Below are 56,051 nucleotides of genomic sequence, written 5' to 3' on the forward strand. Positions count from 1 at the left end.
AAGATTAGGACCCAGATCGAGTGCAAAATATGGTTGATTAAATCAAATGACCTTTTAAACAAAATATTCTGACATGTGTATTAACTTCTGTGACAAGGGGGAAAAAATCTTCTAAAACTTTCTCTTTTAGCCTAAAACATGAGTTCTGCCTATAATTTCAATAAAATAAAGCCCCAAAATTATTATATAGACAGCAGCGATCTAATTGAAGAGCACTAGAATGTAACCTGCTAGCAAAATACCTAAAATGCACAAAATGTTACATAGATATGTGTGTGATGCTAATTTCTCGACCTAAAATTTGTGAAGGAGAAATTCTGTAGGTAGATTTATCTTCATTCACTGTTATACTTATATTTTGCAGCAGGCACAATGCGTCCTTAGGCCCATCCCCCCTCCCCCCGCTTTTCAATTTTCAGGTTTGCCACATCTTACAGTTCTGGTAAACTTTATATGCCATTAATTGAAGTTCATATAAGAGGCGGTGTGAACATTTCTTGCATAACTCTAACAACACAAAAGTAATAGCTTCCTCAAATGACTTCTTACTCGCCTTACATGTTTCCTACTTGGTTTAGTCTATTATATCCAATTAGGAAGGATACCGAGGTAATTTACATGATCACACAAAAGTTCTATAGAGGCCACTCATTTTTTCCTAAATCCTTATGAATCGTTATATTTACACCCGTTACAAGACATAAACCCAAATAAGTACTCAACCTGTCAAACTCATTACATATGGCATCTCCCTACATTGTCATATTAATTACTAAACAAACTAAAAATGAATTTCATTGCTAACCTGATAATCCAAATCTCTTGTATGGAAGAGAACAAGGGACCAACTAGACCCCCCACTAGTTTAATCTGTGGTGGTGCAATGTTCAGTTACAAATAGCTCAAAATGTGGTGGTGAACAAACTGGCCACGCTGATGAAGAGAATGAAAACTGTTTAAGTGTTAGCATTAAACATTATATATGTCGAGTTAAGCTCCCACGACCATGCTTTTGGTATTCACAAACAATCAAACTTCGAACACTCTATTGTATTAACAACGGCTGTTTTAAAAATTGCAAGATTCCATTACAATCCGACAAAATTTCTTCAAAAATGCAGCAAATTAAACCACACCCACTATGGCTCTTGCACGGGCACGGGCTATCATGCTAGTTTTATATTAAAATAACAACATTTTAGTGGGAATGAATCCTTATTTTCAAGGAGGCCAGACATGCCTTGCGTTAGGATCTCAAAGGAAACAATAGTGGAATAAGATTTATGTGTTTGTTGTTAGAATTACAAAGTTGATTGAGATTGTAAAAAAGCATGTCCGAGTTGGATCCAGCCCCAGCCCCAGCCCCAGCAGCAGGAGCCGATCCACTAAGCAAGGCATACGGCAGCCTGAACGAGGTCTCCCCTGACCTCTCCGTCCTTCACGACCTAGCCTGTCGTGGCTCATGGCTCACTATTCTCGACAAAGTCATCCAGGCTCGTCCCCACCTCTCCAAACCCCATCACCACCTCACTTACTTCTCCTACAATCTCCTCTCCTTGATCAAACTACGTCGTTTCTCCGATGCCTTGAACCAACTCGATTCCCTCGACCATTCTCTCGATTCCCCCAATTATCTTTACCAGACCTATCCCAAACATTACCCCAATCAATGCGGCTCCATGGTGCCTTTCATTCTTCGTGTTTTGCACGCTGAATTACCCGCTAAGGTTAGTGGGAATAGTAGGCAGGAGACTCTGGATAGGTTGTATGTTTTGTTGGAATTTGTAAGGGGGAAATTGGTTAGTGACATTTTGTCAAGCACCTCGCGTGCGCTGTGGGAAAAGAGGGAATGTTTCGTTATTAATTCAATTATTAGTCATCATTTGAGTTTGAAACAATACGGGGTTTGTTTGGATTTGATTAAGTATTTGATCCAGAAGAGTGAGAGTGATGGTGAGGGTGATGATCATAAGTTGGATCACAGAATGGGTTTGTTGTCGAAATTAGGGTACATACAAATGCAGTACGGGGATTTGGATGGGGCCAAGGCCACGTTTGGGTTGATTGAGAACCAAGTGGATGACAGAGTTGAGTTGAGGAATTTGGTTGGGCGGAATAAGGCCCTGATTTATTTGGTTGGGAAGGATTATGTTTCAGCGGTTAGAGAGTATGACGAGTGTATTGAGAGGGATGGGAATGATGTTGTGGCCATTAATAATAAGGCGCTGTGTTTGATGTATTTGAGGGATTTGTCCGATTCAATTAAGGTGTTGGAAAGTTCGTTGGAGAGGATTCCAACTATGGCATTGAATGAGACTCTTGTGGTGAATTTGTGTAGTATGTATGAATTGGCCTATGTTAATCATGCCGATATTAAGAAGACGTTGAGCAACTGGATTGCTCGTGTTGCTCCGGATGACTTTGATTCGACGTGTACTCGTGTATGAGGTAAAATACTTGCAATTTCATTACAATTGTTTTTTATGTTGCCTTTTTGTTTTTTTCCAGAGTTTACACTTACGTATACAGAAGTTGTTTAAGTGCTCACTTGCTTTAGACACCAAAATGGAATGAATAAGGCTCTCATTAAAGTATTTCACAGTGCTACCAAGTATCTATTGCATCCTGTTAGATGCAATGGTCGCAGTTTAACATGTATCTGGAGTCGTGAGCCTCAAATCCTAGATAGTATTCTCTTGTTTGTTTAGTAGTTCTCGTCGGTATGCATAAGTGTGCAATGTAAGTGTGTTATCACCAACCTGTTCGCTGATTATATTGTTCAAGTAGTTTTTATGTGCCTAATATGATCCAATGTTATTTTCATTTGTTATGTAGTTCTAAGTACAAGGGTTAAACATAACAATTTAGTGGGTTTTTTGATGTATTGCACTTTTGATGAGAGATCTAAATGTATTAGGTTATGTCACAAACTTTCTTCTGATTGGAAAGAAAGGAGCCCAAGAATGTAATTGTTTATATTATATTCATTCTCATGGCCCCATTTTAATTGTGACATAACCTGATTCCGATTTTGTTAGCCAGATTTTGTCTCTGGACGTGGGTGCTATGTTACTCGGACTCGGGTACGGAATATCGGACACGACACATATCCAAGTGTTGGATTTGGAAACTTTGAAAATTGGGGGCACGGGGACACTGTCTTATTTTTGAACACGGGTACGGGGACACATCATAATATACTAGTAAGCAAGTATGGTAAGTTAGACATCTTAACAAAAGTAACAATAAAACTCAAATTAGACATGATTTTGCAAATTAGGCTTTTTCTGTACTTTAATCCCATTCTCCCTTCTTTCGTTTCTCTCACATATATCTTTTGAATTGTAAGTTTGACTCATATTTGATTTTTAAATTGGTCAAAGTGTCCACATTTTAGTCAAAGGATCCGACACGAAATAAGTGTCGTGTCCGAGTGCCCAAGTGTCCGACACGGGTACGACAACCTAAATAGAAGAGTCGGAGTAACATAGCGTGGGTGTAAATTTAGGAGTAAAATTAATATAGTCAAGATCGGAATTTTTTTGAGATGTGTGAGGACCTGTGATTGATCTAGAACATGTTACTATACTGAATGGCCTTACACACACACGCGCGCGCGCGCACGCACATACACACTAAATAATAGCCAATGTATATAATCTTCCTTTCCCTTCCACGTCATCCTTTCCATGAGACAACTCAACCATGAGCTTGTTTACCCCCTCCCCCACCTCTACCAGGTACATACTAATTAATAGCAAATGTATATATTCTTCCCTTCCTGGTCATCCTCTCCATAGAAAACACAACCAGGAGCTTGTTTACCCCCTCCCCTACCACCACCAACATACTAATTAATAGCAAATGTACATATTCTTCCCTTCCCTTCCCAGTCATCCTTTCCATGAGTCCATGAGAAGACTCAACCATGAGCCCCCCCCCCCCAACACACACACACCCACACAACAGAAACCTCAACTATGACTTCTGTTGAAGGCACAGTTGTGCAAATAACTTTGAAAACTGACTAGCTAACAAGAGAGGTGCAAACAAGTATTGTGGAATGATATACTCAATATGATCAACCTTCAATAAATTGTCGACCACTTCATATTCTCAACAATTTCAAAACACTCAGTTTGTTGCTTGGTTTCTTTAACTTAAAGTGACTCTGTATCCTCAACTTGTTTAACCTTCTCAGTTGGATTTTCCTTTGCAATTTTAATGGAGGTACTAGTCTTGAGTACGGCTTGGAAGCCAACACACCAATTGTTTCTCCCCGGATGTTAAAACTGAAGATGTTTGTTGAGCTCATAATGTCGTACCTTCAAATTATATGTGTTCCAACAAGCATTTGTAATTGTAATTGATGAGTCAAACCAAGCAATCTTAATGTGGTTATCCCACTCAGCAAGGTCAGCTCATATTTACATAACTTGTTTTTGACGATGATGAACTTAAGTAGTGCAATAACTTACTTTCATGTTCAAAACAAATAAAATTATCTTTTACTAATTGGTTTGAGATTATATGTGCGTAGGCATGACTACAAACATGGAACGTATGCTAAAAATATGAAGTTTAGGGGCTAAAATATGAAAAACCAGAAGTTGTAGAGGCTAAGATGTCAAATCAGGACTTATACGGGCTGGACTATAGAAATTCATCATTACTGGTATTGTAAGATTTTATAGAACTGACTGCAGTTTCACTACAATATTTAAAGGTATGGATTAATGTTACCCTTTTTTAAAAGACAGCAGCCTCATGTTCCTCAGCTGATTTACTTTATTTTTCCCTCCTGAATGCATAGTACTCCATTGGTGAACCGTGATTCCAGTGATGAACCTTTCTTTTTTTAAGTTTGAAATTATCATCTCCCGGCAGTTAAGAAATTGATGAAAATTCCTAAGCTCTTGACACATCAGAGATGACACAAAAAAAAAAACGAGAATAACAATAAACTTGGGCGGATGAACCATAGAACACCCACTACTCAGAGTGTCTTTTGACCCAAATACGAGACTCAAATCAATGTTGATATCAAATCTTTAAGAAAGTCGTAGTGATATGTGGGTTATATGACTTGTATAGGTAAGAGAAATACTAATAAAAAAGCCTATTGGACAATTATTCATTAACACTTGGGCTTAATATAAAATCTTATAAACCACTAGCCCCACATATTAATATGCAATTAACGGGTGGTCATATCTGTAACAATTACCTTTCAAGTAATTTGGGTATCTCTGTCATGCAAGAACAGCAAGGTACAATCATGTTACATTTTGGAGTCTGAAGTATTTTTTGGTAGAATACTTTTGCATGACTTTCAACTTATGTAGCATAATTTTCACCCGGCATCTGTGTTTCTATTTAACTTATCACCATCATTCATCACCACCACCCAACCATAGGAGTCTTGACACAACTGATTCAACCATAATTATTAGAAAGGTATTTGCATCCAGATTATCAAATAAACTGAATTTATGTCTAGGGGAGTGATGCGGAACAAAGGATAAAGATATTTGTTTTCTTTTCTTTTTTTTAAATTTTATTACTTAAGAATAGATATTGTAATTTATTATGAAGTTTAATTATATTATATATAGATTATTAGGAATATTCTGGAATAAGAAAATGATTTGTTTCCTTCATCAGGAGATCTTAATTACTGGGTACCTAAGTTTAGGTATATACTCTGATATAATGAGATATAACCAATCATTATTGGAAAGACTTTTAATTATAAATGTATTGAGATTGTTCTCTCTTGTGTTATGGGTTGTGATCCATGCTTTTTATTCTCTTCTGTGGTTGATAAGTCCTGGGAGTAGTGATTCTTCACCAGTTAGATCACCTTAGGGTGTGGGTTTTCTGCGGTTAATCCACATTATCTATCCTTTTTTTACTGTAAAATATTTTGAATTTAAATTATGGATAAAATATGGAAAATGACACAAAAACTTTGATACTAGTAAAGTTTGAAATATGAAATAATTTCTTATCGCAAACTAGCGCACCATTTATATACGACCTAAAAAAACCAAGTAGGATTTGTCCGGGCCAAATTGACCTGCGGCCAATGTATTGCACCGCATGCGCCATAGTCCATGATTCTAAGGCAAGCTGGGCGCCTTATGATATAGAGTGCCATAGCATTATATGGCAGATTTGGCGTTTGGCGTCCCTGTGGTGGACACTATTACAACTATTGTTAAAACATTGTGTCATCTTCGTGGAAGGTAGCAAAACGTATGCTTAAAACTTTGGTGCTCCAGGCAAGCCGTCAAGTGTCACCACAAGGATTAAGGGCCACTTCATTTCGACATTTATGGGTCATGAAGATTATAGACAACTTGTGGGTGTCTAAAGGAGAGGCTGCTCTAAAATACTTCTACACAAGGAAGTTTATTTAGGGAGATAAATTAATTATTTGAAGATCGTGAGAGGAAAAATTATATGCCCTATGACAACTTTGAAACTGCTGCAAAGAGTTCTCGAATGTGTTATCAAATTTCAATAATTTTTCTCTCTTTTGTTCTCGAGTTATCTTCAGGGTTAATTCAAGATGTGATCATGTGAATATAATCCATTTCAGGATTCTCTTATATTCTGTTTTGGTAGTAATTTAAGTTGTCGAAGAAGACTCGATGATTGTAGTAAGAAGTCAACTTTTTGTTAGTTGCTCATGTTCTTAGTGTTTCTCTTGGTTTCAACGGATGTATGATTTAAACTCATTTGTCTGTGCAGAAAGTTGCCGAATGCTGCAGGCAGCTATTATCTGTTAAGACTTTCAAAGAGGCTGAATGTGGAGTTACTTGGTTGACTAGTGAATAGAATTCGGTTGAAGGCTGTCAGGCCATGCATCGTATTGTTTTTCCTGATACCATAAAGTATTTGGAAGAGTTGGAATACAAAAGTAAAAAAGTTTGAATAACTATGCGTTTGTAATTTTACAAGTCTGCTCCTATCATATGAAATTTGTGCTTCATTGTTCTGATATGCTAAAAACCTCCCAATTAGTTTGCATACCTTCAGTATGCTCTGTGTTGAGTTTTTGATTCATCTGTGTGATGGAGCAGCAGTTATTCATTTTGTTGGGAGGCAATCTATACTTTCAATCACCATATAAAAGCGGATTGAATCTCTTGCAAAGAAAATGGTTGTGCATGTTGACTGAGATCTTTATGTGATACATTTATTTATTTATTATTACATTATTGTTTCTTACAATATAAACTATTTTTTCCTCTGATGAAAGTTTGACAAATTTGTGGAAGGGTTTGATTGTTTGTTGCTATTATCATCGGTTAATATATACATTTGGAACGTAGTTAGTATTTAATAGAGACACGGAAAGATGTTTAAGGATCGATTTAACAAATTTAGTCAAAAAATTTAATAGCTTTTATACAGCAAACGATGATATTAATTGGTTTTATAATATTGGCTTGTTTCATGTATATCATCTTTAATCTCGGCCGTTGTGGAATCCTGTCGTAAGCCTTGATGTTACCAACTTAAATAAATGAATAGTTCCAGTAAGATCAATCTAGAAGTTTGCAGCAAGCTGAAATTTCGATATTCCATTAAGAATTCTTCTTGCATATCGGTAATGTTATTTGGACCTGAGAATTAGAATCACAGAATACAACCTTGAAAGAATTGAAATTCATCAACAATTCAGTTATTTTTTGAATTTGAAGCACCAAATTGTAGTAATAAGAACGTGGGGGAATAACAAAAAATAACAATATTTCAACACAAACAATTTCATGCACAAGCATTTTTCTTCTTCTTCTTGTCCAATTTATCAAGGGACCGTTTTTGAAGTCCACTTAGTTGTGTTTCCCACACTTTGTTAGACAAGTCTCCTCTTGCATCTTCATAAAACAAAGAATCGACTAAACTCATTTTATAATCATACATTCTCCTCGAATGAGGATCGGAGAGAGTATCGTATGCTTCTCGTATTTCCATGAATCTTCGACTCGACTCAGCTCGACTCGAGGGAGGACAAACATCAGGATGAAACTCAAGAGCCTTGCTCCTATAAGCTTTCTTGATTTCATGAAACCCTACATTATCCTCTGAGCTTAAAGAAAGTAGTTGATAAAAGTTGGGTTTCACTTTGCATGAATTTTTGACACTCATAGCACTTTGCATGGCTTTTGGCAAACTATTTGTGTTTAGTTGTAAAGAAACCTCCATGGTATACGTTTACAGAGAGGCCTTGCGGAGATTAGTGGAATGTTAATGTGTGTGTTATATAGGAGATTAGGAGAGAAGAAATTTTAAAAAAGTAGGTATAGATTTGATATTAACCAATGGGAAAACAATACATGAGACAACACAAACTTAGCTTCACGCGGTTTTGTTGAATGTAAACTTGGCATCAAGTCGTTGTCTAAGGTGTTTCAGAGGAAAATACGAGGTACCGTGCCTACCTAAATCAATATTATCATTTTCATAAATTATATTATGCTGGCTTACAGCAGGTTAAATTTACGTGTAATTTTGAATATTTATTTTTATATTATATATTTTTTAATATTAAATTTTGTTTGAATATACATGCATATATATTTATATGAGAATAATATATGTTTTTAGAATAAAATTTAATTAATTTGTAGATGGTTTGTTTTAATATATTTTTAGAAATATATTAATAAGTTTTTAAAAAACTAAATTTGCTAAAAGATTTATAATAAGTCTAATAAATATATTTTCATGGAAAATTTTAAAATAATTCAGTTATAATCAATGATTTGTTAAAAATATTACTCCCTCCGTCCCCCTGAGTTGTATACATTGGGGGACGGGGACGCGGCACGGACTTTAATGCTCCTGTAAAGTGTAGTTGTGTAATTTATTTTTAAAATTTTCTTTTTCTGAATTAAAGTTTGGATGTTATATTTTTATTCAGAAAAAGAAAATCTCAAAAATAAGTTACGGAACTATATTTTATAAGAGCATTGAAATGTGTGTCGAGCAGTTGAAAAGAAACGTATACAATTAAATGGGACAGAGGGAGTATAAGATAAACATACTGGTCAACCGGGTGAATACTGGGTTGCTGGTCAAAATATTTAATATCCGAAACTCAAATATTATAATACGGTTTGGAAAGAGCTCACCTCGGTGCGACTTGTATCCCATCTCCCTCTTTGAATAATGAAACATTGAACAACATATGTAAAGTGAGAGTATCGAATAGGGCTCGAGTTCGAACAAAAAAATTTGATCGTTAAGAAACTTAAGTCGAGTCGAGTTTTACTAGTGTTCGACTTGTAATCGACTCGAGCTCGACTCGGCTCGTTAAACTCGAACTCGACTCGACTCGCTAAACAAAATATATATGATTTTTAAATTTTTAATGTGTAAAAAAATATGGATAATGAAATGTAATTTTTTTTCATTTTGATATTTTCCTAATATCATTAAAATAACTATATCTTAACATCCTTACGGTTAAATTGTCAATAATTTTTTTGAGAAAAAAATATAACATCAATTCAGAACCAGACATATATAAAGTACTAGTTATTTCACTAGTTGATTATTAAAATTTCACATCAAATATATTTTTTGTTTTGTGATATTTTTGTAAAATCATTAAAATAAGAATATCTCAACATCTGTGTGGTTGAATCTTCAATAAATATTTTAAAAACTTTTTTAATATTAATTATTTTTTTTAAAAAAATCAAATTATGGCGAACGGCTCGACTCGAACTCGATTCGACTCGAATTGTTCGCGACCAACTCGAGCTCGACTCGGTTCTTAACGAACTCGAGTTCGAACAACAAAAAATGATCGTTTACCTTATCGATCAAGCTAGACTCGTTTAGCAAAAACTCGAACTCGAACTCGACTCGCAAAAACTCGACTCGGTTCGTTTACAGCTCTAGTATCGAATATCCATTAGCTTTTTTAAGTGGTTAAAAATGATTCAAGCATTTATTTTTTAAAAACCGCACTGGTAAAACACACACAAATAAAAATGGGAGGAGTATTCACTATTTCTTCATCTCACAAACATTATAGAATTTGAACACACTAATAAAAGATTCTCTAATTATACAGGTGTGCCAGTGTGCAGTAAGCATCTTTGTAGATTTGTGAGTAAATTACGAAGCTATCAACATATTTTATATTTGAGTTTTAGGAAAGCGGTCAAATTTCAAGTTCATAAACTGGCTTTAGCTAGTTGAGAAGCCGCGCGTTGCGGTGGCCTATAAAAATTACATTAATAATTTAATATTAATATTTATAGAATAAAATAATTTTGTGGTTGTCTATAAAATGTATATTAATATTTCAAAATTAATATTTGTAGGATAAAATAAATTTTATATTATAAAAATCTTGATGTAATATCAATACTAATATATAAAATTGCAAAATTGGAATATAATTCATGGTGAAAAATTGAAAATAAATTTATACACGTATTAACAATTTAAAGCACGACGAATCTTAATTTTATTTGTGTTTTTTTAAAATAATCATGTTCTTACATTGTCACCTTCCTCCAATTTTTTTGATTGATTGAGCACAAAAACATCTAACTTAAATCCGTGAAATAGCATCTATAACTACCCTTACTTGTAACAATTTTTATTTTTTTAATACTGTATAAACAGTCTTCACTTAAAAGTTGCTTAAACGGAGCAAACAAATTATGCATGAATAATTTTTTCCTGCGTACAAAGTAAATCATATAAAAATTAACAAAAACAAACATATCCGACGAACAAAACAAATATTATAAAAGAATAACCAACAGACATACATCACTAATAGTTAATTTATTAATATCATCCATCAATATTATGTCAAGACTATTCTTTTCCCGTGTTTGGATTTGTCGACTCCCACATAACGGTCTATAACTAACTTTAAGAGAGGTAGGGTTGTGGTAATAAAAGAGAGAAGGTTGTGTTTAAATGATCCAAAACCCTGCAATGTATAGGGGTATTTATAGGTACAGAAAGACTTATGTGCTACTCTTTCTCATAATTAAATAATCAGAAACAAAATCAAATTAAAATTTTCAAGCTACTATATTCCATAAATAATCTGAAACAAAATCAGATTTTGAAATTTGCTTCTAATATACCCGAAACTAAAAAAGGTAGTTCTAATTTTTGATATGTTTTATCTAAAAATTCCAGAAAATTAAAAAAATAGAACGGAGCGATGTGAGAGGCGCCACCTACACGCCCCTCGTTTCTCCTTTATATAAGTATATTGATTGATTTTTCCGTATAAAATAAATATATGTGTTAAAAGAATTTTAAAACGATTGCATATTCTATTTTTGTTTTCTTAAATAATGACTAACTCTCATATTAAAAATAATCCGTAATCGGCATTTATTAAAAGACCAATATAAAATCTAACTATTAAATAATAAATTCAACACGACCATCATTTAATATAAAATCTGACTATTAAATAATAAATTCAACACGACCATCATTTAACAACAAAGCGTCGTCAATTTCTACGCCGGCCAGCTTTTTTCTATCGGATAAGTAGGAGCCAGAAACTTTCACAGGAATCGTCAAGAACAAAAGAGCTGTTATATTTTACTAATAGTCAAGAGCATCGTCAACGTCGTTGACTATAATTGTTCGCTAAATTGGATCTGTAAGACATTATGTAAAATTTGCTGAATCTGTAAGACATTTTGCTTCAATGGTATTGGTTATATTGGTTGACTATAATTTAAAAATAGTATGTTATTAATATTTTAAATTGTTAAAATAGAATATAACAATTCAATATGGTAATAAATGATGTACAATCTTTCTACAGATTCCCTTACAGACCTGTAGAGGTTCAATAAATTTAGTCATCCATAAGAGGTTGGCTAAATTTATAGACAACAGCTGAGCAGCTGAAGAAGAAGTTTTTGAGGCACTATTCACATTTGTGTCGAAGATATAAGAATAGCAAAACTCTGATTCATTACAGACAAAGACCGAACGAAAAGTTTGGGAGATTATTTGGCTCAGTTGAAAGAAGAAACCAGATTGGTGACTAATCTTGACAAGGTTAAAGGTGCAGGTTCTTAGACCCCATAAAAAGTAAGAAGCTTCGGTCCTCTCTTTATGATATATCACCCAAGTTTTTGTATGATAATATCTGTGTGGTAAAAACATATGTAGGAAGATGGAATCTATAGGTAGTTATAAGGACAACCGTAGGGACAATCGATATAGCTCCTAGTCGGATAATGAATCAAAGAAGAATGATAGATTCGACTCTAGAAGAGATAATCGGGACGTTACTAAGATTAATAAGTTAGTCAAACGTAGGAGAGATAGAGATAAAATGACATTCACCCCCTTAAATAGTCATGTCTCGAAGAATCTAAATAAAATTAAGGGTAAACCTAGCTTCGTTCGGCCCCCTAAAATGAAGATGCCTGATATCAATATCACGATCATCATCAGGGTAAGGGACATAACACTTACAAATGTTTCCACCTTAAAAAATTGATTGATAAAATGGTTAAGGATGGAGATTTGAATTAGCATGTGAATGATTTAAGGGATCAGTTAGGCTTTAAAGACGGCAAAAAAAAGCTCCCGAGGAGTCCGAAAGGGAGGTAAGGACCATATTTGGTGAGTCGGTCCTCGACAAATATACTAAAACTGCATGACCTTCAGTTAGAAAATAAACTTTTTTCAATGAAAAAATTTCCTTGTGACAACTATTGTATTCGATACAATTCATCATACGTATATATACATCCTCTGACAAAGAAACCCATTTTTTCCTACGGTAAGAAATGAAATGCTAGAATGAATGAAAATTCCAACAATAATATAATGCGTTTTTCATTTCTTTTTTTTCAAACTTATTCATCTCAACCAAACACAAAATATTTTGCATTGCACTGCAGCACTGGTCTGGGCTAAAAAAGAAGCGTGGAGAATGATTCACTGAATAACTTGAGTTCCAAAAGTCAAAAACTCATAACGAATACCTTCCTGCACAAATTTATTTTATTTGCCAACGGTAAGTGATATGTTATGATACCAGGGATCCAGCTGGGAAACTTTACCATATGCACAAAGATAAGAATAAACTTTATGGGGGGTTTAATTACATAGTGCAACTACAGTATTATTAATATACTGTTTTTTTTATATATCTAATGGAATAGTAGTGTACTGGTAATTACCCATTACCCCTAAAAGGTGCTAGAGACCCTGTTATTATCACCCAAAAACAGCAATTGCAGTGCCTCACATGACTTGACTTGATATAAATGTATACAGCACATGGAATTACATAGAGTACTAGTCATAAAGTAGTAGTAGTACTTTTACATAGGTCTAGTCTGCAGGCTGGCTAGTCTGAGATTTGTCTCCCCATCTACTCTTGCTCACATCGACTAGACTTGGTACATACATTAATCCAAACTCTTGTGTTTCATTCTCTATTGGACGCTCTGTTGTTGTATGAGATCTTTTGTCCTTCCTTCACTCAAAGTCATTCATCAAATAAATCATCAAGTTCGTCATAATGCGGGACCGTCTTATTTTATTAAAGAAATGTGACTACTGCAAAATTTTGTGGCAAGTGAACAATAATTTTTAATTTAATAATTTAGATAATTTAATATTATTTGTAATTTCGTAGATATAAAACTACAACTACAATGATAAATGATCTTTCAAAGTAATTACATAAATTTTGCTAATATCAAATTTCAATAGTTAAAGTAAATCAAGTTTTTTTTTTTGCTAAACTAAAGTAAATCAAGGTTTTCAACTTATAAGCTGAAGAGCTTCCTTCAAAGTAGCAACAAATTACTATTATTCAAGTGTTTTATACAGGAATGAAGTAATACTATGTGGGTGTTTGTCAACCACATTTAAGTTGGGCTTCTCGGCTTATAAGTTAGAAGTACTTATTCGTACCGTTTGTGTAAAAAGTCAAGAAGCACTTATAAAAAGCTAGGAATGCTAGCTTTTGTTTCAGGGCTTCTGCTTATTTCCCAAACACTTTAATCACTTATAAGTCTTATCTTGCTTCTAACTTCTACTCCACTTATTTATTTTAAACAAGAAGCACTTATTTTAAACTCACCCAAACGGCCCCTATATACTTCAATAACTTATAAATTGATACAGGACAAAGAGATTCCGTAACTATTAATCCTACTTTGGAGTTTTAATAATTAGGATTACAGTGCGGAGAAGCAGCAATGCTTAACCTAAGCCAAGGTATAGCCCGTATAGGAGGATCAGAGGATGGAAGATGACTTGTTTTGGAGTAGAAGAAAGGAGGTGGGAGGGCAGAGTCGGAATAAAGGCGGAAGAGCTCTGGGTGGTAGCTAGGTGTACAACAGTTAAGAGCAGTGATGAGACGTAGGACAGGACAAGACTATGTACAGCAGGTAATAGCCTACACCTATATCTTTCCGCTCTACAAATCATCGTTATCCGGCTAAGTCGATTAAAAAACATAACTTCATTAATTATTTTAAAATTATTTTTATGAATAAAAATATAAATTATAAACCTTTATTTATTAAAAGAACATTTTAAAATTATAAATGAAAATATATATTTTAATCAATTTAAATTACGTGAAAAAATTAAAGTGATAATTAAAGAAAGACGATGGAGGTATTATTACTACAAAATATATTAATGGTCTCCCCATGACTTCTCTCTTTGTGGTTCCTCTTCAATTACATGCATTCCAGCTTTAGACGTTTTTTCATCATCACCCACAACCTCAGCTCCGTTCTTTTGAGTCCATTTCCAAACTAACTTAGTTTGGAGTTGGTTTTGCCGATCTCAAGTACAAAACATATATTAAGCAATATAAATAATATAAAATAATACTACAACTAAAATTAAAAAACTTAATAATTAATAAAAAGGCAATCTTATTATCTGCAATTAACTTTGAGCTAAGTTGCTTGTTGTGATCTCGTTGGATTATTCTCAAAAGACAATTTTGTTCAACAGGGAGTTTAGAGATTCCGAAACGACCATATCTCTTTCTTTTTATACCTTGAGTTCGCCATGGACATCCAGAAACAACACATTTTGCCTCATACAATGTTGTAGTACTCTTCACAACATAATAGTTTTTGGATTTTTTGATATATATCTCTTTTATTGCACAAATAGCAGTTTGCTTATCTGCAAAACACTGACTTTCAAATAAATCATTTGTAAGTGGATTAAAGTTCGGAATAAAACCTGGATTATCATTATTGGTGACATCTTCTGTTGCAACTGTCTAAACGACCGCATAATACGTTTTTTAGAACACTGTTTTAATTAAGTACTTGTTTGTTAACGGGTGTACGGGAGAGAGTAAGGCTCATCCAATTTAACCAGAAAAAAACTCAACGTCGCTGTGTTCATTATCATTCTCTGATCGTACTTGAAACGCACATACAATATACATGTAATTAGGTTTAATTGTTATTATAGTGTCTGTTTGGGCACAACATTTCTTAATAAAAGATCAGTTTTTATTTTTCTTGACATGCTGATTCTTTTACGAACAATTTAGTCATTTACAAGTTTTAATTTACTTCTCGAGAATGTATATAATCTGCTCAGAGAGCAGCTGAATAGACTTGCTACGACCCAAATGCATCTTCGTAAGATGGTAAACAAAACATATCTGTATTTATGAAGAGCAGCAACTTTAGTAACAAAGTCAAGATAAAAATGAAGTTCGGAGAGAAGGGAGGGCAAAAACTTTTGCAGGACAGAGCCAGATGGTCCCAGATAACTTCCTTTAATTGTACACCGGATATCATCACAGGACACTAATTAATTATTATTTTTATTGATCTGTATGTACTATATCTGTGATAGTAACTAATCAAATGAGATAACAATAAATTCAAAAAATGTGCATGGCTTGTGCTCTCTAGCTTTTGTTTTTCTTGATTCGTTTGTGTAATTAGTAAGTGTATTTTAAAAAAATTGAAAATGCTAACTTCTCTGAGAGCTTCTATTTTTTCCCCCAAATATTTTGAACGGTTTCGATGAGTTTAAAATAAGTGTTTCTGGCTTAAAGTAAAAAAATGAAGTAAAAGTCGAAAAAAATTAATACTTACAAGGGATTAAAGTGTTTTAAAAATACGTAGAAGTCATGAAACAAAAACTAGTATTCTTCTCTTTTTACACGTACTTCTTGACTTTTTACATAAATGATACGAATAAGTGCTTCTAAATTATAAATTCAAAAGTCGGGTTTAAAAACCCGGGTCAAACACCTCCTTTATTAACTTTTTTACTTCTCATTTATGACCAACTTCTTTATTTTAAGTAAGAAGTGCTTGAAATAAGTACTTCTTATTTAAAGTAAAGAAATGAATTACTCCCTCCTTCCCATTTTAATTGTCCTGTTTTGACTTTCAACGGTCAAATTGACTAATTTTTGACCAAGTATATAGAACAAATTTGTTATTATTTTAAAAAAGTAAAAGTTACATTTTATAATATATTGTATGTACTTTATAAAGATATAATTTTTTTAATTTTTAGAATTGTATTATATGTGTAAATTTCAGTCAAAGTTTGGTCAATTTGACCATTTAAAAGTCAAACTGGACAATTAAAATGGGAAGGAGGGAGTAGAAGTTAGAAACAAATTAGGACTTATAAGTGATTAAAGTGTTTGGAAAAGAAGTAAAAGTCATGAAAAAAAGCTAATAGTATTCTCAGCTTTTTATAAGTATTTTTTGACTTTTTACACAAACGACATGAATAAATCCTTGTAATTTATAAACTCAGAAGCAGGGCTTAAAAGCCCCGATCAAACATCCACAAAATCTGATGTAGTAAATGGGTGTTTTCTTGTTATGGACAGTACAAATTTACAAATTCAACTCAGTTTATAATTAATATTAAACCATTCATCTTAAATATTGCTTTGCAAATTAGATAAGTGGTCCTGTGTCCATTTGTATGACATGCAGTATATAATCAGAGAGCAAAAGAGAATTTGAAAGAAACGGAGCCACAAGACAGGTGAAGTTTATTGGTGTGAAGAAGCACATGTGGGAGCTCTGCATCTGCATGGTATGGGCAATATGAAATATATCAGATCACCTCTCATTTTCCAAACAGTTCACCTCTACCAACAAACCAAGCACACATTAAAACTACTCTTTTCCAAATTTCCATTTTACCTTTTACTAGTCCATCCAAGTGAATTAAAATGATCCCACGGCCACACTGTTGCAAACATATCACTGTGCTTGCAGATTTTAGACCAAATCCTGAAAGCTTTTTGCACCTTTTGACATTTTGCAGAAAAAGACCTGCTTGTCACTTTCTGCCATTGCTTTGGATTACTCCCATTGACCAAACAAGATCATCTCAAGTCTTTTCCTTAATGCATGATTAGATTTTAAAAAACATTTGACCTTGGACTCGCATGACACATCACATGCATAAAGCTAAAACTAGTGTCGTAAAAAGCGGAAATCGGACTTAATCGGTGAAATCACGAAATAAGGATTAATCGGAAATTTAATCAGTTCGATGAGCTATGGAACAAGGATTAATCGGTGATTAATCGTGATTAATCACCTACTTTTAGAACAGAGGCTGAAACTGAAATCTAAATTTTTTTTTAATGCATATTTTTTGTTGAGTCGAGTTTTTAACGAGTCAAAACCGAGTCCGAGTATTTAACGAGTCGAGTACAGTCAAATAACAAGAAAACTCGATTCGACTTGTTAACCTTATCGAACATTGTTGGTTGTTGGAACCCGAGCTCGAGCCGAGCCAGCTTATTATTGTCTATTTCTGTCTATATTAATAAGGAAAGCCGGTTGCATTATATTCACAATAAATTACACGATTCCTTTGCAGGAGCATTTCAGATAAATTATTATTTTCTTTTCAGTATTGATACTCTGAGACCACAAAAATATAAGAAAAATGAACATGTTCATATATATATTTATGTTGCCTTGAGCTACATATAGTGGCTCTGGGAAACACAGGAGGTTTTACACAGATTCATTTGAGAAAGTAGAAGAAACATGGAAGGGAGAGGAAAGAACAGGAGAGAGAGAAGTCCAGAGAGAGACAGAGGGAGAGCCAGTGTGCAGATACAGATGCATGAATCAACAAGGGCAATAACAAGGGTGATGAAGCACCCCCCTCCAAGTTTGAAGAAAGTTCAAGTTGTTTATTATCTCTCCAAGAATGGTCAGCTTGAGCATCCCCATTTCATTGAAGTTACTCATTTGGCCCATCACCATCTCCGTCTTAAAGGTACGAAACACCGACCCAAACCAAACATATCCGGTATATCTTACTCTCGTAAACACGGTCTCAAATAACCCACTAAGTGCATTTCATATCTCTCTCAAATTGTTTTGAATTTTAAATAGTGTTTGCGTATAAAATTTAGATGTTTTGGAGCGGCTGACAGTGTTAAGGGGTAGGAGCATGCCTTCACTTTACTCATGGTCTTACAAAAGGTACTTACATTTACACTCTCTGCTCTTATAAGTGTCCAATTAGGTGTAACATTATATGTATAATGTAATGTTTACAGAAGCTATAGAAATGGGTATGTGTGGAATGACTTGGCAGAGAATGATGATATAATTTCGCCATCAGAAGGAGCTGAATACGTCCTCAAAGGCTCTCAGCTTATTGAAACTGCTTGCACTGGTCAGTTCATAAACCATTTTAACTTGTACCAAAATCTACAACCTTGGGAGTTATTTTACAAGATGAAATCACCAAATTTATCACTATTGTTATGCTCTGCTTTTATGGCTTTAGGGAGGTTCTGTTATGGGTTCTTGGATGTTAAACTTTATTAGGAACAGCTTTCGAAGAATTTAAAAAAATCACAACTAATCTTTCCTTCTGATTAGCTGTAAAACTTATACATATACCAAAATGGTCAATTTGGAGAAATCAGTTATTCAGTTTCATGTTTACTCTTTAGGTAGAGTAAAGAGTTGAGAGTTCTCTGTATGTTAGACTCTTTACAAGGGTTTGCTCAGCAAGTTCAACTACATTGAGTCTGGCTCCCTTTGATGTAAAAAAGTGGAGCAATTTTGTGCATTTATATTCTTATTGCTCATGTAATTTTTCCATTGTTTTCAGAAAAATTTCACCACCCTCAAGTAGTAATACTCCCGGAACCAAGCACCTACCATGCAAAACGCAAAACTCTTGTACCAAAACGACATGGTGACCCGCAAGAATTTGATAACAACATTGCTACTAGATATGAAGATGATGAAGAAGAATACTTTGATGAGAAAACAACTTACACAGCTCCAAACACTCCGTATTCTCGATGTTCTATTGGTGTCTCCACAGATGAAATTGAACTTGACCAACAAAACAAAACAGGCCACAAAATTTCAAGCCCTGAGTTAGCTAACCACAACTCCTCCCCACCATCAGCCACTTCATCTTCACTTTCCGACAAGGCCAATGACAACTCGAAGCGATTTGAGGATGGTGACATGGTGGGAACCGAGTCAATACTCAGTCGAAACTCAATGCTGTACAACCTTATTGCCTGTGGAGGGTCAGTGTCATTTAGAGGGAAGAGTAAGGTCCCAATTGTCAAGGAACAGGCGGAGTTGGGGAGAAAGAGTAGTAGTTTGCATAAAGGGGTGCTTAAAAGTGCAGTGGCGACGAAGGTGGCAGTGGTGGAAGACGAAGATGATCAAGATGAGATACGATGCATGTCTGAAAATCCAAGATTTGGGAATTTACAGTCTGAAGAAAAGGAGTACTTCAGTGGAAGTATTGTGGAGGCAATATGTGAAGATGACCGAGTTAAGGCCGTTCCAATGCTGAAAAAATCAAATTCCTACAATGAAGAAAGGTCCAATTTTAATCTCAATTTTCATATAATCTACAATGCTTTCCCTATATCATCTCATAAATATTTGAACTTGTTCTGTCACAAAATATGTTTTTTGGTATAGATGCATATCCACTAGCTAATTTGTTGAGTTTAATTTGTTGAGTTTGCAGGAGCTCCAAGGCTTGTGGTGATGTGGTGGGAGAAGAAAAAGACAGCAAGAAGAAAACAGAGAAAGAATGTGGTAAAGGAAAATGCCTTCCAAGAACAAAGAGGTCTTCCACTAGCTGTTTGTCATCTTTCATTTGATATGTTAGCAAGGTTTGCTACTTAATCACAGATTTAGCAAGAAATTACAACTTTCCTTGTAAGATTTGGCATGTGTGGACTTCTGAAAAATATGGGATTTGCAATGGTAGCCCCACTAGTCCAGTAGTCGCAAGAATTCAACTAAAGAATAGTACTCTAGTATGTATGTCAGGGGGTGTAGAAGAAATTTATGTCAGGGGGTGTAAAAGAAGTTTCAAGATTCCCTCTGTAACTGTTTGTCTTATGCGCCAACTTTAACACCTCTTATTCCTTTATTAAATTTCATTCTGTGCTCATTCTGTGTTTTGAAAATGGTCATATACTACCACTAGTACCACTCCCATATGAGAGGCCAAGCAGGGGAAGTGTGCCCGTTTGAACCGATTCTGAGATAAAACCTGAATTTGAATCTCATACACTGGATTTTTAATATCAAAAATCGCAACCAAACTTCGAGTTCGAACTATCGGCTTGATTTCAACTACGAAATTGTGTAATATTTATATCCGAATCAAATGCAGGGACGGTTTTGTAAAGTTTGTTCATGATGTTATTTTATGATTGCAACTTCCATAAAATTATAACAGGGTCATCGTAAAATTTAAAATTGCAAAGTGTATTACAAAATTTCAGTTGATACCTACAGGAAGAAAGTATTTTAGATTTAGATTCGCCCTGGTCATAAGAATTAAATGATGTTAGTAGTGTATATTTCTCTGTTCACAAAACTCTATTAAAACACATCTTATTGTTCTAACTAAAGTTATATACTTATACTCCCTCCGTCCCAAAAAAGTGAGCTGGTTTGACTTTCACATAGATTAAGAAAAATGTAGTAAGTTTAGTTGAAAAGTGGGTAAAGTGGTAGGACTTATCAATATTTAATACTACTAATAGATTGGAGATAGTGGAGGAAAGTAACGAGTGTAATAGTATTTACAGTATTTAATAAATAGAGAGTATATATTAGAGAGGTAGTGGGTGTAATAGTGAAATGTAGTGTTTAAAAAAAGAATAAGAGTCATATAAAATGGGACGGAGGGAGTACTAGATAGCCTCAGGGGCATAATAGACTATACATAGACAATAACATACTCCCTCCGTCCCTCCCATTTCCTATCAAATGGGTTGGGCACGGAGGTTAAGAAATATGTATACAGTAGGGGAAAAGAGAAAGAAAAATGGGTAAAGTGGTGGGATCCATTGATGGGTTGGGCACGGAGGTTAAGAAATATGTATACAGTAGGGGAAAAGAGAAAGAAAAGTGGGTAAAATGGTGGGATCCATTGATTTTTAATATAGTAAAAAAAAAGATAGTGGAGTAAAAGTAGTGTGAAAAGGAAAGAAAAGTAGAGAAGTGGTGGAGTTCATTGACTAATTTTGGTAAGTTTTCAAATATAAAGAATATGGGACACCTCAAAAAGGAAAGTGTAAAGAAATGATTGGGACATAGGGAGTAATATTTTCTAACACTCCCCTATAACCTCGAGCATTGTAGGACACATGATATTTTAACTGCCCAGCTTGTTCCTCGTGATGCGTATTCGACTTCCAGATAAGGATTTTGTAAATATGTCTGCCAGTTGGTTATCTGTCACAACAAAGGTGGTGCTTATATTTCCTTCAAGCAATTTTTCACGAATATAATGACAATCCACTTCAATATGTTTGGTACTCTTATCAAAAACTGGATTTGAAGCAATATATATTGCTGCCTTGTCATCACAATATAGTTGCATTTGTTTTTCAATTTCTTTACCCAGCTCAATGAGTAATTGTTTCAGCCAAACTAATTCACGAGTAGTATGAGCCATTGCTCTATACTCCGATTTAGCACTACAACACGCAACAATGTGTTGCTTTTTGCTCTTCCATGACACCATATTTCCACCAACAAATACACAAAAACAAGTTATTGATCTTCTATCAAATGGAGAGCCTGCCAATCAGCATCTGAAAGGCTTCTATATCAAGATGACCTCTTTTTTCACACACTAAACCAATGCCCGGAGTTCCCTTCAAATATTTAAAATACGTACTACTGCATCCATGTGAGAAATTCTTGGACAACTCATAAATTGACTTACAACACTCACATGGAATGCAATATATGGGCGCGTTATGGTTAAATAGTTTAATTTCCCCACTAGTCTCCTTTAACTCTCTATATTCAGATAAATAGACCCAGCTTCCTCTACCTTCATTAGCTTTGTCTTAGGATCCATTGAAATTTCAACAAGCTTGCATGCGAGCATGCCAGCTTCACTTAAAAGATCTAAAGTATACTTTCTTTGCATGATAGACAATCCTCTTAAACTTTCGGCAATCTCTATTCGAAGAATGTATTTCAATCTTCCAAATCTTTGGTTTGAAACTGATTGCTTAAAAAGCCTTTCAATTCACTAATTCCCTTTTCATCATTCCCAATGATGATAATATCATCTACATACACCAACAATAACATACTTCCACTCACGGCATGCTTATAGAAAACTAAGTGCTCCACTTGACACCTGATTAGACCAAACTGAATGAGAGCATTTGATAATATGTCAAACCAAAATCGAGGAGATTGCTTTAAACAATATATTGATTTCTTCAGCTTGCACACTAAATCCCCAACTCCCCCTAAGCAACAAACCTTGGTGGTTGCTCCATGTATACTTTTTCATCCAAGATTCCGTGTAAAAACACATTGAAAACATTTAACTGATAGAGAGTCCATCCCTTGGTAGTCGTTGTGGATAGAAATAATTGAATAGAAGTCATTCGGACAACCAGAGAAAATGTTTCACCATAGTCAATCCCATAAGTTTGACTATACCCTTTAGCGACAAGACGAGCTTTATAACAACTAATCGAGCAATCGGGATTGTTTTAATGGCGTAAATCCATCTGCAACGACCAACCATATTCTTCCCCTTCGGCAACGACATCAAATTCCAAGTATCATTTTTTTTCAAGTGCATCCATTTCATTATACATGGTAGCTTTCGATTAAACTTAGTAGAGCATCAGAAAGTTTATTAGGAATATGGTGAGATGAGATGGTTGCTATAAAAGCTCGAAAATTTAATGAGAAAGACTCATAAACAACATATTGAGACATGGGATAACGAGGATTAGGACAAGGTTGTCGTTTACCTTTACGAAGGGCGATGGGCATATCAAGATCATCAGATAAGACAGGCTCTGGAGTCAAATCTGAGTCATTTGGAGAGTATGTTGGTGAGAATGGTTCTTGATGTTCAAAGACATGTACATCAGGAGATATGACCTGAGCAGGATTATAACACACACTTGGTTCATTATTTACTATTTTCCTTGACATGATGTGTTCCTTGATAACTAGAGGAGTAGAATTAGAAGATACGGGATAAGAATTCGGAATACATGCATATCGTAGTTCAATGAGTTCTGTATCAGACGAGGTAGATGAAAAGAAGGACTCAGTTTCAAAAATTGTAACATCACGGGAAACAAAATTCCATAGAAGTTGAGGACTATAACATTTATATCCCTTCTGAGTTCTTGAATATCCAATGAAAACATATTTGACAACTTTAGGATCTAATTCACCTAATTTAATATAAAAGAGTAATATACCTAATTTAATATTGTATTTAGTCCTTCCCTGAGAACGAACTCTTCACTAAATTTTACTGCAACGGTAGCTTAAGTTCTGTAAGTTATACATAATTGTCATGTTTTAAATTCTATAGATGCATAGGGCTATAAAATGATCCAGGCGAGACCGAATACCCCTCTGCTCAAGTATCGGATCATATTATTTTTAGCTTGTTCAGATTTGGGCCCGGGATCATTTTATTCGTATATAAATCGATCCCGGGTATTTGAGATCTGGATCTGAACCGAATATGATCCAGTATCGTATTGTTTACTTTTTTAACCGTGTAGTTTATGATCTATTGAATATGAGCCGGATATGATCCACTAACATTAAATATCATTATTATTTAAATTATTCAAATAATTATCATTTACTCTAAGTAAACATAATATTATAAATATAATAATTTTAAATTAAAAATTTATAATTATATGTTGGTATATATCATTAATCAAATATATATGAAGATAATACGCATTATCACATTAAATAAATCATATCTATGAAGATATAAAGTTAAATAAGATATTAATATTTTATAAAAGATGACTATTTACTTACTAATGTGATGGATTTAAAATATAATATGTATATGAGTTCGAATGGAGTATGAAATATGGATCATATTCGGGTATTCGGGTAGGATCATATTATAAAAATTATATGAGACCGAATCTGAGCGGGTACAGGTGTGCTCATATCCGGGATCATATATTATACTTGCTTAACTTTTCCGCCAGATTTGGATCGTTTTCAAAACGGATAGGAGACATATATCATATTTTTGAGCCGGATATAAGCCGAGACACCAGATAGTTTGTATCGATTGTCAGTCCTATAGATGCATTTGCATTTTATTGTTTTTAACATCATCAAATATACGTATATGAACTTGTACATTTTATTTATGTACAAGTTGGGGGAGATTGTTAAATATTTGATGATATCAGACTAACTGCTCTGATGAGTTATAGGTCATGCATATCAGAGTTTAACTGAAGAATAGAGTTTACTGTTGACAGGGAGATATCAGAGTTTATTCAAGGAAGATATTTCTCATAATTTATAGGCAGCTAATTTTTAGAAGTGGACCCATATGAATTAAAGCAGATATATATTCTATGGAGATACGATAGCTCCAGATTTTATGAAGATTAATATATGAATCTTTGATTGATAACTTTTAAGAAGTTAAGTTATATCATATTAAATAAGAAGATACCTTGTAACTGTGTGCTATATAAACACAACATACGTTTACACTTAAGTGTAGCTTACGTAACAAGAATATCGTACATCGTAACCTAACAACTCCTAGTGATAAACAAACATCACACAGAGAGTCAATATCCTTCTACTGTAACAGTTTTATACTTTAAATAAAAGATGAATTTTATTATATAAACCGTGTGTGATTTTGATTAATTGTATACTATTATATTCAACCCCGTTTATAGAAGTTCTAGCCCTAACAGTCTCTTTTAGAATCTATCGCATTTTTAGAATTAAACTTCCAGAATTTAATATTTGTTGGTAAAATTAGTACTCCCTCTATTTCATATTACATGTCCACTATTGAGAACAAAAAAATGTTTTAAATTACTTGTCCATTTCAACTTCCAATGGAGTGTAGTCACTATTTGTAATTCCAAGATGACATATGTACCACATCTTACTAAATTATATTCCCTCCGTCCCTTTTTAGTTGTCACATTTCTATTTTTGTTGGTGAAATTGACTAATTTTTGACCAAAGATTATGAGTCACTCTTCATTAGTTTAAAAAACTGAAAATTACATCTTAAAGTAGATTAAAAGTCATTTCCGGTGACATATTTTTTTATTTTTTCAATTGATAAAATATTAATAAATTTCAGTCAAACTTTGGTCAATTTCACCGACACAAAACCAATGGTGACAACTAAAAAGGGACGGAGGCAGTATTTCCTAGATCAACTATATCTCACATATTATACTTGGTCAATGCAATAAATATAATACTCCCTCCGTTTTTGCTCATTTGAAATGTCGGGACTGTTCATAACATGAGACAAATGATTAATTGACGCCAAATCCATAGGACTAAATTTAGTCATGAGTGATCTTGTTGGATTCGTATTTATGAGTATTTTAATATGATAAAGCTTTTATATTTAATATTAATATGAAACTAAAGATATTAATGATAGAAAGTGTGCGTTGGCAAACGTGTCCAAGGCAAATAGGAAAATAATAAGAGACGAAGGGAGTAATAAATGAAAGTTTTCTACAAAAGTTAGTTTTTTTTGTCACAAGATACTTTCACGTATGATGAATTGTATCATAATACAATAGCCGCTCCCAGGAGTTCCTTTCATTCAAGAAAGTTTACCATCTAACCCTCGAACATGCAGAGATGACCGGGGACGCTTAGACAATAAAGCTTTAATGTTCGATAAGAAAACACCCATATATGGTCCCGCTATTGTTCCTTCTTCCACCTCGCGTACCCTGAAAAAATACAATACAAATAAAATCATAATAAGTTCATACAGACAATAGAATAATAAAACTATATAAAACGAAAGACAAAAAGAGTCAACAAACTCATTAAAAGATATAAATATAATATAATTTTTTTAAAGAATAAGGAAAGTAATATAAAAACTAATATAAAATAAATCATTAAAAAAATCTACACAAAAGAGATAGTGAGATATCTTTGGTTAGATACAAAATAAAATTTTAATCTGAACAAAATAACCGAATTTTAATTAAAAAAATTTAAAATATAAATAGGAAAATATAATTGAAAAGAAGAAAGATCTAAAATATATCTACTCAAAAATAAAACAATATCTTGACAAGCAAAAATATCACAATTTTAGCTAATTATCATTATTAACACTACATAAATTTGGTATACACCAATCAACAAATCAATCCTTAATGGCGCAATAATACCTCATTAAGGCACAATAAAGTCATCATATATGGCCACCATGAATTATGGAATTCGGGTACAAGAATCAATAATTATCAAATTAAAACACAACAATTATCTTATCAAATTATCTTCTAATTGAAACACAAAAATTCAAATTAAAACATGGAGAGAAAATTCAAATTTCAAAGATAAGAAAATTTAAAGAAAGTCAACTTGTCATTCAAAAAATAACTAATATTAAGGTCTACAATTACTACTATTAACAACAAACAATGTCCAAAATTACAAAACTAAAACAAAAATCATGCAATAACATTAGTCAATCAGAGTGATCTACACGCACTAATTAATACAACGCTATACCACTTCCATGGCCAACATCCAAAAACTGCAAACATTCATCATGGACACTAATGAAATTAAGTACCAAAGAAGAGGATACAAACCAAATAAAATCTAACTAAACAATATATAAAAATGATGAAATATGATACGAAACAACTCATAACATAATAGATTCAAGCACTCACTTATCCTAATCGTGAGGAAAATGAAATATGAACCACACAACAATGATATATATTGTAGATAAAAAATAATCACATAATCATAATCATGTAATTTTATATTTTGGAAAGATAACATCTGTTAGTACGTTGCAAGGATATCTTCTTATCAGATGGACCCATGTGAATGATCACCTCGCATCTCCGATCGATTTGATGTAGCGTTAACACGATGATAACCGAGACCAAACTGATTTGATTTTTCACTCGCCGGGCGTGAAGTAGGGTTTTGCAGGATTTGTGTTAGAGTAAGCAATAAAATACTTGTTCACTCTTTCATACTACTCTTGGGGTATGCGCCTTGATAGTTAGTTTTTCTTAATATGCTTAATTTGTTCAAAAGTGGACATCTATTATGAAAGGGAAGGAGTATTTGTTTACAACTTTAATTCACAGAAAAGAAACTTGTTTATGTAATCAAGTTATCAAATTCAGTAAAAGGGAGTGGGAAAAAGTCACTACGGCTAACATTCAGAACGCAGGAGTTTACTTTTATTATTTTAAATCTTACCGGCAGGAGACATGAGAGCTTGTGAAATGTATTAATGTGCACAGATCTCCAAGAACAGAACGAGGGCACCGACACAAAATTGGATTATATACCGGCGCTTAAACCGCTGGTGACTTGGTTTATTTTTCGAATCATACAACACAACTTACCATACAATATGTAGACTTGCATGTGACAGTGTTATTTGGACAGCCATTACCACCTAACGCTATATATACTATACATTCTTATTCGGTGCTTTTCAATTATCTCCTTCACTACATTTTCCTCTTCCATCTTCATCAATTATTTAGCCAGGAGATAGTAGAATCAAATGGCTAGGTTATTCTTATTGCTTGCTTTGTGCATCCTCCCAGCCATTGCTACCGCCCGCATTATTAGCAGTCCCTTCGAGGTACAAGGCCGTGTCTACTGCGACACTTGCCGTTGCGGATTTGAAACTTCGGCCACCAAATACATTGCCGGTAAGGGTTTGTCTATATAGTTCATTTTGATTGGTGTAGTTTCTTATATATAAGACGTTTATCATTATTAATAACTAGGTATCAATCAAAATGAATTAAGTGCGTAAAATTTAAACATGTGCCTGTAAGCATACCATAGAAAAACCGCTAATATATTGTAATGCAGGTGCAAAGGTGAGAATTGAGTGCAAAGGTCCGGACGCTACCGGAATCAAATTCACTGCAGAGGGAGTGACTGACTCTACCGGCACGTACAAAATCTCAGTATCATACGATCGCGGAGACGACATATGCGACGCTGTCCTCGTGAGCAGCCCGGATCCGTTTTGTTCTGCACCGAACAGAGGCCGTGACCGCGCTCGTGTCATTCTCACGGGAGCCAACGGGCTCACCTCGAATATCCGTTTTGCAAACAACATGGGTTTTCTCAGGAAGCAGTCCTTGGCTGGATGCACACAGCTCCTCAAGATGTACCTGGATACTGATGAGTGATCTGGTGCTCTTCTTGGGCTTGCATTTTTACTTTTTACCAGTAAACTTATGATACTATGTTTCACTAGTTTTTATTTGAATCGGTCCATGTAACAAGTTTATATCTGGTCACTAAAACTGTTTGTAGTTTTGTTTCCTACTTTTAGATTGTTACTCGCAATCTTTTGAAGAAATAATGACAGTATTTGTTCACTCAAACTGTGAGTATATTGAATTTTTGTGATTTATAGTTCTCAGTTTTATCTAGATCAAATTAGAACCAGGTTTATTTTAGATCGATTAACCGGCAATGTTCATCATATGAGTAACAGACAATTGGTCATGTTTGAGAATTAGCAGTTTACTGTTAGTCGATTAAATTAGATGTTTTGATTAGCTGATTGAAATAAATGTTTTGTTTAGCGGTTTTTTGTAAAACTGTTTGGTAAATAGCTATTTGATTAACTTAAATACCAAAACCTGTGACCCAAAAAAATTCTCAAAATGGCTTTTTGAAAATTTAATTTTTGAGCTCAAATCACTAATCCACTAACTATCAAATACTAGTATTAGCTGATTGAAATAATCAAAACATCTAGAAAGACTCTAATTTTACCCCAAATGTTTAATTTTTAAACAGGACCACATGTAAGTTACAGAGCAATGTGCATGACAATCTCGCTGATCTCAAAGGGAAAGGATTTTAGTGAATAATTTCAACAACTGTGGGCTTGCGGAATTTTTCAAACATTTTCAACAATTGTGGACTTCTTAAATTCTACAAATGATTGCTAAGATTGTGGACATGGTTAAAGTTGTACAAATTCGTAAACTTCGATTTCAGTTTGTCTCTGCCCAAAGAAGTGTGGCACAAAATTTTGAATTTGAACTGGCAGATTAGGAGATCTACGGGGTGATACTCTGTATAGTCGCACGAAGCTGAAAATGTAGAAAGTGTCAGAGCCGATACGGTAAAACTAGGGCTGGCAATTTCGGGTTTCGGGTCGGGTTCGGGTCGGGTTAACAGTCGCGGGTCAAAAAATTTACCCAACCCGAACCCGACCCGAAAATTTAATGGGTCAGAATACCCAACCCGAACCCGACCCGCACTACCCGCGGGTAACCCGAACCCGACCCGAAAATTAATATTTATTAATAAAAATATTTTTTAAATAATAAATAAATATTATTTTAATCCAAATAAATTAATTTTTATTAAATTAAATAATTTTATATTAAATTTAACTAATAAATTTTATAAAAATAATAAAAATAATAAAAATATATATAATATTTATATTATATATTAATTTTCGGGTAACCCGAATTCAACCCGAAAATGACCCGATTTTTCTGGGTTGATTTTGGGTCAACCCGAATTCGACCCGAACCCGAAAACCCCCAACCCGAATTCGTATTTTGCGGGTCGAATTCATGTCGGGTTGTCGGGTCGGGTCCAATATTGCCACCCCTAGGTAAAACCCAGGAAAGTTCAGTCCCAAAAAAGTTCTTTCCAGTCTCACTCTCAGTTTTGATCTCGTATATGGTATTAACGAGTATAAACTATAACGTAACGCTAGCCTGTAAAATCCGGGTTTCGAAGACTGGCGGATAAAAGTTTGGATAAATTTCTATTATTATAATATTATTCATTTACCTATATATGTTCTTATAAATGAAAATATTTTACACAGGAATATGTTTACACTTTCAAATAGAGTAAATTCCAACGGTGCGGCTGAAGTTTACACCGATTGCAAGTTTGTGGCAGAACTTTAAGAATTACAAAACGGTAGTTGGAGTTCGACTCCGTATTTTAAAACTTTGGTCGCCGTTAATTCCGTCAGATTTTAGCTATTAACTCACTTAGAAATTAAAAAACAAAGGGGTAGAAACGTAAAAATATATAAATAAAATTGTTTGAGGAAAAGGGGGAAGAAACAAAGGGGGCTAGGGTTCCCTAATCATTTCATCCCCCTTTCAGAAGATAAGACATGCTACCCAACTTCCATGTTACTCAAATTGCAAACAGAAAAACTATGCTCGAATTGCAGGTTCAACAAACACACTACTCGGTGAATTCGATCAAATACTAGCAAACAAATAAAAAATTCAAAGAAAAATTTCGATGCAGTGACTCGCCCAAAAAAATCAACCTATTGTTACTGGGCAGAAAACAAAACAGCTATGCGTCACCAAAAGATCGTTTCTTAGTAAGAATATCCTTTAGAAACTTTGCGTATGATGGAACTTGAGAAATTAAATCAGTGAAAGGAACTGTTACCTCAAGATTTTTGACGAGTTTCATAAACTTACCAAACTGTTGATCTACCTTTGTCTTGTTCATCCTGCTAGGGAATGGCAGATTAGGCACAAAAGGTGGAGGAGCACTAACAGTCTTCTCGGTATCATCATTCTTGCTTCCTTCAGTTCCACCCTTGTTTGTCAAATCAACAGCTTCATTCACCTTATCATCATTGGAGCTTTCCTTTTTTTTTCTCATCAATCACATCATCCACAGGCATTGGAGGACCATCATATGTGAGACCACTCCTCAAAGCAATAGCATTTATATTCTCCTTTGAATGAGTTGGTTGAGATGGTAAAGAACCAGGTTGCCTTGTAGTTGAAGAGCTGGCTAATTGTGCAATCTGAGTCTCCATCATCTTATTGTGAACTTTCATGTCTTTAATTTCTTGCATCAACAACTTTAACATCTCTTGCGTCTGATCAGGTTGTGCAGCTGGGCTAGATGGATGAGCATGTTGTTGAGCAGGTTTCTGAAATCCAGGAGGGTTCATAGGCCCTTGAGAAGGCCTATATTGTTGTTGCTGAGGATGCTGATATTGTTGCTGCTGATTTGGAGGAGGATTTTGACCATTGTTATTCCTGTAGGAGAAATTAGGATGATCTCTCCACCCCGGATTGTAAGTGTTGGAGTACGGATTATATTGCTGCCTCTGCTGAAAAGCATTTGCCTGCTCCATCTGAAAGTTTTGTGCATTCTGAACATTGTACAAACAATCATTACCAAGGTGTCCTTGAATACCACATACTTCACAAACCTGATTATTCATAGGAGCCATAGAAGATAGTGCATTAATACTCATAGGTTGAGTATTAGAGGCTTGTGAAGTTTTCAACGAGTGAATCTCTTGTGTCAATGTTGCGAGTTGTGATGATAAAAGAGAATAAGCATCCACTTCAAGTTTACCCCTTTTCTTAGGTGCTCTCGGGTTATTGAAGTGATTTGCAGCTAGATTTGCAAGAAAAGCATAACCATCATCAACTCCTTTGTCTAGAAAAACACCACCTGCAGCATTATCTACCGTGCTCTTCGTCTCGGAGTCAAGACCATAATAGAAGCGCTTGAGAAGAAACCACTTCTCAAGACCATGATGAGGACACGAGCGTTGAATATCTTTGAATCTGTCCCATGCATCCTTAAGAGTTTCATCATATTCTTGTTTGAAAGTGGTCAACTTGTCAACCAAATCATTAGTTTTGTTGGGAGGGAAATACTCAGTGAGAAAGGCTTGAGCAATTGCATCCCACTCGGTCACATTGATATCATTCAACCACTTCTGAGCTTTATCACGAAGAGAAAACCCGAACAACATAACTTTCACTTGATCTGCAGTGACTCCCTGAAACTTGATGGTAGAGCAGAGCTGTTGAAACCTTTGCAAGTGAAGCGTAGGATCTTCAGTTGGAAGACCAGCAAACTGATTCTGTTGGATCATAGTGAGCAACGCCAGTTTGATCTCAAAGTTTGCTGCTTGAATATTTGGCATAGCAATGCCAATAGGCACACCACTCGGAGAGGGCTGCGAATAATTCTTCAAAGATTTAATAGGAAGATCACCCATTTTAATCTTTGACCCTTGTTTCCCTTTCTTTCGTTGATCAAGATATTGCTGTAGAGTAGTGTCAAAATCAGGATCAGGAGTAGTTGATTCCACGTCTCCTGTAGACCTGGGCATGAACAACTAAACAAGGAAAACAGTGAAAACAGTCTCGATTGGAACTAAAGCTCCAATGAGACAAAGGAAACAATCTAAATAATCAAACTAAAATATATAGAAAACTAGCGCCTCCCCGGCAGCGGCGCCAAAAACTTGATGTGTAAATTTATATCTACCGCAAGTGCACGGTGCCTGTTGTAAACAGATACTAGCAAGTACGGGTCGAATCCACAGGGAGACAAGTTTCAAGAATCTTAATCTGACTATTGCAAATTGTTTCACAAGACGAACGAATATTTAAGATTATTTTACTAACTAAATAAAGCAATGCAAAGATGATTTAAATCAATTAACTAAAGTCTAGGACAATTCAGGTTCACCATGCTTACACCAAAACTAGCTATTCATATAATAATTCGACAAGTCATGTAATTAGAGCAATTGTTAATCTCTCTCAAGCATTAACACTCTCAGGAATCCATTGATGCTCTCGCACTCAATTTCAATCCCGCTAATCTTATGTGTGCCTCTAGTAAGTACATCTCTCGATCTTGTACTCCTATTTGCATACAATCAATCTATGATATTGGCCAATTACACAGATCGAACATCAAGACATATAGACTAGAATTACACATTACCCATTAAACCATTAATGAAAATAAAGCATTATAATGGTGCAAACATGGCTCCCCTTCCGTCCTAGAATGGAACTACTCACACATACTAGCGACTAAAGCAACAAAGATAATGAAGAGAGCCATATAAAACATTAACAAATAAACAAGTGATGATCAAGAAATACCTCAAAGCTTCTATTAATGGAGAAAATAATGTCTCGAACAAAGTATGGAGAGAATGAGAAGAAGACCTAACCCTCTGTAAAATAGCGTAAGTAACTAATGTCTATTCTAATGGTAATCCTCTAATAATAAAATCTGATCCTCCTTCTCTCTTAAAAGTCTTTCTAATATTTTAAATCCATATACAAAATAGAACTCCCAAGCAAGGTAGGATTCTTTGTCAAAATTCGCAACTTTCTTTGCTGCTCTGTTTTCGGGCTTTTCTGATTGGACTTTGCTTCTTGGACCACTTCTAAATTAAAGAGAATTAAAAGGGCTTCGCGTGGGCTGTAAGATCATCCAATTCTGACATCCGGAGCTCAAGATATGGCCCAAACAGTGCAGAAATCGGGTAGAACCCAATAAATCCGAATTTCCATAGGAATTAGCTCCAAAATAGCTAATTTATCTCCAAATCCTTCCGAACTTGAAATTCTTTATTCCCTACAATAAAACATGAAAATATATTAAATAAATATCCAAATCAGTGCAAAATGTAATTAAATATGAGAATAAAATCATATAGAATATATATAAAAATATATTCTATCAGGATCACAGGGGATCATGTACTGGAAAAACACGGTGAGGATGATCATGGAACCACCGCATGGAGCAAGTCCCCACCATTGGTGCTCGAGTTTCCAGGATAAGGAGAATCCGAGTGAGATACATGAGAGAATGAAGAGGTAGAGAGTGTGATGTGGAGAGAGAGAAAAAAAAAGAGAGAGGAGAAGGAGAGAGGGAGAAGGAGGACAGCGGCAGAGCGACTGAGAAAATAAAGGAGAAAATAGAAGAATTTCAAAAAATTAAAAAATACCCTCAACTCCATTAGCTCCATTAGAAAGCATTTGACGGGAGAGAAAGTTTTAAAAGACGGAGGCGAACTCTAGCCACGCTTTTGTAATTTGTAAAGTTCGGCCATAAACTTGCAAGTTGCTCTAAACTTCAGCCACACCTTTGGAATTTACTCCTTTCAAATATTATAATACATTCATTTATTCAAACATGTTCTTACACTCATTACTAATGAAAATAATTTAAACATGTATATTTTTACATATTCATGACTAAAAGTGAACAAATTAATATGTATACTTGTTTTAAATAATTAAAGTTAGCAAGTAAACAAGCAAACGGTTATTTAGTTAAAAAATTTTCAAATATCAAAATTATAATAGTATTTAATATAAATGAGAAATCTCTGTCCGACTCGGGTAAAAACCCGGCTCAACCCATCTAAGTGTCTAAATAAACCCAGTTATTTTTCGAAAACTCGGCCCTCTTCATTCAAAATCAAAGCTCAATATGATTAAAACCTTACTAATATGTATTTTGTGAATCCCTAATTATAAAATTTGGCAACTTATCCGATTTAATGTTGAGATAGAGATTGTCGATCTTATTTTAATATTTATTAATGAGCTCACAATTGTGCATCAAAGTGTAATTTGTTACTGAGAGAGTTTATAATGAAGATTGTTCATCAGATTGCATGTTCAGTTTTTCTAGTCTCCACACTGTTTTTTTTGAATTTTTTCAACTAGTTTTAAATAGATTGACGCAAGATAGCCTTTTTGATTATTGACCGTGTAATAGGTAAGTTTCACGTACGAGTAGGATCTTTCCGATAAATGACATTGCATATAATAGTATTTGTGTCGAAGGATATCATAGATCTATGATTACGTGTCCTACCTAATAATTATATACAATATTTGATGTCGAACCACATGTAAAGAGTATTGAATGCTAGACTACATGCTGATATAACTTAAATTATCTTTTATTTTGATGCAAACTTAGTATATTGACCCATAATAGATGGATTTTTGACTAGATATTTCGATATTCTCATATACTATCAATCAAGATGGATGGACAGATTAATTCTGATGTATCAATATTTCCCGGAGTGTTGGGTTACTTATTTATAGTGATGTAATTATTATATTGGATCAGAATGAGTATTGATTGATTGAAAGATAGATTATATTTATCATAATAATATATATTGCTCAGATCGTATTAAGCACTTATAGGTTTTCATCGTATCTTATTGTCAAACCATGTTGATGACTTGTGAATTGTTACAAAAAGAATTATTCAAGTTCAACATCAATAACTCATATATAAAATGTGTTGAACATGGAGTGAAATATAGATATGTGAAAGTAATTTTTGCTGATAAGTTTGAAAAATTGACACCAAAGACCCGGAAGACTTCTCTAATTCGGTATAACGAGAAGGAGTTCCACACAAATATAAGTGTAGTTTTTACTTATTTATTTATTTATTTTATAGCTTATAAAGAAGAACAATTTATTGAATCATTTCTTTATATATTTTTGGAAATTAACATTGAGGTTTAATTTCTTTCAAAAGACTGATCCATAGTACGAAATATATATGGATAAAAGAAAGGTTGTTGAAGAATTTAGGATTGAGTTTACAATCTGGTGAACTCCTGTTTTCGAACAGGGATTGAAATTTTGCTAGAACGAGACTTCTATCTTAAAACTAAACTAAATTGTTATTTATAAGATGAAGAACGCTAAAACAATTGAGTTGTTAATGAAGAAAAAAAATCTGACGTATAACCAAATATGTGATTTAAGACTTTACTGATCGAAAATCTAATACCATAAATTATCAATTTTTGAGCCCATTACCCATCAAAATTCAAGATGCTGGGATAGTCCTATAACAATAGAAACTCCATAAATTAAGGGACGTTAATACGATGAGAGTCTATGCCCAAACTAAACTACTAATCTAATTTAACTTTAAAAGAGACTTGTCTGCGACTTCATGATTGTCAATGATGTATTTAACCACGAAGTTAGTAAATTTTTTTGTTGTGATGGGCTTTAGAACCTTATCCTCTTATTTCACAAGAATAACGTGCAAAACTTGACTAGTTATTGTTAAACACAAGAAAAATTCTTTTCCTAAAGTAGTTTTTTTTAGCGGAAGTTGCTTAATCATGTACTCCCTCCGTCCCATTTTAGATGACCCTCATTCCTTTTTGCGACGTCCCAAAAAGAATGAACCTATCATACTTACTATTTTTGAACATTACTTTTCACTATTACACCCACTACTTTCCTCCGCTATCGCAAATCTATTATTAAGTATTGATAGGTCCCACCACTTTACCCACTTTTCAACTAAACTTACTACATTTTTCTTAATCTCTGTAAAAGTCAAACAAGCTCACTTAATATGGGATGGAGTGAGTATTTCTTTAAATTTTTTAATGTCTTTTTGACTTTCAATAGTCTAAACAAAGGCCCTATTTAGTGCATTGATGGACATAAGTCATTTTTTTCTAACTTGAAGATAAATCATCTAATGATTTTAGCCCCCTAACAACTTTTTTTAGAGGATATCTTTGATTTTGCTGCTGTTGAATTCGATTTTTCTCTTAGAGGTCATAATTTTTCTAGAGTCTATTTCGAAAGCACATATATTTAAAACTGATATTATTTTGTAGTACCTTACCACTTTAGGTACTTCATTAGGACACTTTATCTGAAAGTCTTTTAGGGCTTGGGGCTAGCGTGTTGCGTTCATTTATTCCAATGGCTTTGTTCATTAGATTTTAAATTTATTGGTACATTTCACCTGCACATTTTAGTCAAAAAATCATAACTTTTCATTCCACTTCTTCCGCCTTTTTTGGGAAAAACTATCATTCTTTCGTTTTACCGACTCTTCGGGAATTTGTGTTACCACAACAAAATCCTCAATTGGCTTACCACACCCTTTTATTATCTCGATTTTCGGGTAGTATTTGTCTAACAATTCTAATTGATATTACGCAACTATATAACATGTTCCAGTCATTATTAATTGATCTTTTTTTTCTTCTCTAGTTCTGTTCATAGTCGTGAGTTTGGGTTTTAGATAATATATTGAAGTTATAGCTTTGATCGTATGAAGTCTTATTGGTCCAAGAATCATATTATAAATCATATTATAAGACGACATTTCTTTAATCACCAAAAATTCATCATTTTTGTGACTTCTTGTGACTTTATCCTCATTATCATGGACGCATTGGATCATGCCTTTGATCACTCAATCTCATTCAAGCGAAAATTAATTTTAAAGGTGCGAGTTGAAAGTCATTATATCCTATCTCCAAAAATGCGGGGTTAATTAAGATCTTTGTTGAAAATCTATTATCTACCAAGACTCTCGTTACAGTAAAGATGGAAAAATGAGACCCGACCCAACAATCTGACACGAATCTAACTCGCAAATACGAATTTGGGTTTGAATTTTGTGGATTTTGATTGATTGCTCTTATATGGGTTGTGAACTTTCAATGCATGTAATTTCATTACTTGTATTAAGTTGTCAGTTTGTATAAATACAATTTTTGTATCTCCATTATCTATAATAATACGTGGACAAAAATAGGAATTCATCACAACAACGTAACTTTTATCATTCCTTCATTGTCTATATTTTTTAAGACGAGAGTAAAATAAATTCTTATTTAGAAGACATAAAGATAATAAATTTCTTTTTTTATCACATCCATCAAAATAAATATATTAATAAAATATTATTCTTATACTATATGGTGGATGATTATATAAAATTCAATTAACAAGTTTTTTGCTTACTCATATTTCAGATTATCATTACTTCACTCTATTTAAGAGAATCATAATAGGTTTGCCTCAAACATGTTTGTATAATGTCGGGATTGATATTGAAGATATCCAGTTATACACTGCACATTGATTATGATTCATTTCATCATGTTATATTTTCACATAGCAGGGTCAAAAAATTTTGGGTTAAAAGTCTTTTAATTTAATTTTGAGTGAAGAAAATCATATGACCTAACATGTGACGACATTTAACATAAGCACCTTTGGGAGTTACCACTATGTGTAAGTTAATTCTTCTTTAACTATTTAATCACTAGAGCACATTGCAAGTTTTTGATTTTTATTATCAAACAGCAGAGTAAGCACTATGAATTAGCCAATTAACTCAAAGTTGCAAGTGCGAAACAATACTTCAAGAACAATGAAATTATTAATTGAAGACAAATGTTTGGGAACTTTAGTTTTGGTTGCAATCTTTTTGAATAATCAGGATGGTTCCTCCTGCAAAGCCCAGCTTCCATGGCTCCCTCTTCTATTGCTACAAATATAATGATTCGAATAAATGCCTTCATTTTCACCATATGGATTTTGGAGTTGATGGAAAGTATGTATATATAGCAACTTCCAGCTTTCCTTAACAATATCGTGGTAAGTATGTATAGAGCAACTTCAAGCTATCTTTTCATTATTGGAACCCTACTTGTTGTATGTACTCTGAATAAGCTTCTACAGGTGTCTGTTTGCCGATAGGCGCCCTTATGACATGATCTGGCATATCAAAGGCATCAACTAGCTCTCTGGTGATATTTCTGACCTGAAAGCTTAGGTATTCTGTCAACTTGTGAATTGCCTGCATATGACAAAAAACATGAGTAGAAACACAAGCCACCGGTTAACATAGAAACGATAACAAATGTCACATGTAATTCAAAGAACTCGACTATTTTAAGCAGCATCTGCAAGTCAGACGTGAAAATCCATGCCTCCATAATTATGAATCAGTTAGAGTGTAATTTTCCAGACTGCTTGTTAAATTACCTTCGCTTTATTAGGTGCCATGTAGTCCACATTACGGTAAGTGCCAATGTCATTCCATATCCGATCCATCGCGTAAAGATCACAAACAAGTTTCAGAGCAGCACGAGAACTTGCATCAGGACAGCTAAAAAACAAGAATGCGGAGTTACTCATTGGTATAAATACAATATATCCATAAATATGAAGTAACCAACAAATCTTTCGAACCATACTTTTTTACAGCATTAATAAATGTTTCAAGTATGACAGATTCAATGTGAGACTCTGCAAGAGTAAGTAAATGATTTAAGCATCTATTCCATGCACCAAAACCACCAAGGTTCTTTGAATGCTTCTGAAGCCGCACAGCAGCACTTTGCAGCAATCGAGATGTACGGTACTGCAAATTTGGTAGCAAACCAGAAGAAGAGATTTAACACAAGCTATAACCTTTGCCTAAAACAATTTTAAAAGGATTTGGAGAACTTACCCTGAAAGCATCCAACTGGAATTTTGGATCACGTAAATGGTCTTCACCTTCCCACCTGGAGGTCAATGGATTTGGTTGTGAAAGGTATGCATTCATTGACTCTCTCAAGTAGTTCCATGTGACTGTAAGTGTTCCGCCTTTAAATTTTTCCTTGTACTGCTTCAAAAGATCAGCTGCCACCTGGATTTCAAGAAAAAGCCCATAAGTTTGCTTAAAGGTAAACAAACAGTCAGAGCTAGGGATCCAATAAATGTAGGTTTAAACTCACCAAGAAGTCGGATGTATGAAATTTCAGATTTTCTGATATTAAATTACTCTAGTTACTGTTACAAGATGCACATATGATATCACAACTTACAGAAATTGACAGGGTTATCAAAAGGACAATCCAGGATCACAAGCAATGGTAGAGGCTAACTATAGGAAAAAGGTGATTGTGGGGGAAGTTTCTATATTAAATCAAACAAGTCATGTAATCCATACAAAAACTTAAAAATATTTTGAGGATTATTTAGCTCAATGATTGAACAACAAACTGATCAGGCAGAGCTTGAAACCCCAACCATCTTAAAATTTGAATAAATTTAGATAGTTGTATAAAATATTATTTATAAACTGTCTCGAAAGTGCAACACTAAGATTAGAGATCAGTTGCAACCTGTTGTAGGAGAACGGTGTTATCCCCTTCAAAAGTCTGAAAAATGTCGTGATCATTTCTCAGGCTACCAAATCGATTTACAGCTGCATAGCCATGACCACCACAAGCTTCTCTACAAATACTTAAAGATTTTGATGTATAACTAGTAACATAAGCTTTCAGTCCTGCTGAAAGTGCATGAACATCTGCCACTAATTCCTCGTCATGGGTCTTTTTCATCTCAGAGTACTTTTCTACCAAAAGCAGTGTGGCGAAATGAAATGCATAAGTTGAAGCCAACATTGGCATAAGTTTGTGCTGCTGGGACTGGTAATCTAAAATACTGATTTCAGCCTGTTTGGGAGGACCAAATTGCTGACGGAATAGAGAATATCTAGTAGCAATTGTGACGGCGATCTTTAGGATGCCAACTGAAGAATAGGCAAGACCAACCCTTCCACCTACAAGCTCACCGAGTGTGGCAGCAAAGCGTTTGTTGATGGTAGGAAGGCTGCTTGTATATGTACCATCCCGTGCGACATCTCCAAATCTATTTAAAAGATTATCTCGGGGAATTCTCACTGAACGGAATTTCAGTGCTCCATTATCTACTCCATTCAGACCAACTTTGTGGCCGCAGTCTTGTATCTCAACCCCTGGAAGGGTTTCATGAGTTTCCATATCTCTTATCGGGACAATAAAGGCATGCACACCCATATCAGAAAAACCGTTAGCATCATGAGTTGGCAACATCAGTTTGGCAAACACTGTTGCAAACTTTCCATGTACTGCAGCATTCCCAATCCACCATTTAATTGCTCCATCATTAGGCGTGTCGATAACAAATTCATCTGTAAGCGGATCAAATGTAGCAAGAGTTTGGAGACCTTGAACATTTGATCCTTCAAGGACAGAAGAAATGATAGAGATTAGAACCTATGCTACCTGCTGTGTCTGTTGCATCATGAAAAATGTAGTTCCCAAATCCAACATATGGTTAATTTTGGGCAAAGAATAAACTAACTATACCTAATTCCTTACTCCCTGACTGATTCATTAGAATCATAAGTTTTCCGCAAACTGTTTGCTGCAGTAGCTTCTACAATAATTGACAAGCATGTCTTATAATCAGGTAGGAGCAAAACTGTAGTGCTTTCTTTCTTGGTCCAGCATTGAATTAAGTATATGTTACATGCTATTTTTCATTTTTACACGGAAACTGTCATTTTAAACTCTACCCCAATAACCTTATATCTCCATGATATGTTTGTTTCATCGTGCTATATATACTATAACTATTGTTTATCAAACCTTTATATCAAAATGCACAAACTGCATACTGATAGACGGGTAGGAAGGATTACAACAGTGTGGAGGTTCATATAAGCAAAAACAACATAAAAACAACCAATATATAACTACAGATAGCGCTAAACCAAATGTCATAGGAATCGCATACCATGATGAAGCTCGGTCATGGCAAAACAGCCAGGATACTCAACATTGTCAATGGCATCAAAGTATTTGTCCCTATGTTTCTTCGTTCCCAAATTGATCACAGAACCTCCCCATAGACTGCAATAAACAACAGTCCACTCCCCAAGTTACAATTCTGCATTTCTGCCTAATATGACTCGAAAGACAAAATTAATTCATTCATTTCCACAACTAGTTTGGAAGACTGCCTAATATGACTCGAAAGACAAAATTAATTCATTCATTTCCACAACTAGTTTGGAAGAATTAACAAATAGAAATTAACTACAGCCTTGTGTTATTAAATTAAGATTGCTAACACTAATTTGCAGCTTAAATCAATAAATAGAAGTATTGAAAATTGAAAATCATATTAAAAAAACTAAATCATCAGTACCTATATTGGACACCGAGTTTGATACCGAAAGAAACATCAACACTACCAGCAGCTTCAGCGATAGCAAAATACACAAACGGATCCTCAACGACATACTTAAACGCCTTGATTCCAGCTTCTCTGACCAACGCTAACAGCTGTTTCATACACAGCTCTCTGTGCTTCTCCGTCGATATTTCTATCGGCGTCTGTAAATCAGGCCTTGACCTGAAGAACTCGTACACTTTCTCCTGTATGTCTCTGTGCTTTCCTCTCATCAGTAAACTCAGTTGCGTTGTGTTCACGTTCAGCTTCGCACGCGCCGCGCACGTGGCCATCTCCATCGCCGAGTTCTCTGATGGCGGGGGATTCAGATGCAACGACAGCCGTTGGATGCGTCTGCTGCTGGTTTCTTCTTCAGCCGTTGGATTCGACTTGAGAGGAGATGATGACGACTCCATTGATCAAGGCTTGCTTGCTTGTTTGTTTAAAATGGCGTTACTTTTTCTCCATTTCATTCTTTATGTGTATTAACTGATGTTGAGATTTGATGAGGTGGAATTGAATGGGGTGATACGTGGAGGAAGTTTATTGGATGAGGGAGTTAGTTGTCTGGATTGGCGCGGTGATCGAGGTGGGTGATAAGGATGCAGACGACGTGTATTTACGGAAGATGCTATCATCTGTGAATGAGGAGGGGTTATATATCAAACGAGCCACTCGTTCCGATTAAATATCTCGTCTAGACCACCCATTACAAAGTCATATCATTTAAACCACTCAACCCAACTTATATATCATTCCGTTAGTTACTTGTCATGATATTTGACGGAAACCGTTAAGTGCTTACATGGCATCCACGTCGCTTCCCAGTGGCATTCTGACATGGCATGATCAACGTGCAAGTATAATAACAAAAAAACCTAATTAGACTATTCATCTAGCATAAAACTAATTGAAGGGAAGAAAAATCTCAAGGGATTGAGCTTCAAGGGATCAACGTTGATGATCGAGCATCTCAATGTCTGAAGACGATGGACGTGTGCCTGGACAATTTCACAAGGTGATTTAAAAACTCTGAACTATATATTAGCGTTTTATAAGAACAGAGTATACTACTGTTGTGTGTGATCCATATGTATACTACACTGCTACTTGACACTATATATATACTCTTCAGCACATGGCCGCTATGGCGTTATATTTCTTAATCTTGTTGGTTATCTAATTTATGTGTCTATGCTATTCAGGTATCAAAGGAGTTTGTGGATATAGAGCTTCATCACCATGGTACTTTTACTGCTGATGCAAGAAATCCTATATATATCGGGGGGTATGTTGATGTTATTAAGAACTTCAATACTGATTTCCTGTCGTACAGAAATTTAGATGAATTTGCTGAAAAATTTAATTATAGTCCTGAATGTTTGGTCCATTTTAAGAATGATGGTAAAAATATGTTTAGTGGAATGAGATTACTATATGATGATGTTACAATCAGGGAGTGTGTTAAAATATGCGAGCCTTATGGTAAAATTGAGTTGTTTGTTGACCATTCTTTTACGAAGGATTTGGTTGTGAAAGACAAGGGTAAAAAATTAGTTGTTGAGGATACGAGAATTGACAGTGGGGATGGGGATCAATATAATGATAGTGAGGATGATGATTTTGTCTACGAGGAAACTGGGAGTGAATTTAGTGACAGTACACATTCTTTTGTGATTGAAAGTGATGATGAGTTGGAGCAGAATAGATTAAAGAAGAAACAAGTTCAGGATACAATAAAAATTGCAATGGCCACACCTTTCCAAGAATCAGATTTTGAATCTGATGAGCTGATGTCAATTGATTCCTCAAGTGAGGATGAAAATAGGGAATCTGGATATATAGGGCCACCTGTCGTGACTGTGAAGAAGAGAAGAAAAGTTGTAGGTATTACAAGTAGAAGGAGTAATAATCTGGAATTCAATGTTGGAATGGCGTTTGTAAACATGGAGGAATTTAGAAATTCAGTAAAACAATATGGTTTGGATGAAAGAAGGGGTGTCCATTTTGTGTGCAATGAGCCTGACAGAGCCCATGTTAAGTGTGATTCTGGTTGCCCTTTCAGAATTTGGGTGAGAAGACAACAACAAAGTGAGATTGTTGAAATTAAAACTTTGGTAAATGAGCATCTTTGTAGCAAGCCCTTTACAAATAAGCTAGCTAGTGTGAAGTATTTATCTCATAAACATGGTGATAGGATCCGAAAAAATCCTCAGTGGAGAGTGAAGGACATGATTGAGACTATTAGGAATGAGCTAGAAATTGAGGTGCCCTGGATTAAGATTATGAGATTGAGGAAAGCTGCCCTCGATGGTGTAGCTGATCAGTTGAAAGAGCATTATTCGAGAGTGAGAGACTTTGGTTATGAGATTATAAAAAACAATTCACAGAACACTGTGAAGATCTCTGGTACAAGGCTGAATGATGGTGATGAAAATAGATTTAGAAGGATATATTTATAAACTTTACAATTAGGTATAGTATTTAATACATGTTCGTGTTTTTAATATTTACCAGGTACATGCCACTGTTAGATATGCTCCAGGAAATACATTTTAAGCTGATGAATAGGATAAGAGAGAAAAGAAAAGAGATGATGGACAACAATTCGCAAATATGTCCTAAAATCAAGAAAATATTGGATGAGAGGATTAATCAGTCCAGAAAGTGGAGGGCTGCTTGAGATGGTGAAAGTAGGTATCAAGTGAAATACAACACTAGATTTGTGACTGTTGACTTAGATAGGAGGTCTTGTGATTGCAGAGTTTTCGACTTAACAGGGATACCATGTTCTCACGCATTGGCAGCAATTTATAATAGAAGGCATCAACCCAATTACTATGTGTCAAATTTCTACAAAAGAGATAAATACCTTGCCAGCTATTCATATCCTCTGCAGGCACTTAAAGGTGTGGATTACTGGGAGTTTTACGGTGAGGATGTGATGCTTCCTCCAGAGATCCCTAAGAAACTAAGGGGCAGACCCAAGAGATTAAGGAGGAAAGAAGAATGGGAAGGGGGGACACAAGGAAAGAAGGGCAATACAGAAGAGAAGGTGCAGAGATGGAGTAGTAAGAGGGTTCAACATTGTAGCAACTGCAAAAAGGCTGGTCATAGAAAATCAAAATGCCCAGATTTACAAACTGGTGAGAATGATTTATCTGGTGGATATGAGAGTGTTACAGAGTTGAATGGAGAAAATGCTACCCACAAGAGTGCAGGTCATACTTCAGCTCCAAAAAGAAAGACTCTGGGGCTTAAAAAGCCAAAATTACAAGTTAGAAGGTCCAGTATTACCCAGGATTCACAAACTAACAGTGCAAGTGCAGTTAACATGGGACAGCATGTACATGCCGCAAGTCTTCTTGGCTCACTGGGAGGCTCAGCAGTGTACAACAACAGTGATATGCACTTCTAGTTTACTTTTATGATGTGTGACTTTTGTTTGTTGAGACAAACTAGTAGTTATTATCTTTGCTAATGCAACTTATTTTGGTATTCATTTTTTGCTGTGTATGTCTCTAAATTATGCATAAATGATATTGATAATCTTTTGACGATACAAAGTTTTGACAATTAATTTCTATGTCAAGTATAATTTATTTCTTCATTTGTATTTTTATAATTTAAAAATCACAACAAGAATTCATAGTAATTTTTTTAATCCACATTGTAGTTTAAAATAGCTATTTTGTAATAAATTTTTATTAAGTTTGTAAAATTATAATTTTATAAAATAATAATTGTATAATAATTTTTAAAATAATAATTTTAAAATTATTTATAAAGCAATAATTTTATCGTAATTAATAAAATAATAATTTTTATAATAAAATTGAATGTTATGTTAGTTGTTTATGTATATGGAAAATAAAGAGATGCACGTGTTATATTAACAACTAGTTACTGTGCAAAGCCTACGTGGATGCCACATCACTTTTCCATCCATGCAAAACTAGGGTAACTAACCGAATGATATATAAGTTGGGTTCAGTGGTTTAAATGATATGACTTTGTAATGGGTGGTCTAGACGAGATATTTAATCGGAATGAGTGGCTTCTTTGATATATAACCCGAATGAGGAGTGTTGCCAAATAGGCATGTCAACATCAATGGGGGTGAAAATCTGATATGATTCAATCGGACAAATTTAATAGGGAAAATAGATTTTTTTGTCACCGAATTTATTATGTTTTTAGAAACTTGTCACTCAACTAATTTTTTTTTCCTTTTAGCCACTGATGTTAGGTTTGGATTTGTTTTTAGTCACTAATTTAGGTTCGGATATGATTATTAGCATTGTGATAATTTTTTAGCATCATTAATACATAGTGATAGTATATAATTTTTTGATAATATGATGTATGTTTATATTTTGTATATAGCAATAATAACATAAAATGAGGTGATATAATATTAAAATTAGGAAAAATCGTAATTAGAATTCTAGAAATTCAGTAAATCATTAGTATGGAATCATTGACTTCAAATAATTCATGCTCTTCACGATAAAATAAAATCTAATTGAGTGATATGATGCATCATATTTCACTATTAAAGTTTCAATCACCTAGTTCAGCCTAAGATCTCTCTTAAATTTATCCTCATAATTTTTAATAACTTTATCTTATTATAATTTTCAAGATAAAGATAAATAAATAGAGAGGAAAACTTAACCTTCGATGATTTATGAGATTTTCTTTTTGCGTATAAAAATTTAAACACTAAATTTTTATTCAGAAGAAAAAATAAAATAATTTATGAGAGTACACTTTTGAAAACCGTAAAATGCGTGTTTAACTTTTATCACCGAAGATAAACGATCTTGGGTACATAAAAGTACTATATATAAATATAGACATATATCAAATCATCAAAATATTACGGGTTATCATTATATTTTAATAATACTACAAAAAATTAATATAATGGTAATAATCAAATCCGAACCTAACTTTAGTGGCAAAAAAAATTCCGAACCTAACATCAGTGACTAAAAGGAAAAAAACTTTAGTTGAGTGGCAAGTTTCTAAAAACATAATAAGTTCGATGACAAAAAAATCTATTTTCCCAATTTAATACGATAATAATTTATAAGAATATATAACTCTGCGTCGTCAAAAAAAATAATAAAAAATATGGATTTAGTGTGATATGATCTATTTATAAGACCGATGATATGACTTTATTGAAATGACAATTAACATAAATAAGTGGGTGTTTGGGAGTATGGCTTATGGGCTTAAAAGCCTGAAAAGTCCACATTCGCTTTTATTACTCCGTTTGACAAAAACTCAGGAAGCGCTTAAGACAGCGAAAAGAAGTCTATAAAAGAAGCTACATTTCCTAGCTTTTTCTTGAGACCAACTGTCACTGGTGTTCTGTTATCAACTTTATGCCATACACTCTCGATTAACACATATGTCTGTCTGTCATGAACCTGAGAAATAGGAACTTGTAGGTACTTTATCAATATATTCTAAATTCCTGCTAGCATAACCACCCACTTTTCATGTCTATTATGGTCTTTTTCCATTTATTTGGGCTGATCCATTTCTCATGGATATTACCCAATGCTGCACAACGACTTCCTAAACTTCAGTTATACCTGGCAGTTACCTACATCCTAAATTATAGCAATCATCTTAGAAATGTCCGCAACGCAATCATCCTAAATTATAGCTTCTCGGATTAAACTGCTCTCATCGCACCATCATTCTGTATTACACCGCAACGCGAAACAAAACCCTAATTTCTCCTGAATTTCGTCCAACTCTGCCCAAAGTTCAGGTTAGAATATAATTTCTGTGAAGTCCGCGTTCTAATAATTGTCGCGTTCTTTTTGAACAAGGTGGTGTCTTCGGGCAACAGATAATATCCACATTCACGACATTCCTAGTGGAGTTCCTCGATTTGACATTCTTCATATTTGTTTTTTGTCTTAGGTGCTGGCTTTACGCATGTCACATGTTCCAAATCCGTGAATCAGAGTGATGCATCCAATCTACAACTCAAAAACAAGGTCATTCTCATTTTCCTCATATTTTGAACATTTGTAGTATGTAACGAAACTGGTCCAGGTTCACGATTTGGAACTCGAACTCTTGCTTCTAAAACAACCAATAACTCCTCCTACTCTACACAATGTTCAAATTAAGATAGTAACGAAATGCACCATGTATGCACGGCGTTCATAATCATATTTCCTCGCTTTTACATGCTTTATGTTCGATTTTTGTCTTAGGTTCCAACATTAAACATGGCGCATGGTCCAGGACCGTGAATCAGAGTGGTTCATTCAAGCTCCCAGTAAAAACACCAGGTATTTGTCTATATCCTTATTTGTGTCCTTTTTGTCGTGCTTTTTTTAAACCAATACTCTGGTGCGCAAAAGGGCTTGCATTTCTTCACAGTCCAGAAGTCAATGTGATTCATCGAGATTTTAGAACATCCAGTATATTGATTGATTCTGTATGTGGAACATATTGATTGTATAAATTTACTGTCAAACTGTGTTCCCATTAAATTTGTTTTGCATTTCAAACACTCTGTTACTGATTGACAGGAGTATACCGCAAAGCTCTCCAATTTTTGGTTGACAAAAGAACAATTTTTGGCTGGCAAAAGAAGGGCCAGAACATGAAAGAACCCACGTGTCTAGATGAGTTTGGGAACATCCAGTTATGTAGCTCCAGAATATGCGGCTACAGGTTATTATTCCATATAATTAGTTGTCAAAAGGGTTCAACATATAACATATGTTCTTTTGAATTCTATATTCTACATTTAATTAGATGTCAAAGAGTTAGTGATAGCTTTCAAGAGAACAAAAGATCTCTCTTTGCTATAGCTTATTTTACCAGATTCTAGAATACCTGCTAAAGTAAATGCCTATCTATATACAATTAAATATACCTCTGCTATAGTGAATGCGGGTGATGCTCAGGCTAGGGACAAGTTGGAACGTGTTCTCCAGTGCCTTGATAAGGGCAGATGTGACGCTCTACAGGACTGCATTACATGGACACGCGCGTTTAAGGTCAAGCTTTGTTTAGGTTTTCATTCTTTTTCCTCATGTAAAGCAGCTGTCCAGTGTTTGCATGGTCTTTACTTTGTTTTTTGGCTTCAATTTTGAAGACTATTTCTTTAACCGTGTGAAGCATCTGATATTTACTCTCCTAGAAGATTCCTCAACAAGTACTGGACCTCCATTTTGGTTTGATACTAAACAGTTTCCCCAACCACTGCAGTATACTACTTGGTATCCAAATAATTTGCATTTTGTCATGGCGGCTTCCATTTTATGAGCTGAGACGTTCGGAATTACTATTCTTGATTGGCTGTGCAGCCTAAGGCATTGGCAGAAGCTGTTGATAGAGTGATGGTTTTTGAATTGTAACCATAATTTATGTGGTATACTTCTTTTGTGGCTGATTTAGAAATTTAAATAACAGTAACGCCGCTTGAATCATCCTGAAAATTGTGGCTGATTTCTGCACTTCATCTACCAGGTGTGTACATAATACTATGGGTCTGGAGTAAACTATGCAAAGGATAGGACATGGGACTATATTCCAAACAGAGCTCAGGCCAACTACTGAAAGGCCAACTACGGTTTCAGTTTATTTCATCTATATTCTAATGGTCAAATTAAACTATGGTTGCACTATCTAATCGTTACGAATCGTTCTTTTACCATATATGGATGTTACTCAGCTACACACTATATCAGCATCTACTTATTTGTTGCACCTCTCTCCACATTATGCATCGTTAAGCTCACCAGGTTAGTTATATGAAATATGAGACATGTGCGTTGGCTGCAGTTTTAATATCGTAAAGCTAATACATTTGTCTAAATTTGATCTTATGTAGGTCAAGTTAACAAACACCCGACGTCTGCATTTTTTACCTCTCCTTCTGCAAGAAGTTTATAGCATATAAATTTAACAGGTATGGTCAAATAAACACTAGGTTTTAAATATAAGCTATATTGGAGACAAATATTATGGAAACTTTAATGTTATAAATTTAATTGCATTCAGCATGTGATCTTTTTAATATAGAAAAATATTGTTGGCTCATATTTGTTGATCTTTTGTTAATGAACTGCATCGTAAACTTTTTACTTATATTTTCTAAACCATAGTTCCTTTAGATTCATTTTTTTTGTTTCATTGATTTGTTGTATCTGTTGAATTTTAAGTTCAAAATTTCTTGGTGATTGAATTGAGTCAGACCAATACAATAATTTTTAGCAATATGTTCAATTGATTGATGACTGATTTTATTTATAGATATATTGATTCTTTCTTCGTGTGTACGAATCCTTCAAACTCCTTTGACCTGTCTGTTTAGTTGCAGTATCTTGGATGGATTTACAAGTGAACTGATATGTTTGCCATGATGTTATTTTTATATAAGAAATCAGGACTTGAAAATGTTGGTTTTAACACTGGGATAATCAAGAATACAAAGCTTTATATGTGAAGTTTGTATACTCAGAGAGAAGAACTAGTAATGCAAAAACGATTGTATTACTTCTGTTATTATAAAACTGAATGTAAATTATAATATAAAGAAAGTACTGCTAGCTAAAATCATGCATAAACTCCTATGATCAAGCAATTCCTACAATCAAGCCACTAACTGAAAGCTACTTCCTAAAATACCAGATTTATTCTCCTGTGCCAACGTGTAAGATACAACGTTAACATTTATTCAAAATGAATGTTTAGATTATAATGCCAACATTCACCCCCGTAATCTAAACTTCAGACTGCAGATTCTTGATGCCCAACAGATCCCTCATTCTTTCAAATTTCACAGTAGACATGGCTTTAGTTAGTATATCAGCTCGTTGCTCTCCAGTACTGATATGTTTGATCAGGATTTCTCCACGCTCCACACAACTTCGAATGAAATGGTATCGAATATCTATATGCTTACTCCGCCCATGAAAAACAGAATTTTTAGTCAAGTCTATAGCAGACTTATTGTGTATGTATATTACGACTGGACCGAGCTTCTTACCCGTAATTTGACTAAGTAAATTACTGAGCCAAACTCCTTGACACGCAGCTGCATTGGCAGCCATAAACTCAGCTTCACATGAGCTTAAAGCTACACATCTTTGTTTCTGGGACACCCAAGTAATCAAACTATCATTTAAGTAGAAAGCCATTCCACCCGTACTCTTTCGATCCTCGATATTACCTGCCAAGTCGCTGTCTGAGTACCCTGAAAGTAAACTTCTGGTTTACTTCAAAATTAATTTCAATTATGGTTATTGTAAACTAATAGCGAAGCTTTCTCCAAATTACTTATAGTGCAATGAAATAGACTCAATATTTAAAGGCACTTGATATCTCAATTCGGTAAATTATATTCCCTCTGTTTGTCAATATTTGACGTCGGGGGTTTCTGCACACTTATTAAGAATTACACCTAGAGATGATTATAGATAAACTCATTTACACTTCTACCCTTATTGAAACTCACGTGTAATTATGATGAGATAGTCTGGAAACATGCACCGGTAGCTCGTTTTATGTGTAGTTTCTCATGTACAATAAAACTTGCCAACTTCACATAAATGTTTTTTTTTCATTTTTCAAAACTTCCCTCCACAGTTTTAATAAAGATTATTTCATCAAATCTTCAAAACTTCCCTCCATAATTTTTAGTAAGATTCAAATGAAATTTTTTAAAACCATCATCCATCCCAACATTCCCTCCATACACAATATTATAGATGACCAGCTAAAGGATGTCATACAAAACACTTGGCATCCAGGCGGAGAGAGAGATGTAACATACAGAAGGAGAAAAGTGTAGGCTGGGAAGATTATGGATAGAAATATAGATTTGAATATTCCTGCAAACACAGACGATGGTATAACAATGGCCAATGAAACATGTTTTTTTTCTTACCCAATACTATTCTTTTTAGTTATAATGTGTATCTCTTCTTTATTGGTAATTTGAATGGTTTTTATAATCATAAATTTATCTAGGGTTCTTAGTGTGATTCAACATTTTTTTTTCATATTATATCTATGTTAGACTGAAAATATTATTGTCTCATTATTTTATATAGTATGTACTTTTGTTTCCCTTAGTAAAGTTTAATAGTTATATTTGTAAATTTTAATATTTGTGTGCACATATACAGTTGTCATAAATTCACAGGATCAGACACAAGAAGAAAATATCTCATCTCAACATAATAAGATATTTACAACAAATCAAATTGACTGGACTGAACTTTTTGGGAGTAAGTTTATTTTATTATTCTTGTTTTTTAATTTGAGTTTCATTTTAATAATTTATAAATTTTACGGTCTAACTATTTATTTATTTTTTGTTACTTTTTATAGGTGAAACTTCTGTAGAATTAGAAAGTAATTCATTTCATGAACTTGACTTAAATTAAATTCCATTTGAGAGTAAGTTTTTTTTTTTGGAAATAATTTAATTTTGATAGGGCTAATTTGTTATTGTTTAAAATATTAAACATAATTTTTTTTAACTTTTGCTTTTGTAGATGCAAATAATTTGCCAGAAGAATAACAAATTTTGTTCCACTATAATGAAAGATTCACCACAAATTTGGATAATATATTTGAGCATCATGAGAGTAATTTCAAATTACCAATTTGAATTTTGTATATTCTTTATAGAACTATTAATTAAAAAAGTTGTCACCTATATTTTATTTAATTTACTTGTTTTACAGGAGAAGAAAATGAATCGGAAAATCAAAGACAGGAAAAAATATATAAGATATTGTCAAATGAACAAAGACATGCTGTGTGTCTTGCTTTGCTACAAAGAAGTGCAAATGGTAAACTAAAGAAATACACAACCAAGGAAGTTGCATCACTTTTCTCGGTGTCAATGAGGACAGTTCAGTGCATTTGGAAGTTCTCCAAGAAAAAATGAGGGATGGAGTCACAGATGTTTCTCATTCAAAAAGCGAAAATTGTGGTCGGAAAAGATTGGCGTAGACTGGAATAAATTTGAAAATCTTCCACTTACACAGAGAAAAACTCTCCGTGATGCAGCAGCTGCTATGGGATTTAGCACATCAGTGTTGTCCAACAATTTGAAACAAGGAGTTATAAGGCGACACTCAAGTCCAATGAAGCCAAGTCTAACGAAAGATAACAAAAAAGTAAGACTAAAATTTTGTCTATCGATGCTAGACAAAAATAGTCTTCCGCACGAGCCAAAGTTTATGAATATGGATAACATAGTACATATTGATGAGAAGTGGTTTAATTTGTCAAAAACTATAGAGTCATATTATCTTTTAACAAACGAAAAGGAGCCTCTTCGTACCTGTCAAAGCAAAATTTTTATTACCATAGTCATGTTTTTGGCGGCTGTAGCACGTCCACAGTTTGATGATGATGGAAACATCACATTCTCTGGAAAGATTTGGATTTTTCCATTTTTTACCAAAGAACCTCCTAAGAGGAGTAGTATAAATAGACTTGCGGGGACCCTCGAAACAAAAGCAATGACTTCTATGAAGAGAAAATGTAAAAGAATTCTTGATTCAGAATGTATTGCCAGGAATAAGAGAAAAATGGCCAAGTGGGAACATGGAGGTCATATTCATTCAACTAGATAATGCAAGAACTCACGTAGATCCCATGGATACAGAGTTTTGTGAAGCTGCACAAGAAGATGGTTTTTATATTCGTTTAATGTGTCAACCTCCAAACTCTCCTGATTTAAATGTCTTGGATCTTGGTCTTTTTCGAGCTCTCCAATCCTTGAGGTACAAACAAGCAGTGAAAACAATTGATGACCTTATACATGCAGTTGAAGAAACTTTTGAAAACTATCCAGTCGCCCAGTTGAACCATATCTTCTTGACTTTACAATTATGTATGAGGGAGATTATAAAAGTAAAAGGTGATAATAGTTACAAAATCCCTCATATTCGGAAAAATGCTTTAGAAGAAGAAAACAAGTTACCTGAGCAAATAGATTGTGATTCTGATATTGTTAATGAAACAATCAAATATTTAAATTAAGTATTTATTTTAATTTTTGTCAACTCTTTGTAAAATTTATCTTATAGGCAATTTACATTAATTTTGTTGTTATATATTGATCCAACTAATCAATTGTTACCTTTTTATACATTTTTATGTCAACGTCATGATTTTTAAATCAAAAACATATATTAAAAAAAGTATTTAATTTTTTGTGTAATGTAACCATTAAAATCTACTGTAGCGATAACACTGACAAGCCAATTTTTAGATTACTAAAAATTATTTAAAGAGAAGATGTTTTTAATTAATAAAATTTATTAATCATCAACATTGTAATTCATGCTACTTAAACCATAATTTTCAATTGATTTTATTATTTGTCTATGATAAATTATATAGTTTGATATAATATAATTGTTATAAAAATAGATCTTACATATAAAATTTAATCTCCAAATTAAAACATACATAAATGTTTTTATTTTTATACATTTGTATATCTATGTCATAAAATTTTAATCAAAACAAATATTAAAAAAATAATATTTGATTTATTGTGTAATATAACCATCATAATCAATTATAGCAATAATATACACGAACACCAACAAGTAAATCTTTAAATTATTAAAAATTATTTAAAGATAATACATGGATAAAAAAAATTAAATTTAAAGATGTTTTTAACTAATAAAACTTGCTAATCTCTACCACTATGATGCATGCTACTTAAATTATAATTTTTAACTGATTTCATTATTTGACAATAACAAAATCATATATTTTGATATAATAAAATTTTATAAGAACAGATCTAACATATAAAATTTTCCTTCCAAATTAAAAATACATAAATTTGATAAACATCAATTCTTTTTTCATAGTTCACATCAATCTTTTGGACTTTCATTCAAATCAAATCCATATTCCACATCTTTACAATCTGCCGAGTCAACCACCAATTTTGCATCATTTTTAGTTTCTCCGGATTCATCACCTTTGTCCTACAATAAAAATTCTTTTACACTAGGAAAATATATATATGACATTATGATTACCTCTTCAAGTACTACATCTTTAAGTAGAGGATTTTGATTATTTTCCTCCTTCTTTACTGATGTACCAATCTTGTTGTCTTCTTCACTTTTATATTTGTCTTCTTCTTTCAGAACATGCCCCCCAGAATCCATTGTTAAAATGTACTATTACTAGTATTATAAGAAAATGATGTAAAGAAAGACACATACATGTATTCTATTGTGTGTATTTATACAAAAAATATTATGGATAGACTCAATATTAATTACTATTAGGTGTTGAAAATTCAAAATATTGAATTTTCAGAAAACGTAGGATATTCCGAGATCTTTCTAGAATGGTAAGACTCGTTAAAAACGAAAAAGTAACGAATTCAGAAAACAAATATTTGTGGGCTGCAGATGCAAAATCAGCTCCTAATTATGATAGTATTTTGCTATTCAAGACTTTAAAATCACAAAATATGATAATGGAATGTAAAGACAAAACGTAGATATCGAAAAGAGGTTTCCATAATGGTATTGCGCATAATATTTGGACAAATATTCAATTTACTATGAATTTTAGAAGTGACAGCATATCAACTTGAATCATATAATCAGATTACACAAAATGCAGATTTTGACATACTTATAAGCATATTTTAGAAATACGCGATGAAAAAAAATTGTAGATGATCAAAAGACCTTTATATTATTGAGGGTAAACAAAAGGTCAAAAATTTTGGTATAAACCAAAAGTCATCCACATATTCATTTCATAACATATATGATAATGTATAAAAATGAAT

The 56,051-nt window shown here is 33.9% G+C and overlaps 7 protein-coding genes across 7 annotated transcripts; 4 read left to right on the top strand and 3 right to left on the bottom strand.

The window, feature by feature from the left end:
• Positions 1 to 1,134: 1,134 nt before the first annotated feature.
• On the top strand, positions 1,135 to 7,035 carry LOC108210517 (uncharacterized). The gene is made up of 2 exons (XM_017381842.2): positions 1,135 to 2,448; positions 6,757 to 7,035. The coding sequence occupies exon 1, from the start codon at positions 1,332 to 1,334 to the stop codon at positions 2,445 to 2,447; it is 1,116 nt and encodes a 371-aa protein (XP_017237331.1). The 5' UTR covers positions 1,135 to 1,331; the 3' UTR covers position 2,448; positions 6,757 to 7,035.
• Positions 7,036 to 7,779: 744 nt separating this feature from the next.
• On the bottom strand, positions 7,780 to 8,217 carry LOC108212654 (chaperone protein dnaJ 20, chloroplastic). Its single transcript, XM_017384375.1, has one exon. The coding sequence runs from the start codon at positions 8,215 to 8,217 to the stop codon at positions 7,780 to 7,782; it is 438 nt and encodes a 145-aa protein (XP_017239864.1).
• Positions 8,218 to 17,895: 9,678 nt separating this feature from the next.
• LOC108213152 (protein SOSEKI 2) lies at positions 17,896 to 20,463 on the top strand. The gene is made up of 5 exons (XM_017384891.2): positions 17,896 to 18,294; positions 18,434 to 18,503; positions 18,581 to 18,699; positions 19,144 to 19,879; positions 20,032 to 20,463. Exons 1-5 carry the CDS (start codon positions 18,060 to 18,062, stop codon positions 20,165 to 20,167), a joined length of 1,296 nt encoding a protein of 431 aa, XP_017240380.1. The 5' UTR covers positions 17,896 to 18,059; the 3' UTR covers positions 20,168 to 20,463.
• A 7,416-nt stretch (positions 20,464 to 27,879) lies between these two features.
• On the top strand, positions 27,880 to 28,981 carry LOC108211686 (protein DOWNSTREAM OF FLC). Its single transcript, XM_017383349.2, has 2 exons — positions 27,880 to 28,264; positions 28,431 to 28,981. The coding sequence occupies exons 1-2, from the start codon at positions 28,114 to 28,116 to the stop codon at positions 28,754 to 28,756; spliced, it is 477 nt and encodes a 158-aa protein (XP_017238838.1). The 5' UTR covers positions 27,880 to 28,113; the 3' UTR covers positions 28,757 to 28,981.
• Positions 28,982 to 31,209: 2,228 nt separating this feature from the next.
• Positions 31,210 to 32,718, bottom strand: LOC135151569 (uncharacterized). Its single transcript, XM_064090111.1, has one exon. The coding sequence runs from the start codon at positions 32,716 to 32,718 to the stop codon at positions 31,210 to 31,212; it is 1,509 nt and encodes a 502-aa protein (XP_063946181.1).
• A 5,863-nt stretch (positions 32,719 to 38,581) lies between these two features.
• Positions 38,582 to 42,841, bottom strand: LOC108215049 (acyl-coenzyme A oxidase 2, peroxisomal). Its single transcript, XM_017387377.2, has 7 exons — positions 42,188 to 42,841; positions 41,774 to 41,889; positions 40,336 to 41,216; positions 39,678 to 39,857; positions 39,421 to 39,587; positions 39,209 to 39,332; positions 38,582 to 39,020 (listed from the first exon to the last, which is right to left on the bottom strand). Exons 1-7 carry the CDS (start codon positions 42,625 to 42,627, stop codon positions 38,856 to 38,858), a joined length of 2,073 nt encoding a protein of 690 aa, XP_017242866.1. The 5' UTR covers positions 42,628 to 42,841; the 3' UTR covers positions 38,582 to 38,855.
• A 75-nt stretch (positions 42,842 to 42,916) lies between these two features.
• On the top strand, positions 42,917 to 45,713 carry LOC135151687 (uncharacterized). Its single transcript, XM_064090745.1, has 2 exons — positions 42,917 to 43,229; positions 43,417 to 45,713. Exons 1-2 carry the CDS (start codon positions 43,188 to 43,190, stop codon positions 44,671 to 44,673), a joined length of 1,299 nt encoding a protein of 432 aa, XP_063946815.1. The 5' UTR covers positions 42,917 to 43,187; the 3' UTR covers positions 44,674 to 45,713.
• Positions 45,714 to 56,051: the final 10,338 nt, after the last annotated feature.

Source organism: Daucus carota, chromosome 3 (assembly GCF_001625215.2).
Source record: "Daucus carota subsp. sativus chromosome 3, DH1 v3.0, whole genome shotgun sequence".
In the NCBI taxonomy this organism is placed as follows: Eukaryota; Viridiplantae; Streptophyta; class Magnoliopsida; order Apiales; family Apiaceae; genus Daucus; species Daucus carota.

Bases quoted from the DNA above. Each gene is read 5' to 3' on its own strand.
- LOC108210517 (XM_017381842.2), top strand. From the start codon at position 1,332: ATGTCCGAGTTGGATCCAGCCCCAGCCCCAGCCCCAGCAGCAGGAGCC.
- LOC108212654 (XM_017384375.1), bottom strand. From the start codon at position 8,217: ATGGAGGTTTCTTTACAACTAAACACAAATAGTTTGCCAAAAGCCATG.
- LOC108211686 (XM_017383349.2), top strand. From the start codon at position 28,114: ATGGCTAGGTTATTCTTATTGCTTGCTTTGTGCATCCTCCCAGCCATT. The intron at 28,265-28,430 runs GTAAGGGTTTGT...ATTGTAATGCAG, and splicing joins GGCCACCAAATACATTGCCG to GTGCAAAGGTGAGAATTGAG.
- LOC135151569 (XM_064090111.1), bottom strand. From the start codon at position 32,718: ATGCCCAGGTCTACAGGAGACGTGGAATCAACTACTCCTGATCCTGAT.
- LOC135151687 (XM_064090745.1), top strand. From the start codon at position 43,188: ATGTCTGAAGACGATGGACGTGTGCCTGGACAATTTCACAAG. The intron at 43,230-43,416 runs GTGATTTAAAAA...TATGCTATTCAG, and splicing joins TGCCTGGACAATTTCACAAG to GTATCAAAGGAGTTTGTGGA.
- LOC108213152 (XM_017384891.2), top strand. From the start codon at position 18,060: ATGGAAGGGAGAGGAAAGAACAGGAGAGAGAGAAGTCCAGAGAGAGAC. The intron at 18,295-18,433 runs GTACGAAACACC...TATAAAATTTAG, and splicing joins TCACCATCTCCGTCTTAAAG to ATGTTTTGGAGCGGCTGACA. The intron at 18,504-18,580 runs GTACTTACATTT...TAATGTTTACAG, and splicing joins TACTCATGGTCTTACAAAAG to AAGCTATAGAAATGGGTATG.
- LOC108215049 (XM_017387377.2), bottom strand. From the start codon at position 42,627: ATGGAGTCGTCATCATCTCCTCTCAAGTCGAATCCAACGGCTGAAGAA. The intron at 41,890-42,187 runs GTACTGATGATT...TGTTTATTGCAG, and splicing joins AAACTCGGTGTCCAATATAG to TCTATGGGGAGGTTCTGTGA. The intron at 39,333-39,420 runs GTATGGTTCGAA...CTTGTTTTTTAG, and splicing joins TTTATTAATGCTGTAAAAAA to CTGTCCTGATGCAAGTTCTC.